Here is a 71,769-nt window from a genome sequence, read left to right as displayed (position 1 = left end):
GCTTGGAAGAATTGGATGTTGGGCTTCCAAGATTGACTGGAGGAAGTGGGCTTCCTTGTGTTAATGAAGCAGTTGGGTTCTGCTGAGCTTTAACCATGGCAGGTGTTGGAGCATGAATATTAACTAGAAATTCTGTTTGGACTATTTTAATAATTCGAGGAATTTTGAAATTGTCCCACCATTTAACAAAATGTTGGCGGTAAATAATGTCATCAGAAATAGCATATTGCCACTTAAATATCCATGGGACTTTGTATTTGGATAAGAAAATGAGCAATGTAGGGAATTTCTTTTGTTGGGGACTGAATGAAAATACTATGGAGAAATAATTGCCTTGTTCAATTAAAATTGAGGGGAAGATTTCCATAATGGCGCCATACTGAGTCCACCATCATAGAAACCAAGTAGGAAATTTGGATTTGAATTTTTGATCAAATTGGAGAAATCAGGAATGACTATTTGACTCATTTTGATAAAGAAGAACTTTAAACTAAGCATCAATATGGTCATAATAACTATATTGAATAGCATGACTAGGTAAATCTCAGAGTTGAAAAGGAGAACCTCATTCATTCAAAGAGACTATGTTGTGAATATATAATGAATGGTACACAATTTTACTGGTGTAAGTTCTATCATAAATAGGTTTAATAACAATGGACTGATGATTGAAAAAAATGTCTTTATAATAGGTGATTGATTTTTCTGGATGAAGAGGTAAAAAATGCCAGCAATGAGGAAAATAGGATTTGACTAGGTCAAGAACACAAGCATTATTCTTGTGACTGGGTTCTTTGAAAACGAGGTTAGTAGTAATAGATTGAACATAATTAGAACGAGCAGATTTAATAGGATTAGGAGGGTAAGGGGTAACTGATTGAGAAAAAGAAGCAAATGGATCAGTAGCAAGTGCAGATGTATAACTAGGTTTAGAAATATTACCAAGGACTTGATAACGGTTGACTAATTTAGCAGGATGGTATCTGGTGACTAATTCCAAAGGAGGAACTGGTTGACTAGAAGGAACAAGAGCCTTGCTAGAAGGTCTCAAGGGTCTCTGGGCAGACATCTGTGAATAAAATAGGTAGACTGAAATTAGCATCCACTGAGGATGTCGAGCTTGCTTAAATGATAATCAGCACAGTTAATGTAGTGAGCAAGTGAATGATGGAGACTACGAATTGTATGAAAACGAATAAATTGAGCACGTTTAGTGGATTTTTTGGCTAACTTGAGGCAAGCAATATGGTGAGTAGTTTGGTGAATGAGTAATCGATAATGGGTGATATGTAATTTATGACAGGAAATAAAAGGAGTTGCCATCCTCTATCCTCTATCCCCCCTGTAAAAATTCTTGAGTAAGAAAGTCAGGAACTAAATTTTGACTACCAGGTATATATTCAATATCAAAATCAAAAATACTTAAACTAGATTGCCAACGGGCAAAAATTTGCTTACTAGCAAGATTTTGAACATCTTTTTTTAAAACATATTTAGCAGATTTGCAATCAACACAAAGTAAAAAATTTTGATTTAAGATATCATCTTGAAATTTACTAATACATAAAACAGTAGATAAAATTTCTTGTTTAATAGTACTATAATTTTTCTGTGCTTTATTCCAGACACCAGAATGGAAACGAACAATTTGTTCAGATGATTGAGGGGTGAGTTTCTGAAGCAGGATACCACCATAACCAATATCAGAAGCATCAGTTTGAATAATTTTAATGGATTGTTCAACAGGAATACCAAGTCAAGGCAAAGTCTTGACATATTTTTTGACTTGTTGAACTATAGAAGTATGGAGAAAAGACCAATCAGGAGGATTATCTTTTAACCGATCAAAGAGGGGTTGACAAGTTTTGCGAAGGTCTTTATAGAATTCAGCAATATAGTTTAAGGAACCTAAAAAGCGGTGTAATTGATTTTTATCTAAGATTTCATCAGGAAATTTAGAGGCAAATTCAATAGACCGACTAATGGGAAGAATTGTACCATGATAAATATCATACCCTAAGAAGTGGACTTTAGTTTGGAAAAGTTTAATCTTAGGGGCAGAGATAACGAGGCCATTGTATTTAATGAGGTGGAAAAAAGCATTAAGATGTTTCCAATGTTCAGATATAGACTTTGAGAAAATAAGGATATCATCCATGTAGAAAATATAAAAATGACTAAAAGGATTGAAAATTTCATTGATAATATTTTGAAATTCACTAGGAGCATTTTTTAATCCAAAGGGCATAACATTCCATTCGTAATGGCCAAAAGGAGTAGGAAAAGCAGTTTTATAATGATCATTAGAATGAATTTGGATTTGCCAAAATCCACTTTATAAATCAAATTTAATAAAAATGACGGCTTGACTAAGTCGTTTAATTAAATTTTTTTATTAGGGATGGAATAACGAATCCATTCTAAAACTTTATTTAATGGTTTATAATTAATGACAAGACGAGGGACTCCTCTTTCTAGTTCAGCATTTTTGTTAACATAAAAAGCAGGGCAAGACCAAGGTGACTTACTATGACTGATAATTTTATTGTTTAATAGTTCATTAATTTCTTGTTTGCACATTTTGACTAACTCATCGTTCATTTGAATAGGTCTAGATTTAGTAGGTATTTGTTTTTCATTAAAATTTTTAATATATGAGAGTGTAACTACATGTTTTTTCCTATGCCAAAAAGCACTGGGTAAAGTAGAACAAACAGTATTTTCTAATTGAGTTTTAAAATGATCAATTTTAGAGATTAAAAGAGGATCAATTAATTGAGTTTCAATTCTCTTATAGTTTACTTCTTCTTTAAGAAATTTAAGGTGTTTAGTTAATTGATTGATTGTTTGAGAAATAGAACAATCTTTTAGTTGATGTAATTCTTTGACCTCAGGAGGTGGCAAAAATTTAAAAGTAACTGTATGACCAAAAGCTTGTGTAGTGATTCCTTGATTAGTTGTAGTAAAGGGATATAATAGGAAAATAAAATGGGTACCTAAAATAACTTTATCAGTTAAATTTCTAACTAAAACAAAGGATGTTTTAAAACAAACATTATCTTGATAAATATGTACTTTGGGTAATTTATATTTGATATGCATTTGACTTCCATTGGCAGAACTTAATTGTTTAGTAGTTTTGTGGTAATATTTGGTTGGAATTAATCCTTCTTGAATACAATTTAAATCTGCACCAGTATTAATTAATGCAATAACTTCTTTCTCAAAATCATTAATAACTAATTTGATCTTTGAATGCCATTTTTGAATATTAATCTGATGAATTATATTTAAATGTTTACTATCTTGATCACTATTGTGTAGTGGTTCGATTACCAAAGAGGACTTTATCAGGATCAGTTTCAGATCCACCCTCATGTTCAGAACCAGATTTATTTGATTGTTGAAAATCATCAAGGCTTTTATTGATTTTTAATATGGCAATTTCGTCTTCCAAAGCTTTATCTTTAGTTTTTAATTCTTGGATGGTGAATTTGATTTGATTAATCTCATTTTTTAAGTCTTGTAAAGTAATTTCTTTATGTTTTTCTTTTTTGAACCGATCCAAAGTTTTGTTTAAACTAATAATGGGTTTATCATGTTTATGCTTTTTATCTTTATTTGTTAATAAGGATTTTAATTTATTAGTATATTGCCTTTTTAAGTCAGGGTTTTCTAATTTAGCAATTAATTCAATGAGAGCAGTTTCTTCTTATTGAGATTTACTTAGGACATTAATTATTTTACAGCAAGTATCATTACATCCTAATTCAATATCATTATCTGTATTATCAGTAGGAGAATAATAAGTAGAAGTGCTACTAGAGGTAATATCATTGTCAGATGAGGTATTAGATTGGTTAGGGGATTGATTCGGAGAAATATTTAATTTAAATATATCAAATATTTGTTGTTGATTTTCCTCAGTAATTTGTAATTGATTAAGTTTAGGTTTAGGTTTGTCTTTAACCTTACATTTATTAGAATAATGACCCTTTTTACCACAGTTGTAACAAGTAACATCAGGAGTGGGTTTTGACCATTTTTTAGATTTTTTAGAATATTTCTTTTTGGGGTTAGTATAATATTTATCTGTTGATTTAGAAGGGTAATATTTCTTTTTTCCCTTATGGGAATATTTGTAGGAAGATTTTTTATTTTGATTTTTACTAAGTTTTCTTCGTCAAGGAGCGACGGGAGGTAAATCATATTGTTCACAAAAATTTTCTAATTCATAGTTGGCTTTGTGTTTATCTTTAGCATCTTTTTGACTAAGTTTTAAATCAATACACATTTTTAAGCCTTCTTTTTGAATAGTGCTAATAATATCACCATAGGTTAAGTTGTCATATTCAATAATCCCAGAGGGTTGACTAAGAACATCTCTAATTTTATGGGCAAAAAAGCTGAGTAATCTATTAATAAATTTTTCTTTCCAAAATGACATAGTACAATCATCTCTAAGCATTACTCTAGAAGTAAAAACATCTTTATACCATCGAAAATCATTTAAAGTAGGACAGGTTAAATTGCTTAATTGATCATGAATACGAGAATGAATATTAGTAGGTGTTCCAATAAAATGTTTGACTATGGTATATATTAAAGTATTAATACCATCAGGTATAGTGGAACCTATTTCTTGATCAAAAATGGGAAAACCTTCATCATTCATTTGAACATCATATTGGATGGATTCTCGTTGATCAGAAGTGAGATATTTATCCCACCAAGCTTTGAGGGTACCAATAAATCCAGTAGTGATTAAGAGGGCGATTTTTGGTTGAGTATAATCAGGATAGTTATTAAGATAACTATTAGAGACCATAGACAAATGATTGAGTTTTAGGAGTATTTGGTGTTCACTAAGACCATTAATATTCCATTCATATAATTTTTTAGCCGAAATAGAAAATTGATTACTAATATTTGTTTCTTCAAATTGGAGATTAGGAGGTGTAGGTTTAGTATACCAATTTTTGGTGAGTGTGGTAGGGTTAACTTTTGTAGCTTTAGAATAGGTGATTTTATTAAGATGAAAAGGTTGAAATTGTTGTGCTAGATGATTAATCTCATTATCACTAGATGTTTTAGACTAAATATGACATTCTAATGGAGGTTGTTGGGTTAAGACAGTAATTCCCTTAGCGTTAGAGGTAGGTGTGTCTTTACTAGTGGATGTAGATAATTGATTAAATATTTTTTCAATAGCATCAACAGTGGTATGGTCCTGAGTATTTAAACTTAATCGTTTTCTATTACTAGGAAGATTAATAAGAGGTTTATCTAAAGATTTACTAACAGAAGTATGACTAGCTGAATATTTGTTAGAAGAAGTTTCAATCTTATCAAGTTGTTTGCCAATAGTTTTTAAATATTGATTTGTATAGTTATTTTGTTCAATTACTTTTTTAACTTCAGAGGATTCATCACCATGGAGTTTGAATAGAGAAGCTGGGACAACAGTGCCTTTATGTTCAATAAGTATTTTCTCTCAAGGAGATGACTAGCAGAGACAACATTATTGAAAGAAGTTTTCCATTTGGTTTTTGTAATTACATTTATGTTTTGGTAGTAATTTTCTAAATAATCAAAGAATTTAATTTAAATATTATGTTCTATCATAAATTTATACCAGATTTTGGTAATTTTAGATTGTTGTGTTGCATCATAAGTATTTTTGTAATTTTGTCGTTTCAACTTATTTGCATTAGATTTAAGTTCAGCATGAAGCCTATTAAGATCTAGAGTAAAAGGTTTACCAAGAGTTAATAATTGTGGATTAATAGGAGGAAGAACTTCAAAATCTGTTTGAGTAAGTGAATCTTGAGAAACAGTATCTTCTTTTTGAAGATGTGTGTGGGTAGAGTAAACGGGTTTACTAATTTGAGAAGTAGAGGAATTATCTATTCCTTTCATTTTACTATGATGAGATTGGGAGGTGGATTCATTAAGGTGAAGTTTTCTGTCTTTTCTAGTGAATAACGGGGTATTAAAAATTTCATCTTCGTCAGTTTCTATAGGTAAACTGGATGTACTATGTCTAGTAGATTGACTGTACGTTCTATTAAATCTAATATGGACAGATCCATCAGTAAATTGTTGAATATGTTGAATATCTTGACTATCAGAAGATCATTGATTTTGGGAATAATTTTCATTGACAGTAACCCAATCATCAAGAAGATTGATATCTTTCCATTGAATCATTTTTGGAACAGTAATATAGGTTGCAGTGGTACTGCCTTGAATTAATAAAGTTTTATCCTTTCAACTTTTGGTTAAAGCTTGAATATTTAAATTTGTTTTAATACATTTATAATAGATTCTATAAATTAAAGCAATGTTATGTACACTTTCTAACATATTAGTAAGTTCTCCAAATAGTTGAATATTCAATGTTAAAGTTTTTAATATGTGAGGATCACGTAAACTTAATGTAAAATCAGGAAAACAATTAAAATGGACAGGACCTTTATGGAGGCCGGATTCCATCATACCCATTACACTTGCATTATAATTAATAAACCAGGCATCTCTTAAACATAATAAAATAGAAGTATTTTTACCTTGTTGAGTTAATGGATTTATTCCTACTTGGATTAATCCTAAATGAATAAAATTATGACCAACTTTGAGATGTTTTCGGATAGCATCTTTAGTTAATAATTGACAGGTTTCTCGTGGTTTACTTAAAGCATAAACTTGTTCAACAGTTTTGACTTGTAAATCAATGTTAAAAGTTGACTGTAAAAAACTAGTTTTATAAATTTATTTAGTTTTTACTTTAGGGATATTCCAACCTAAATCAATTTTAACATCTAGATATTCATGTTATTTTTCATTTAATACCAACTCTGAACTAGGTATAGGAGCAAGAGTTGTAGATCTGGAGCTAACTGAAGAATTACTTCTGAATAATCGACTCATTATGATTTTATAAAATTAAATCCAATTCTAAAATTCAATTATAACTTATCATGTTTCCTCATACGGTGTGTTCACTCATACCCTTTCCGGGAACCCCTAGATCCTACAACTGTCGAATCCTAAGGACTTACTCTGGATTGGGACGAAAGCTGAGTGGCTATTGACACAGTGGAAAACAAGATATAAGTTAAGCAAGGATAAGGAAACTGGAATTTAATAGAAGAAAATCAAATGGAAAGGTTAAGCAGAGATAATAATTCAACAATAAGCACTTATCACCAACTTGGCTCTGATATATACATATATATATATATATATATGTGTATATATATATAGTTAGATATTTATTTAGTTAGATATTTGTTTAGGAAATATCTATAAAAGTGACCAAATAGAATTTTTGTCAAATTTTGGGAGTTCTTGCCGTGAGAAGAAGAGAAAAAGGGTTCCAATGTTGGTTTTTCATGGGTTTGATCTAGTGTTAGTTATTTTTGACCCCTAGTGCTTTGGATTAAAACGTAAAGGGCAGAAAAGGCGTCGTTTAGCTTCCGAGTAGATTTAATTTCTGTTGCCGAAAAAATTGAAAGCTTCTTGGCTTGAGATAGGGATTTTTCCTGCACTTCTTTATGTACTTTTACTTGATTATATGGAGCTTAGAGTTATATATAATTTAATTAGAATTTTTAGAAAATTTGTGATTTATTTGCTTAAAAGGGAAATTTTGAGAAAAATAAAGAGTTGATGCCCAAATTGCGAAAATGTAAATTTGGAATATGTTTGTAAGGTTATGAAAGAGTTATGTTTTAAATTTGAACAAAAACGGACTTCGACTCGATCGGTTTTGAAATTTTTACTAGTTTGCGACCAAACAAGCATTTTTAAAGAAAAGAAAGGAATTATGTTTAACTTTTGGGGCTTTTGATCAAAATAGGATGTCATAGTTGAATAATGCTTGGAGAATGAGTTTGGAAAGAAAATGATATTTTCTTGGGCATTAACGGTATTACTTTGCTTAATGTATTTGTTGGAATAAAACCGACACAGTTAGAAATGGACCTTGAGAGGTTACCGGACGTGATTTTGATATGAAAACTAGTGTAGTTGTTCATATTTGATGAGATGTGGAATAGATTGTATTTATCAGAATTTTTAGAATTTAATTGTTTAAATATTTGTTTAGAAATATCTGTTTTGGGCTATCGGTAGAGGATAGGCATAACGGTTGTAGAAATGCATGAGACTTAAGTAAATTGAACCATATTCCTCATTTGTTGCATTGGACATTGCATTACATTCATTTCATTGGAAATGTATCTGTTTTTGAGAAATGTTTGGAAATGTATCTGTTTACAAAAAGATGAATACTTGGTGAATCTGGGTAAGGGGTATGGAACCGCGCGATTAGGTATCGAGCCTTCCAGTTTATTGGTAAAAATGACAGTGGTAGTGCATTAGGGCCTACTTGCAGACACTCACTTAGAGATTTACAGAGCTTGTATTCATGTAACAGATATGGTTTAAAATGGAAATGACTTTATATCTGTTATTGCATCTCAGTATTACATACTTTATAAAAACAGAGATAAACTTTTTTATCATGAGCATGGCATGAGCATACTCCTCTTTAGTCTTGTCATGGTCCATATGTTATGTAGTATATCTCTACTAGGCTGTGGCTCACCCTATAAGGGAAACCATTTCAGGTACAGGTGATATGCCTTCGCCAAGGCATTGATTTGGGAGGACTCGGAGCTGAGGCTTCATTTTTGTTTTATGGGTATTTGTTGAATGTAAGTCCAGGGCTGTATTTGAGTTAAGTTGAAACTCCATTTTGTGTAACCAAGAATGTTCTTGGATAAATTTGTAGGCCTGTAGGGCACTTATTATCTGTTTGGTTTCCATTTCATACTTGTTGTAAAATGCATGCTTGGGATTGGAACTGAGGCATTGAGATATGAACAACATGTATTTGGCATTTGGGATTTAATGGAAATGGATGTATGGAATAGTTAGCTATATATATGTGTTTGTCTATCAAGTGTGTTTTGTTGCATAAATAGATATACCCTGCCCAATTCTTGGGGCATTACAAGCTGGTATCAGAGCGTACCGGGTTCGAATACTTTGGATACGTGGGAGTGGTTAGTACCATAGTGGGTTTATTTCACTTGATAGATATATCTGTATGATGAGGTGTTATGTGATAACATGCTTATGTGATTATATGGGTATGGGGTTTAATTTCTGAGATATTGATTGGGTCTGTGAGTTCCTGGAAGTCCAGTTAGAAGAGCACTTGATCACTGCTATTTTTTATTAGAACTCTAGCAACGTCATGGGACAATCATTATCTAGAAAGAAAATCTGTATGTGCTTATGTAACTATGTGCTTATGTGGAATGAATTAACTGTTGTCCATTGCCTTAGGCCGTGAGTGAGTTAGCTTCGGCACAATTGTGACCGTACCAATCTCGAGTGTTATCTTCATTAGGATGTCAAGACGTAGAAGGGGCAGTGGTAGGCATGGTAGGCCCAAAAGGCACGAGATGCCAATACCGGATGAGATTTCGACGTAGGAGGATGGGACAAGGAAGACAAATGTGGCTGAGCTAGTTGGGCAACAGGCCATGGGTGTTTTGGCACGAGAGATAGTAAGGGCACTGAACATACTGAGGGCTAAGAACCTAGCACAGGCCCTAGCAGCCCCAGTTGTAGAGACAGGACCACTCTTGCTAAAAATGGAGTTCTTCCGGACTAATCCGCATATTTTTGTGGGAGATCCTAAGGAGCCAATAAAGGCTGATGAGTGGCTAGAGCAGACGGTTAAGATGTTCAAAATGCTAGACATTAAGGACGACGCTCTGAGAGTGACCTTGGCATTCTTTCAGCTGAAAGGAAAAACGGGTCAGTGGTGGAAATACGCGCGAGGACGTATTAGGGTGACCTGGGAGGCCTTTGTCAACACTTTTCAGGAGAAGTATCTACCTGCTACTGTTAGAGAGAGGTTGAGGGAACAGTTCAAGAACCTCAAACAGTAGCCTGGCACATCGGTGACGGAGTTCGAGGCCACTTTTGCTAGTTTGTCCAGATTTGTTGCTGAGCTTGTGACAACAGAAGAGCGCCATTGTATCAAGTTTGAGACTCGAATGAGAGATGAGCCTGTGTGGACTCGCCTTTTTCCAAGCCTCACCTTCCAGAAAGGGTTTGAAAAGAAGGCCTCACAGTTCGGACTCCCGCAGTTCTGAATCTAGTTTCACAAGTGCAATGTGAAACTGATAAACACCAAAGAGTCCAAATCCGGCAAACCTTTTCGGAAAATTGATTTTAAATCAAAAAATGTCAAAATTGAACTACTTTGCCAGATACAGAGTTGCCACCTAAATATTTTATTTTGGAAAAATTTAGGAAATCTTGACTCGTGCCAAAGGCGCGTGTCCGTCATAACCAAAGTTGTCTCGGCTTGGGAACTTGGATACGAGAGAAGAAGGTCATGAAATGAGCACCCTCGCTCGTCCGATCAAAGATCGGCCTCTACTAATCATGATATGATGTTTTATAAACATTATGTGTTTTTGTTCCGGTTATTAGCTAACATTACTATGTGATGCGCACAAGCAAGTATAGACTATATCGCAAGAGTTAGAACAATTCAATTCATGTTTGTTTTTGAAAATGGTTTGAATTTGCCACCCTTAAGTGGGCTTAAAAAAATGCGGATTTGCCACCTTAAGTGGGCTTAAAACATTGCCACAACAAAGTGGACTTAAACTCACATTTGTTGAATTGTTCCAATTCAAACAATAAGCCTTCATCCACAGGCATTCATGCAGTTTAGCATATAAGCACATAGCCTCATGGCAAGCATGCTAATCATGGCAATATGGTAATCACACTTATGCAAGTATGCTAAAGCATAAAACTCACCGAGTACTCCAAACCAAAACAGAAACTAGTTAGAAAAATGCATGAGCCTAACTATGTGAGATGCCTAATGCAACACATGCAATATGCAATTAATAGGCTCGGCTACTAATATGGCATATGATACAACTTGAACAACATGTGATAAAACACATATTCAAAGAAATATTGAATGACGATGCAGTTTGAATGATGCGCCAAAACAAATGAATGAATGCAAACATGCAAGCATAAGGTATGCTAATCAAAATATGTCCCTAATTTAGCCAACAAAAGCGGGTAAATAAAAGGGAGAAAGAAGTGAGGTTGGAAGACATGCACACGCGCACGCACACTTATTACAACATTATGCCCTCGCGAAGGAGGGTCCGAATGAATGAGCTAACTAGCTATGCTAATTAAGCTAACTATTACAACACGATTTAATTAACTAATTTAGTTAATTAATTATTATAAACCAAAATTGAATAATTAGCTATGCTAAACTAATTAAAGCAATTAAACTAATTAACTATCTAAGCTAATTAAATAATTACAACACTTGTATTACCTAGCTATTCTAAGCTAGCTAAAGCAATTAAATGGCCTCGAAGGCAAGGGACACATGCATGCTTGGTTAATTTCCTCCCCAAAATCCACCTCCTTGCCATTGCAACCTCTGTTTGCACATGTTTGAACACCAACAGTGCTACTAACTTCCAAAATGCCTCTTCTCTAACTCAGGAGCACACTTGTGCAATTTTCATTGATGGCCGGCTACCATTGGTAGCCGGTCGGCTACTGCTAGTGGCCGGTCAGCCACTACTGGTGGCCCCTGAACTTCATTTTTTGTTACAACAGAGAGCAAATAGAGACAAAGCAGTGTATTCCTGAGGAGTGTGTGTACTGTTTCCCTCATTATCATTACACAAGCTCAAAGGAGTGCAACTCTTGGCTCTCAAACCATCAACCAAGCATTTTCATGCATGATGGCCAAAGAACCAAGCTTGTACAAGTTTAATGAGTGCAAAACAAGACTCAAAAGACCACCACCCTATCATGCATGATTAAGGGTGATGGTGACCAAGGAAAGTGGCACGTTTCATCACTTTAAGTATAAAACGTTCCATTTTTCTCGTGTTCGAATTAACGTCTAATCCGAACACATGCAATGCAACACGAAAGATGCTTTATCTTGCCTCTTTTACTTTGTTTATTTTATTTACTCATTTTAGCTTACCAATCCATTATTTAATTGATTAGTCCAAAAGTGAGTGTCCTCTAATGGAAGAGGTGTCAACCAAGGGATGATTTAAGGCAAGGGAGAGGTCATGCCTTTGGTTATTAGAAACCCCCAAAAGAGGATTAAAACCATTAAGCACGAACCTCGATCCCAAGCTTAAACAGAATCCGAAGGTTAACCCACCTTCAAAGTAAATGAAAAAGTGAAGAAATGAGGGAGGTTGCAGATATTTAAAGTGCTGAAATGGAGTGCAAAGCAACACTAAATCATGCTTTCAACTCAAAATAAAGATGACCAAAGCATTAAAACACTAGGTTAGTGAAGGAATTAACACTACAACCATGCAATACAAGCCTCAAAGGACTAAACTAACCCCAAATAGAGCTAAAACAAGCCAAAACAGTGGCAAAAACATGCTGAGATCAAGTTATAAAATGCTAGAAAAACATGCTTACATGTTAAGCTATCTAGGTATGCAAGCAAGATACAAGGAGGGGAGGTTAACCCCTCCAATTTTGGACTTCAAAACAAGGTTTTCACCACTGAAATAACTCTGATTTTCAGTGGTTAAAAGGCCCAAAAAGTTTGATTTAAAGGTGATGAAAGATGGTGCAAAAAGCTTAACAAGCAAAGAGACAAGAATAGTGGTCCACCCCTTAACTCCAAAAGGCCTTAAACCACCATTTTTAAACCATAGAAACATAGTTTTTTGGATTTCAAAACCATCTCAAAAACAATGTAAAAAGATGGCACAACAAGTATAGAAATTAAGCTTAAGTGAGGTAAGTGCAATACCTTTAAAGCAAAATGCAATTCAGTTACAAACTCAAGCTCAAATCCCCTCTCAAGACTCAAACAAAACACCAAGGGACCGCAGCACAAAGGTGAGAGTGTTTGGTTAAGGGTTGATGTGCAAAAGTGTAGAGAAACCAAGCAAGTGTATGCAAAATAACAAGAGAGAGAGAGAGAGATTTTTTATCCAAAATTTCTAACCCTCAAAAATGGGGGAGGACATCCACTATATATAGAAAAACAAGGCTTGAGCTTTAATTCATCCTACCATACACGTGTATGGAGATGCAGTTCAGTGATCAACAGCTGGCACAGCTGGCAAACAAATATCTAAAAAAGGAGACAAATGGTCGTCGACCACCACAGGTAATGTGGCCGACCGACCATCAACATAGTCGACCGGCCACCACTGATGGCCGACAGGCACAAGTCATGGCCGATAGGCTGTGGGGCAGGCCACCCTCTCCTCTAGACTTGAAACAACAAGCTCTTGGTCCACAACCAAGCACAAAACAGATAAGGTTTAGAGGCTCAAAGACAAGGCATTCGGCTAAGAACTTTGGGCACTCAAAATGAACACGAGCAATCATAATCATAGAGTGTTCAAACGATGACGTCTAAGTCTTGAGGACGGTCAAAAATAGGGTGTTTACAACTTGCCTACTATGTGGGCGGGTCTATGATATGGGAGTACATCCGTCTTGTGAAGGCAGCGACACATATGGAAACTCGGTTAGGAGCTAGAGAGAAGGAGATGAAGGCTTTTAAGCAGAGAGGCTAGGAGATGTAGGGTGAGGCCCGAGACAGCAAGAGTCAGAAGGGTTTTACACCACAACAGTCTCATGGGGTACAGTCTAGGTCTACTTTTCCAGTGTCGAGTTCAGGGGTAGGGGGAGGTGGCCAGGGAGGATTTTCTTGTTTCAAGTGTGGCCAGTTGTGTCACAAGTCCTTTTCTTGCCCACAGAAAGGGGGAGGACAGCGGTCTGCTTCATCTTTAATCTACCCACCGAGCCAGAGTCAGGGGAGGGGGCAGTCTTTGACTTGCTTTCAGTGTGGACAGGCAGGACACATGAAGAGGTACTGTCCACAGTTGGGTGGCACACCTGATGTATCTAGATCGAGGTAGACTTAGAGTCACCAGCTAGCACAGTCGACACAGGCCTCAAGGGCCACTCTGGGAGCCTCTTCGGCTTAGTTTATACATCCAGGTTATACTCCAAGAGGGAAGCAGGTGGATTAGAGACCTACTGGGCGTGTGTATGCTACTACCACGCCAGAGTTAGTGCCAGCAACTTCGGTTGTGAGAGATACCTTCTTGTTCTGTAATTTTATTGCCAATATATTAATTGACACGGGTGCATCACATTCCTTTATCTCATCTGCATTTGCATCGGCACAGTACTGCCGAGAGAGTTAACTCCCTGCTGGTTGTCAAAGGCAAAGTACAAAGGTGCTCCGAATTGGGCCATGACGGTGGTCTTCCGTTTCAACTCTTTATTCTCCGCCTTCAGTGCGCAAATCTCTGCTTGTGCATATTTGTACATGTGCTGAAGCAGAGAAAGTTAGGCATTTAACTGATGTACCTCACTGGTCCTACTCTGCAGCCGGTGTGACAATTTGGTAACTGTAGTCATTGTCTCTATGCAGGATCTCAGTGTGAAGTGGTTGGCTTCAATGTCAGATTGAGCGGCTATGATTTGCTCAACTGATATCATCGGAAAGTTAAGAAGAGTAGGAGTAAGGGCACTCTGTTTAGGTAGGTTAAGAAGAGTAGGAGCAGGGGCACTCTATCCAGGAAGGTTAGGAAGAGTAGGAGTAGGGGCACTTGGTCCAAGAGAGCTTAGATCATTGAGGTCTAGAAAGAGAGTGAGGGGACAAGATGAGGCCATGTGTGGTGAGAAGTGTAAAAAGAAATAAAGGAGTCATAGAGAAATAACAGATAACAGAGAACAGACTGAGTTTTAGGGTAGCTTTTCTCTTTCGTTCAGTCTCGATGTTCTGTCTCTCTCAAGGGGAATGGGGAAGAAGAAGGAGAAGAGAGTGATTAAGTAGACGAAAGAGAGTGATGAAGAAGAAGAAGACGGAAGAGAAGAAGACAAAGAGGGAGAAAGAGTCGAGGCAAAAAAAAAAGGGCAGAAAAAAGAGATGGAAGAGAATCGAAGAGGGTAGCTTTTGTCGACTAGCTGACGAAAAAAAAACGGAAGAGAAGAAGACAAAAAGGGAGAGAGAGCCGAGGCAAACTTACAAATCGAGGAGGTCTGCTTTTGTTAGCCAGCTGATGCAAAAGCAAGGCCGCGTGTCAAACGCGATTTTCGAAGAAAGACAAAGAAACGGGAAAGTTGTATATATATATGTATATACTGTACATTTACGTATTATATACATTCATTCGACTAGTTTTGTCACAAGAGTAGCTTGGCTTAATGGTTTGGCTCAGTGATTTGGACTGGGGCCTAATGCTTGAGATCGGGGGTTCGAAACCCCGTATCCATGCAGTCATGTTTTCTTTCCTTTTTGCGTGCTTTGTTTATGCGTGATGATGTCAGCTAACGAAATATTCCGTCGTAGTAACGGCATATGCTCGCTGACGTCCATAGACAGAATATTCCTTGTCAGTAACGGCATATTCCCCAAATGTGTCTGTGTATATGTATATATCTGTGTATTTTCTCCGTATTTGTCCGTATATGTCTGTGTATCTTTTGTTCGTATTCGTCCCTTGGTGAAAATGTTATGGAGACACCACGGGGTTGAGGAGCCAACTTGGGAACGTGAAGCTGAAGTCCGCGAGAAGTATCTAGACATTTTTATCTATGTTTGAGAGTTGTAATAGAAATATTATTTTGATATTAGGATGTACATTGTATATGTTACGAAATAGGGTGAATTTCTTATGTTTAATTGGGAGGTTGTGTTATTATGCCATGATTGTGTTTCTACAGTTGTAATTGATTTTGATTCAGCGAGGTTATCTAGTTTAAATTTCGAGGACGAAATTCCTAAAGGGGGGAAGGTTGTAACGAGTTGAATCAAATTAAATTTATACTTTAATCTCAATTTATTTTGGATTCAATTGATTGAATTGTGACTTGTTAGTAACCATGTAATAGTGTTATGGTTTTATTATTATTATTTGACTACCATAAAAGAGTTGTGAATATTTATGGTGTGTATCATTAAACGAAATATATTTTGTGGTGAGAAAATATTATATTTACTTTTGTCATTAAAGATGTTGAAATGTATTTTTAATTGATATATATAGTTAGATATTTGTTTAGGAAATATCTATAAAAGTGACCAAATGAAATTTTTGTCAAGCTTTGGGAGTTCTTGCTGTGAGAAGAAGAGAAAAAGGGTTCCAATGTTTGTTTTCATGGGTTTGATCTAGTGTAAGTCATTTTTTACCCCTAGTGCTTTGGATTAAAACGTAGAGGGCGAAAAAGGCATCATTTGGCTCCGAGCAGATTTAATTTCTGTTGCGGAAAAATTTGAAAGCTTCTTAGCGTGAGGTAAGGATTTTTCCTACACTTCTTTATATACTTTTACTTGATTATATAGAGCTTAGAGTTGTATATAATTTAATTAAAATTATTGAAAATTTTGTGATTTATTTGCTTAAAAGGAAAATTTTTAGAAAAATAAAGAGTTGATGCCCAAATTGCGAAAGTGTAAATTTAGAATATGTTCGTAAGGTTATGAAAGAGCTATGTTTTAAATTTGAACAAAAACGAACTTCGACTCGATCGGTTTTGAAATTTTTACCGGTTTGCGACTAGAAGAGCATTTTTAAGGAAAACAAATGAACTACGTTTAACTTTTGGGAATTTTGATCAAAATAGGATGTCATAGTTGAATAATGCTTGGAGAATGATTTTGGAAAGAAAATGATGTTTTCTTGGGATTAACGGTATTATTTTGCTTAATGTATCTGTTGAAATAAAATCGACACGGTTAGAAATGGACCTTGAGAGGTTACCGAACGTGATTGTGATATGAAAACTAATGTAGTTGTTCATATTTGATGAGATGTAGAATAGATTGTATTTATCGAAATTTTTAGAATTTAATTGTTTAAATATTTGTTTAGAAATATCTGTTTTGAGCTATGGGTGGAGGTTTGCCATGATGGTTGTAGAAATGCATGAGACTTAGGTAAATTGAACCACATTCCTCATTTGTTGGATTGAACATTGCATTACATTCATTTCATTGAAAATGTATCTGTTTTTTAGAAATGTTTGGAAATGTATCTGTTTGCGAAAAGATGAATATTTGGTGAATCTGGGTATGGAGTATGGACCCGTGCGATTAGGTGTCGAGCCTTCTAGTTTATTGGTAAAAATGACAATGGTAGTGTATTAGGGCCTACTTGCAGACACTCACCTAGAGATTCACAGAGCTTGTATTCATGTAACAAATATGGTTTAAAATGGAAATGACTTTATATCTGTTGTTGCATCTCAGTATTGTATGCTTTATAAAAAGAGAGATAAACTTTTTTATCATGAGTATGGCATGAGCATACTCCTCTTTAGTTTTGTCATGGTCCATATGTTGTGTAGTATATCTCTACTGGGCTGTGGTTCACCCTATAAGGGAAACCATTTCAGGTACAGGTGATATGCCTCCGCCAATGCATTGACTTGGGAGGACTCGGAGCTGAGGCTTCATTTTTGTTTTATGGTTATTTGTTGAATGTAAGTCTAAGGCTATATTTGCGTTGAGTTGAAACTCCATTTTGTGCAATTAAGAATGTTCTTAGATAAATTTGTAAGCCTGTAGGGCACTTTATTATCTGTTTGGTTTTCATTTCATACTTGTTGTAAAATGCATGCTTGGGATTGGAACTGGGAGCATTGAGATGTGAACAGTATGTATTTGGCATTTGAGATTTAATGGAAATGGATGCATGGAATAGTTAGCTATATATATGTGTTTGTCTATCAAGTGGGCTTTGTTGCATAAATAGATATACCCTGCCCAATTTTCAGGGCATTACATGGTTAATTTAGAATTTTATTTAAAAAATAATGTGTGTTTCTAATTAAATTTATTTGATAGATTTTGGATTTAAAAGGGATTTAGATCACAAATTTTTAATAAAATTTGAAGCATTTAGAATTACTAATTATTTCTCATCTTGCTGTTGAATTAACTCCTTAAATACTTTATTGGAATGTTTGATTGTGATATTAAAAGGAGATTTAAAAAAGAAAAAAAAAAATGGAAGAATTAGTCGGATCTCACATTTAGTTGGGTAAATTGTACTGACTTACCCTAAAGTTTAAACAACTTATAAGAATCTATCCTGTAATTTCAACTAACTAGTAAAATTTTGTTAAAAATATAAAGAATAATAGTAGTTTAATTTACATTTATTGAAATAGTAAACATATGGTTGCTAACAAGATCAACAAATGATTGAATTACAAAAATGCTAGAGGCCTCAAAAGTTTTACCAAAAGTTTTACCAAATGTCTCACATGGGTGTGGGACCCACATGGGACACCCATGTGAGACATTTGGTAAAACTTTTGGTAGAATATTTGGGATCTCTAGCATTACTCATTTAATTATTGCAGCAAATTTGCAGCCAACACAAGCTACAGCCAAAACAACAATCAATCCAACCCTCCCAAAAAAAAAAAAAAAAACAATTAATGATACAAAAAAATTTAAAAAGAGAATAAAATAATCTCTTATATTACCAAACAAACACAATATTTGAATGGATGGGATTGACTCCAGTTTACTGAATTTGTTACTTTTGCTCTACGAGTTGTTGAATTTGGAAGCGCTAAGCGTAAATCATTCATTACAAAAATAAAATAAAAATAGAGATTGATTTTAAAAATAAATCATCTATTTTTTAAAGACAGTGACATTGAAAATCAAATCAATTTAATTTTTTTCATAAATACAGAGTACTTATACGTTAAACAGCACAAATTAACAAAATAGAATATGTGAAAATCACCATAGATTGGATGCAATCCAATTAAAATGAACTGGAGAGAATCCCGACCTAGTATGAGTATTGTAATTTTATTTAGAATTAGGAGGTTACTATAAATAGTTATGTGGTTATTTGGTTTGATGAGGTGGTGGAGGGTAAGCGAAGTTGATTCTCTCTTTGTAATTTTGGAGCAGAGTTTCCTTGAGCCTCTTTGATGTCTTTTTTGAGCTGTTTCACAACCTTCTCGAACTTGTCGAAGTCTGATACGACGTCGTGGACGTGGCTATTGTCTTGCGACGTTGGTCGCCAAAGGAAGTCTTTTCGAATCTTAACAAACTCTTTCCAATGTGTTTGGGCTACTTGTTTGGGTTGATCGTCTAACAAGATGTGAATTATGGCCTACAATAAAATAATAATTAAAAAAAATACAAACATTGCATATGTAAATATTATGAGAAGTGTGCTAGTGTATATGTGTCATTTTGGAACCATAATAAAAAGTCACGTTTTTGGGCAAAATGTCCAAAAACGCAAGTGTCAAAAATGCAAGAAAATTGGTTTGGCAAGTGCTAAAAATGCAGGTGTAAAATTACAAATTAGGGCTTATGAAAAAAAATAAAAAAATAAATTTGTTATGTTGGGTAAAGGTATTTTGGTCATTTTAACTTGATTTGACACCATAAATAAATATTAAACTAAAAAGTAAAAAGTCAACTTTTTACCAACTTTCCAAAACACTTTTCAAAAAGTTAAAAAGCTGGATAAAAAATTAAAAATCAACTTTTTACTAACTTTCCAAAACATATATATATATATATATATATATATATATATAATGCAATGATTTTATCAGTTGAAAATTCAAGCACCAACGGTGCTTGATATTCTGGGGTTTTTGAAATAGCTTTTAAGTTTTTTCTATTTTTAGTGATTTTTTTTAAAATATTTTAAACAATTTTTTTTTTAATGTTTAGATGTACCTAAAAAGTAAAATATTTGTGGAAAAATAAAAGAAATGAAAATGTATTGCATTTTTTTATTGGGGCTTTTTTTTTAAGATCCCTGGCATTATGATTTTATAGTATAAAGGACATCAAATATTTTCATAATGTCTAAGATCCCTCAACAATATTTTCATAATATCTAAGGTCCCTCAACCTTGACCCAGAGAAATTTCAGTCCAGAGAAAATTGGTCCAGAGAAATTTTGGCCCAGAGAAATCTGGACCAAATTTCTCTGGAAAGTCTACAACAATTCTGCATTTCTCAGAATTTCTCTGGCCCAATTCTTCCTACAATTTCTCAACATTTTCTCTAATGCATTGGCTGAGTCCAGAGAAATTTTGTCAAATTCTCTTCAAATTTCTCTGATTTGCAAATTTCTTTAGTTTTCTCCCAGAATTTCTCTGGACTCCAAACCAGAGAAAAACAATACACACACAAACACATTAAATAGAGAAAGAGAGAGAGAGGTTAAACAAATGTTGATACCTAGAGAACAAATAGAAGAGACCCAACTAACCTGGAGACATGAAAGCAAATAGCACTCAAGAAAACAAATGGTCTTACTTTATTTATGGTTTGGTTGAGGAGACGATAGTGTAGTAAGTTTGGAGAAAAGCCAAGACAAGGAGACAAGTTGCAGAAGTGAAAATTCAGTTTAAAAACTAGAGAATTTCTCTAAACCAGAGAATTTCTCTGGTTTCAACCCAGAGAAAATTCAGTTTAAAAATCAGAGAATTTCTCTGGTTTCAACCCAGAGAAAATTCAGTTTAAAAACCAAAGAATTTCTCTAGTAGACCCAAATCTTCATTACATACTATTTTTGCTGAATCTTCCTCCAATCCAAGCTGCCTGGACAAATCCTCCAACAAACTTCTTCTCACGGATGGTTCGGGTTCTTTTTTACTGCTATCAACCTTTGATGGGAACGGGTCAGATTCAGTTCTAGATAGACTCACTCTCACTTTTTTCGACCAACCCTTTTTTTGGTTAGGCACTTGTTTTTCTAAACTACTTTGCTTATGTTGTTCTGCCTTGTGCAGATCTCTCTACTTTTCTTCCCAATAGCTGTCAGGTACCAAACTCAGAGGAGTTCTTGGAGAAGTAGAACCTGATGATAGGCTATGACCTCTCTTCTGGTGTGTATGTAAATGTTAGTAAATTGATTTTTCGGAGGATGTCTAGGTTCGGAATATGGAGATGGAAGACCAAGCTCAGAGAAATGACAGTTACATCGTCAACATCTTGGGTATCTTCAGCATCAACGTTGAATCATCATCATCATCACCGGTTGTCTCAGATACCGAATCGATCCTCGAATTGTCTTCTTCACATGGGTTCGTATCAGATTTAGCCGACGAGGACGAAGATGTCAGAGTCTTTGATCGGAGGAGTTCAAGCGCGGAGGTACAAATGGATGTTGGAGTCTGAGAATCGAGAAGTTTAGAGAGAGAGAGAGAGAGAGAGAGAGAGAGATGAGTTTTGATTTGGTAAGGTCAAATTTCTCTGTGATATGTTTAAGGACCTTAGACATCAAAAAATAATTTTGTGGATCTCTTCCATTACGAAAAGTGGGAGAGGGACCTAGACTAATTTTTCCTTTTTTATTTTTGTGTTTAATAATTTTTAAAAGCTTTTTCACAAATATTGTAATTTTTAAAACATATATAAAGTAGATTTAATAAGTACAAAAAAATGTTTAAAATACTATAAAAGGTTACTTAAAAAAACATGAAAATTCAAAATTCAAAAATTATTTTTAAAAACTCAAAACCAAAGATTTCACTTTGGTTTCCGTAATTTTAATTTTATCGATTTAAACTCTAAATTCAAATATATTTCAGCTTAGTGTATCTATCAATTACCATTAGCAATTTGGACAAAAAACGACACTAGCAATTTGGGCAAAAAACTACACTAGCAATTTGGGCAAAAAACTACACCTACAAAACTAGAGAATCAAAGTGAAATTGGAAAAAAAAAACTATAAAGATTACTGAGTACTTTATTAATTTTTCTTTGTTGTGTAAGAAGCCATTGAGTTGCTTTTTTTTCCAGTTTAAATTGCCAATGAATATTGACACATGGACCATATTGAAACACAAATAAAATTTGAGAGTGTATGATTTAAATTGATAAAATTAAATTTACAGAGACCAAAGTGAATTTAAACTAGAGTGATAAGCAGTGTAATTTATCCAAAAATATATTTTGTGACAAATATGTATATTTTCTCTCTCTTAATTTTTCTAATCTAACTAAAATAATTAAATTAACCCATTGTTTTACTTAATTTTTTTTGCTTTCTATTTTTTCTCTATCATTTTTTTTTAGTACTTTCAGTGTTTGGTGGCTGAAAAATGGAGATGGAGAATTGTTCTCACCTTGTAGAGCGGGCGCCTTGCATCAGTAATATGTTGATCTTCCAAGCAATTGCATTGTAAGGCCTTTTCAAAATCTCCCTACCCACAAAAAAAATAATAATAACATATAAATAAATAAATTAGTTTGGCCCCAAAATAGATGTGCTAGAAATCTAATATCTTCCAACAAGATCAATATTTCTTCTTTTTAAAGTCGATTATAAAAACTTAATTAGTAAGTGAATTAAAATATTATCAATTGAAAAAATATATTAAAAAAACTTAATTAATAATTTTACATCTTGAAAAAGTTTTTTTTTTTTTTAATTAAGAATTATTTGGGCCGCCTCTGAAGACAAGAATTATGCATTCAGCCTGGATTGATAAACGTAAAAGTGTATAAGGCTGTATTAAGATCATGAATTTGACTAGAGATTTTGAAAAGGAAATGACAAATGTGAGTGAAATATTAATAAAATATAGTTACATTTTACTTACAGTACATTTTATATTTTATATTTCAAATCTCTATTCAAATCATGATTCAAACACAACTTAAACAGTGAAAAAGTGAAGAAACAAAACAAACCTACCTTGTAAATGAGCATTTCAACAAGTAACATTTCAAACTCATAAGCTTCATGTGATTTTCCCTCTTTCCTAGCTTTCTTCACTGCCTCGTCCAGTTTCTTCACTGCCTTGTCTTCTTTTCCACTCATTTCCAGCTTTCCAGCACTCCTCTGCCACACAAAAAGCTCCATAGTTAATATTTGGGGCTCTTATCAATCAACCAGTTGTATTAATTAGATTTATTTTCTTAGAGATCTTGACTAATAAATTTATTAGTATATTCAAAAAAATAAGAGAGACTGATAATAAATTTAATAGAACTTAATGGATATTTTTGAGAATTTATTGATATTTTGTAAGACTTAACGGACTTAATTGATTATAAATTTATCAATACGATTTATTTCTCAAAAGTAGGACCTATTAATAATTTACGTTAATAGTTTTGACTCAAAAATTATTTTTGAGTTATTTATTTATTTATATTTGTCTTTAGTGAATTTGTTTTATATTTTAGTTCATTTTTTTACTTCTTAGATGCACCTAAAATGTAAAATATTTATAAAAACTCACTAAAGACAAAAAAAAAAAAAAAAAAAAAAAAGATAGCACATTTTCATTTTTTGTTTTTAGCAAACTTTTACCACAAATTATTTGTGACAGTAATAGTATTGTTGTTATAAAGTGAGTATTTGCAACGGAATCTCTGTGTCATCTGTCGCTTGGCTTTTTTGTGACTGAATTATTTGTAAAAGTCGTATATATAGGTGTTGTACAAAGTGAGTTTGCAATGGAATCTCGGCCATCTCAAAAAGATTTAGATATTTGCAATGGTAAATTAAATTGTCACAAAAAGCTTTTGCAACTCCAAATTTTTAGCCCTTTTACATCCGTACTATGATAATCAACCTTGACAATTTACTATGATCTACCATGTGTGAAAAACCAATAATTATTCTCAAAGTTCATATTATCAAAGGACATCACAGCTTAATCATCGACATAAAAACAATTTCATAGCCATTATAGAAAGATTACAAGCTCAGGAGGGTCTAACCTGTAGTTCCTTGAAATTGGGAAGTTCCCTATCAAGTAAATCATCAAATTGTTTCTCAACATTCTCCTCCCACAATGCCCCGTCTCCACGAGCATCATGATAATCAACTAGTCTGTGGACGGCCAATTCACCTCCATGAAGCACTCCCATGGACAAGGACCTTGTCAAAACACCAGGATTCCTGGATTTCCTTCTCCATGTACCGCTCATGAAAGCCCACGCAACGTATCCGATAACAAAGAGGATTGTAGGGACTACAACATCTAGTAGTGTAACATTTTTGGTCTTTGAAGTGACAAATTGAGAAATGTTGTCCATGTGGAGTTTTGTTGTGTTGAAGATGCAAGATAGAATAGGCATGGTTATCAATTTGCAATGTGTTTCTCTTGAAGGGTTTTTGTGATATAAATAGAGGAAGTGGAGTGGGGGTTTGTTGAATAAGATTAATTTCTTTTGATACCTAGCTTGCTATGGGGGTAAAGATATCTTTGAAAAGTGATTGTTAAGGTGGAAAAGAATTCTTGTTTCTTTTTCTATGTAGCTAGAATATTTGTTGCTTCCTTTTGAACTTGGGAAATTCTTTGTGGTTCAAGGCTTCAAGCAATTCCGTTTGTCAAAACTTATTTGCATTTTTTTTTATATAAAAAAAAAAAGCTTAGAAAAACATATCAAATTCAACTTCAACAAAAATTAGTTGTTTGAATTTATTTTGAGTCTTTTTAGTTAAAAAAAAGCAAAAAAATTGAAGACATAATTTGTTTTGCCAATTACCCTTTTTTTAAAAAAAAAAAATAGCTTAAAAAATCATATTAAACTCAAAATTAGTCATTTAAACTTATTTTTAGTTTTTTGATAAAAAAGCAAATAAGGTGAAAAGAAAATTAAAGAATTTTGTTAAATTCTCTTACTTTTCAAAGTACAACTGCTTAAGTACATAATTCAAATTTTAAACTGAATATTTTGGGAAGTGAGTTAAAAGTCACTTTTTAGCTTTTAACCCACTTCTTTATCTAACAAAAAAGTCAAAAAAAAATCAAAAAACAACTTTTAATCATCTTCCCAAAACACTTCTAAGGTGCAAATAAATTTTTTTCAAAAGTTTCAGCTTGAACTCTCAGTAAGGAAATTATAAATACACGACAAAAGTCATGTATCCTGTTGTAGGAGTAAATATTAGGTACAATAGTAATGCCACATAATCATATCATTAACCAATGAGAAATCTCACGTTGCAGTAGCAGAATTACATGGTTGGCTATTGTTAGAGAAAATGTACTTATCTAATTATGGTTGCGATTTTTTATTGACTAGCAACATTACGTAAAATAATATTACCGTTACACTCAATATTTGTTATAGTTATGGAGTATTTATGCAGAAGCATAATAGGAGCTAGCTTTACACCATGAGTTGCGTAAGCATAATAGGAGCTAGCTTAACATTTGTACTAGATATATAGGTCAAATTAATTCAAGTTGGAATATTTAGAAGAAAGCTATCTCAAGAACCAAAAAGTGAGTGTAGAAGCTTCAAATTGAATCAATGAGTTGTCGTTCCAAAAGCAAAATCCATTTTCAATGTGAAGTGAAAACATAAGACAACCATATGCCTAATTGTGAACTTCATTTGGTACATTCCTTCTTTTATTACATCTGATGATGCAGTTTTTTATGGTAGGACAGGTTGGACTGATCCATGCTCCTCAAGCCTAATGCCCGAATGGCCAAGCCCACCAGAGAACCTGCACAGAAGTTCAACGGGGAATGGGGAGTCCTCCAGCGAACCCTCCGATGAGCAATTTGGAGAGAAAGAGTGGAATATGTAGATAGGTTAGAGATAGAAAAGCTTAACCTTCTTTTTGTCTTCAACGTTTGCTTATATCATTTTGTAATCATTTCGTTGTCCCTTCCGACCTATCACCTTGGCCAAAAGTCTATGCTGTAGCTTACCTTGTTCAGGGTGAGGGCGTGCTATCCCGACAGAGAGGTATTGTCATAATAAATGCAACGAGGGGTTACATTAATGGCGATGTGCAGTGGCAATAACTTTGCAGATCTTTGTCTGCTGATGTGGCTTGCCCATTACCTACCACGTGTCTGAATATCATTGGTCCTTCATGCCATGTTGACTTCGAGATGGTGCTGGGCCTTATCAGTTGGGTTATGTATTGGGCCCTAAGTGGTAGGCTTGGGTTGTTCATAGTGGGTTATGGCCTTTATGGGCCTACCCACGTCAGTAGTCCCCCATTCCCAAGTGTAGCTTTAGTCCAACAAAGGGAATAATGAAAAAGATGGGGGTTGAAGGTCGAGGGGAAGGAATGACCGACTAGAAGTGGCCGAGTGGAGGGACCGACCGTGAGGAGAGTCGATCGCAAAGGGTGACCGAGTGGAGGGACCGATCATAAGGAAGGCCGACCGCAAAGGGTAGCCGAGTAGAGGGATCGACCATGAGGAGGGCAGACCGCGAAGGGTGACCGAGTGGAGGGACCGTTCATGAGGAGGGCCGACCGCGAAGGGTGAGGTGACGGGGTGCGGGGCTCGAGAGGCGGCGCGTCACGTGATGACTTGAAGTGGAAAAGACAGGATAGGGGAAGGGGCAGTGAATCGTGGTTGTACACGTGGCAGCATCTCGTGGTGACGGAGGTTAGGCGTTGGGCTAGAAGTGAAACGATAGGTCATTATAGAGTGTTGAAAGGACAATTTTGGTGGTGTTTTGAAAAGTTTTCAAACTGGCGAAATTTAATAGAGACCCTTGGAATATAGGCAAACCTTGGGCCTTTGGGATTATTTGCTTTACCTATCTTTGTGCAAAACATCAAAACATTCCAAGCGTAAACTCCTTCGTTGCTAACGATACGCCCCTACAACACTTCTTGAATTTTCTTGCGCCTACATCTAAAGCTATTCGAAGATATACGAGAGAGATGACACAAGAGGAAGCAACCTCCGCAAGGGTTTATCCCCTAGGGGATGATGACGCGGTTGACTTGGCGGAACAATATAAGAGGGAGAGGTAAGTGGAGAAGTCAGGGGAGCCGGCGGGTTTACCTCGTCCGTTGACAATGATAGCGGCTCCGAAGCCAATTAGCCAGGTTGAGCCAGATCACTGGCATACGAAGGCCGACAAGTCAACTGTTACGGCAGAAGAGTTGGAGGGTATGCGGAAAAAATACCAGGTGCCTGAAGAAATAGAGTTAATGTTACCGACAGCAACGGAGAGGCCATTCGATGTCCGGCCGGGGGAGTTTGCCCTCTACGAGGAGGCATTGAAGGGAGGGTTGAGGTTGCCGCTTCTACAAGTGGTAGTGGATGTCCTCAACCGACTGGAAGTGGTGCCAGGCCAACTAATGCCCAACGCATGGAAGATTGTACTGGCCTGTGCAAGTGCGTGGCCAAAGGCGAACGAGGGGGCGGCCATGACGGTGGACGAGTTTTTGCTTGCTATAAGGCCTCAGGCTAGCAAGAAACTTGGGTCACTTTGTAGGCGGCGGCAGGAAGGGGTTTGGTGGCGGGGTTGTCGTCATCAATTAAGAGATGGAGGTCGCGGTAGTTCTATGTATCCGCGAACGGCGGAGTTGGAGTACGCACGGTGTGGAGAGTACCCACCAAGTCTATAGAGCCCAAGCTGGGGGTGGCCGCGGAGGAGAGGGTGAAGAAGGTGAAGGCATGGAGGGAGAAGGAGGGCATCAGATGGGATGACCTCGTTCAGCCGTCAGCTTTGTTTGCCGCAGGATTGGGCCCTCAGCCGACCGGTGGGGATCTGGCACCGGCCGAGCTTGAGGCGAAAAGGAAAGCGCAAGAGGCGGAGGACCGAACCATTTTTTCCAATGCCAATAAGTTCAAAGAAGCGCAGTTAGGCCCGTCACCAAAATCGATCACGAGGGAAAGAATTCGACCGCGCCCCAAGCCGCTGGGGTAAAAAGGCTTGGGCAATTTTGAGCCACGACCGCCCCCCGTTGATCCAGTGAAGGAAAGGGCAAACAAGGAGGGGGAGGTCTTGAAGAAGAAGAAGAAGAGGAGGGTTGCCCCTGAGGGGGCCTCAGATGCGCCTGGATCAAAGAAGGCCAGGGTGGGTGGTGAGGGTACTCCGATGGCGGAGAAGAGAGGGGAGAAAGGTGTAAAGGCTACTCCAGAGATGGTGGTTGCCCAAAGGCGCGGGGGGAGAAGAGTCAAGGGGTCCCAGAGGAAGAAAGGTACATAAGCGCCCTCGACCCCAAGATGCAATTAGAGAGTGGGTCAGCTGACCCTAAGGAAGTGATGGAGCAGCAGGCCAAGGGGGGCCCTGCGCCCCAAGGAGAAGGGGCTAGACTGACGACTGTTATCTACCACGCTCGCGCAGTGTCTGGGCGACTGGAAGGAGAAGAAGGCCCAGCCAGGGCAGTTGCAGATCGCCTTGTGGGGATTATGGACGAGGCAGCCGTGCGCTCGGTGGCCAGGTTCAATGAGGCTGAGCTGCTAAGGGGGTTGTGCTCTGCCCAAATGGAGGTAACCACCTTAGCAGGGGCTCTGCTGAGAAAGGAGGCAGCTGCGAAGGGTGGCAGCTGCGAAGGTCAAGTCGAAGGAGGCTAAGGCCCAACTTGCAAGTTTCAAGAAAGAGAGTGCAAGTTGGAAGAAGGCTGCGTGAGGCGCGTATGCCAGGGGTTGACAGGAGGCTGAGAAGGTGAAAAAAATGAAAGTGTTGGCGATCGTTCAGTGTAATGTTGCTGCTCGAGCCCATGCTGAGCTGCTTGCGGTCAAGTTGGAGCTAAAGGACAAACGCCGCAAGGTAGTGTCACTCGAGTTCCAGCTGGCTGGCCAGCAGAAGAAGCTGGGGGATGCTCAGAATGCCTGCACGGTCGCCACCGAGCGGTTTGAAGAGGCTATGATCAACAATGAAGAACTGCGTGCCCAGCAGATCAAAGAGAATGATGAAGCAGACGTGAAAATTGCTAGGCTGCAGAAGGAGCTGGCGGATGAGCGTGCTAGGGCAATGGAAGAGAAGGCAAGATTGTAGAAGGAGTTGGAGGAAGAAAAAACCAAGGCAACCTCTGAAAGGACAGCATACCCCGATCTGTGCGTTGCAGCAGTAGAGCAATTCAAGGGGTCTGTTGACTTCCAGTTGGCGATCGACGCCGCGTTCGCCAACAACTTGGCAAGGGAGATGTTTGGGGGGGCGGGCCCGTCGAGAACGACTGCTGGAGGCAGGGCTGAAGCAGAAGTTATTGACAACTTCCAACGGTCGGACTTCTACAAACATGAAATGGCTGAGTTCTGGGACAGTGGATGGAAGATATTCAAGCAGAAGGCATAAGAACTGTTCCCAGACTTGGACCTTAGCGGTTTAAGGATTGATGAAGACGACGTGGCTCAGACCCCCCTAGATGAGGGCGTTGAAGAAGAAGACCTTGTGTCAAGTGATGAGGAGTAACTGGTGTGAACAAAACCTGTGCTTAGGGTTTGTTTTGTGTTTTTGTTTTTTTTTTTTTTTTTGCTTGTGAATGACTGTAAGAAACTTATGTACAAGTTTGTGAATAAATAAATTTTGAGCCTTGTTTTCATGCTACTGCTTTTGTTTGCGCATCTGAAATGAATGAGAAAGGCGACTTGTATAAGGCTTATGTATAAATTATTGTGAAGTGTAAAATGTAAGGAAAACTCAATGTAAAGTGAAGTTTAACTTGTAAGAAAATTTTAATGCAAAGTGAATGTGAGAAAAACTCAATGCAGAGTGAATTTTAACTTGTAAAAATTCAATGCAGAGTGAATGTGAGAAAAACTCAATGCAGAGTGAATTTTAACTTGTAAAAACTCAATGCAGGGTGAATGTGACCAAGTATGGCTACTATGCTTATGATCATGAAGTCGCAATGGTGGTTTCAGCCTGGCTAGGGCTTGAAGTAACTCAGTTTGGCGGGGCACTATATGTTCAGTCTGGCTGAGGCTTTTTGTGCTCAGTCTGGCTGAGGCTTTTTGTGCTCAGTCTAGCTGAGGCTTTAAGTGATTCGGTCTGGCCGAGCTCTTCATGCTCAGTCTGGCTGAGGCTTTTCGTGCTCAGCCTGGCTGAGGCTTTTCATGACTCGATCGGGCCGAGCTCTTCATGCTCAATCTGGCTAAGGCTTTTTGTGCTCAGCCTGGCTGAGGCTTAAGGTGACTCGGTCTGGCCGAGCTCTTCATGCTCAGTCTGGCTGAGGCTTTTCGTGCTCAGTCTAGCTGAGGCTTTAATTGACTCGGTCTGGCCGAGCTCTTCATGCTCAGTTTGGCTGAGGCTTTTAGTGCTCAGTCTGGCTGAGGCTTTAAATGACTCGGTCTGGCCGAGCTCTTCATGCTCAGTCTGGCTGAGACTTTTCGTGCTCAGTCTAGCTGAGGCTGTAATCAAAGCGTTATTAGAATACCACAAATAACTGAGATATAAGCTTGCTGTTATACAAAGTGTAGCCCATGGGGTCACAAATTTACACTATATAAGGAGAAAATGAGAACATAGATTGTCAAAAAGAACATACAACATTTTGGACGATACAAAAATACAACTTTTATTGAAAATAGCGCTTCAAATGTTCAGCGTTCCAAGGATGGAAGAGGTCTTGACCTTCCATGTCCTAAAGTCGGTAAGTGCCTAAACGTGGTCTGGCTTTCACAACGTAAGGTCCCTCCCATTTGGCTACCAGTTTGCCCTCAATCGAATTTTTGGTGGCAAGAATTACTTCTCGCAAAATAAGGTCCCCCACGGCGAACTCCCTCAGTCGGACTCTACGGTTGTAATGTGTTCTCATTTTCTGTTGGTGTGAGGCCCGTCTGACTGCAGTTGTTTCTCGGAGCTCTTCAATCAGGTCTAGGTCTGCTCGACGCAGCTCTTCAGTTAGTTCTGGATTCGAAGTAGAACCCTTGGGGTGGGAAGACCGATCTCCACTGGGATAACCGCCTCTGCGCCGTATGTTAAGCGAAAAGGGGTCTCCCCCATGGGAGTTCGAGCGGTAGTGCGGTAAGCCCAAAGTACATTCGGCAACTCCTCGGCCCAGAGTCCCTTAGCAGCTTCTAGCTTAGTTTTGATGATCTTGAGAAGAGAATGGTTGGTGACCTCAACTTGGCCATTGACTTGGGGATGGCCTGGAGAGGAGAAACATGGCTGGATTTGGAGCTCTGCACATAATTTCCTGAATTTGGCATTGTCAAATTGTTTGTCGTTGTCGGAGACGATGGCTTGAGGGATGCCAAATCTGCAGACGATTAACTGCCAGATGAATCTGGTTGTGTTCCGCTCTGTAATGGTGGTAAGGGGTTCTGCTTCAACCCATTTGGTGAAGTAATCAATGGCGACAATGGCGAATTTGGTTTGGCCTCGTCTAGTGGGCAGTGGGCCAACCAGGTCGATCTCCCATTTGGCAAAAGGGTAGGGACTGCAGAGTGTAATCAATTCTGTGGCAGGGGCGTGGGGGATGTTGGCAAAACGTTGGCACTTGTCATATTTGAGCACAAAATCTGTCACGTCTTGATTGAGAGCAGGCCAGAAATAACCAGTGCGAAGTATTTTGTGGGCTAGGGACCTGCCGCCTGAATGATTGCCACATATACCCTCATGGACTTCTCTCATTACGTAGGTCGCCTGAGCAGGATTGAGGCATCTCAGGTATGGGCGTGAGAAACCCCTTTTGTACAAGAGTCCGCTGACAAGAGTGTAATTAGCCTACCGGGCCCTGATTTTGGCGTCCTGCTGTTTGTCGTTTGGAAGTCCCCCTGTTGTTAGATACAGGAAGATGTCTGCGGCCCAAGGGATGGGTTCATTTTGGAGGAACTGGACTTCTTGCTGGTTGGGGGAAATGGCATGGTGGGCTAGGTAGTCGAGGTGGACACCATGGCTGAGGTCGGCCTGGTCTGCAGAAGCCAACTGAGCCATCTCATCCACCTTAGAGTTTTCCACCCGAGGGATGTGCTTGATGTGGAAGGTATTGAAAAGGCGAACAAATGGGAGTGCTATATCCCTGTAAGCTCGCATTGTGTCCTTCTTGGCATCGAATTCGCCCGTAATTTGTCCGACAATGAGTTGAGAGTTGCTGAACACCCGGATGTGGTTGATACCAATATCCCAAGCTAGGCGGAGACCTGCTATCAATGCCTCATATTTAGCCTCATTGTTACTACCCTCGAACAAGAAACGAAGAGCACATTTGAAATAACCACCCTCAAGGGCGGTGAGGATGAGACTAGCCCCATTGCCTTCCCTGCGGGATGATCCGTCGACGTTGAGAGTCCAAGAGTGAGGGTCTTCTGGGTCAGTAGGAGTTGGTGGGGGTGGTGGGGCCGTGGTTGGGGCAGGATTAGTGAATTCTAGGATGAAATCGGCGACAGCCTGCCCCTTAATCGCTGTTCGAGGCCGGTAGGAGATGTCAAACTGGCTGAGTTCCATTGACCACTGCATGAGTCTGCCGGAGAGTTCTGGTTGCTGCATTACCTTCTTCAAGGGTTGGTCGATGAGTACCACTATGGAATGGGCTTGGAAGTAAGGACTAAGTCGTCTGAAGGCGGTGACCAAGGCCAAGGACAATTTTTCTAACAGTGGGTAATTCTGCTCCGCTCCCCTGAGAGCCCGATTGATGTAGTAAACCGGCCATTGGACAGAGCCGTCTTCCCTGATAAGAGCGGCACTGACTGCGGTGCTTGACACGGCTAAATAGAGGAAGTGGGGTTCGCCCGTGATTGCCTGTGAAAGGAGAAGGGGTTGGCCATGGACTGTTTCAACTGCCGAAAAGCCTCTTCGGATTCGGTCGTCCATTCAAAAGTTTGCCGAAGAACTTTGAAGAAGGGGAGGCACTTATCCGTTGCACGAGAAATGAAGCAGTTGAGGGCGGCAACTTGGCCAGTGAGTCTTTGAACCTCTTTAACCGTTCTGGGTGACTGCATTTCAACCAAAGCCTTGATCTTTTCAGGGTTGGCTTCAATGCCCCGCTGACTGACCATGAAACCCAAAAACTTCCCAGATCCTACGCCGAAGGCGCACTTCTCCAAGTTGAGCTTCATTTGGTACTTTCGTAGGGTGGCGAAGGTCTCTCGCAGGTCGGTCAGATGATCAGCGGAGAGTTTGCTCTTGACTAGTATGCCGTCAACATATACTTCTATATTCCGACCTATCTGATGATGGAAGACAACATTGACCAAACGTTGGTAGGTGGCCCCAGCATTTTTCAGTCCAAACGGCATCACACGGTAATGGTAGGTACCTCGGTCGGTAATGAAGGAGGCGTGTTCACGATCAGATGGGTGCATCAGAATTTGGTTGTACCCAGAGAAGGCATCCATGAAGCTGAGCATTTGATGACCGGCCGTGGCGTCAACCAGCAGATCTATGCAGGGAAGAGGATAACTGTCTTTGGGGCAAGCTCGATTGAGGTCGGAGTAGTCGACACAGAGTCGCCATTTACCATTGTTCTTACGGACTAGGATGACGTTTGACAACCATCTAGGGTAGTCCACGTTTTTGATGAATTGTGCCTCAAGGAGCTTGTCGACCTCTGCGGCAATGAGAGTGTTGTGCTCCGGATGAAAAATGCGTTGCTTCTGGCAGTAAGGTCGGAAATGGGGTTCAATGTTGAGGCGATGGGTTATGAATGATGGGTCAATACCCGGCATGTCTGAGTGGGTCCAGGCAAATACATCGTTGTGCTCGATCAGGAGGGCAGTAAGGTCGGCCTTTGCTTGGGGGGATAGTTGGCTGCCGATTTTGGCAGTTTTCATCGAGTTGGCAGGGTCGATAGGAACCTCAATGAGCTCCTCCACAGGCTCCCCTCTGACCAGCTCGTCCTTAACTCGGACGTCAAGTCCTTCAATGATCATGGCCTCCTTAAGCTTAACTTCTTTAAGTGAGGCAACATAGCATTCTCTGGCCACAGTCTGTTCTCCCCTGACTGTACCGATCCCAAGGTCGGTGGGGAACTTGACGGCGAGATGGAAGGTGAAGGTGATGGCTTGGAAGGCGTTTAGGGCGGTTCGGCCAAGGATGATGTTGTAAGCAGAGGGGCAGTCGACAACAAGGAATGTGAGCAACTTGGTGGTCTGCCGCAGGTACTTGCCAATGGTGATGGGGAGATCGATGGAGGTCACCCGGTCACCAGTGAAACCGACAAAAGGGGTTTCGAGAAGGGAGAGACTTTCTTCCCCAATCTTGAGCTGACGGAAGCAATTGAGGAAGATGATGTCTAAAGAGCTGCCGTTGTCTATGAGAACCCGTCTGACCTTGTAGTTGGAGAGGAGGACCGAAATAACGAGGGGGTCGTCGTGGGGGTAACGAATGCTTGTGCAGTCGGCGTCCGTAAAGGTGATAGGCTCGATCCACTGTCTGGGCTGTTTGGAGGGTCGATCCAACGTGGTAATTTCTTTATCTGAGCATTGCCTTATTTTTCTGAGTTCTGCCCGCTGAGCCGAGCGGGATGGTCCGCCACAAGCAAGTCCGCTGGAAATAACTCTGATTTCTCCAACAGGTGGGGCGGGGTTACCCTGTGCCCGAGGTTGCTGTGGAGGGCGATCATGGCCTTGGTTAGGTTGGGCTGGCTGCCGGGGAAGGGTGCGCAGGCGGTTGTTTCTGTTGGGCTCAGTCTTTTGCCTCTGCTAAGGGCAGGTGTCCGTGAACTGGCTAAGTCGTTCCTGACGTATTAAGGTCTCGACCTGATCCTTGAGGTTAATACACTCATCGGTGTTATGGCCGTGGTCCTGGTGAAAACGACAATATTTGGACTGGTCTTTCTAGTTTGAAGGGGTTCGCGATGGTTGGGGCCATTTCAGGGGGTAGTCCTGCTGGATCTGATTGAGGACTTGTTCCATGGGGAAGTTTAGGGGGGTGTACCACTCGAACCGATTGGGCGGTCGGGCTTGGGCCGGCCGCTCAATTCTGGGGGGTCGGTCAGTGTACTGAGACGTTTGGTTATTGTATTGGGTATTTCTGGTGTCTGGATCTTTTCTCTTTTCTCTGGGGGTCGGGTTTTTGCTTATAGGATCTTGCCGGGGTGGCTAGGGAATCTTCAGCATTCATGTATTTTTGGGCTTTGGAGAGTAAAGCTGCCATGGAGGTGGGGGGTTTTTAGAGAGGGAGAAGAGGAAGTCAGATGATCGTAGCCTGGCTATGAAAGCTGTAAGGATGACCTTATCATCGTTTTTTGCCACCTGCAAGGCTTCGGTGTTAAAACGGGTAACGAAATTGCGCAGGGACTCCCCCTCGGTCTGGCGGATGTTGAAGAGTTGGGTTGCCGGACGACGTTGGCGCTGGGCTCCAATAAAATGATTGAGGAAGGAGTCACTGAGATGCTGGAAAGTAGAGACGGAGTCTGCTGGTAACTGGCTAAACCACAGCCAAGCTGACCCCTTCAGTGTCACGAGAAAAGCTCGACACATGATCTCGTCAGGGAATGCATGGAGGACCATGAGGGTTCTGTAGGTTTCCAGATGGTCGACTGGGTCCGTCGTACTATCAAAAGAGTCGATGGTGGGCATTTTGAACTTGGGGGGTAGAGGTTTGTCCCGGATGGAGGCAACAAATGGTGAATTTGTTGTGGTAGAGGGTTTATGCTGGATGTTCTGCATGACCCCTTAGAGTTGGAGCTTCATGGCTCGAAGTTTGGTATTCCAAAGAGAGATGTTATCACCACCGAAAGGCAGCGGGGGTTAGACACTACTGGCTTCCCCTTTAGGGGTTGGTGCCAGGACCGATGGATGCGGAGGTCGGGGTGGTGGATTTATATTAGGAGGAGGAGGCTGCAACCTTTCCAAGTTAGGTGGATAGGGCTGCGGGATAGTATGGCTCGGGGCTCGTTCTTGGTTGGGCGGAATATCTGGAGGTGGTGGAGGAGGCATAGGAAGGTTTCTTTGGAGTAGAGCATTTATCAGGGCTTGGTTTTGCTCGGCCATGCGGTTAATGCTGTTGGTAAGCTCGATGAAATACTGTGGTGGGTTGTTTGGATTGTGGGGGTCGGCTTGGTGGTCGGCGGCATTTTGGTGAGAAGCCATGGATCTAGTCGTAACCATACACTTTGATAGGTATCAAGAAAGGGTTATTGGGACAGGGTCTCCGGCGACAATGAACACAACTGGCGCGAGGAGCAAAGCGTTCCCACAGACGGCGCCAACTAATGATGCAGTTTTTAATGGTAGGACAGGTTGGACTAATCCACGTTCCTCAAGCCTAATGCCCGAATGACCAAGCCCACCAGAGAACCTGCACAAGAGTTCAACGGGGAACGGGGAGTCCCCCAACGAACCCTCCGACGAGCAAGTTAGAAAGAGAGAGTGGAATATGTAGATAGATTAGAGATAGAAAACCTTAACCTTCTTTTTATCTTCAGCGTTTGCTTATATCATTTTGTAATCATTTCGTTGTCCCTTCCGACCTGTCACCTTGGCCAAAAGTCTATGCTGTAGCTTACCTTGTTCAAGGTGAGGGCGTGCTATCCCGACGGAGAGGTGTTGTCGTAATAAATGCAGTGAGGGGCTGCATTAATGGTGATGTGCAGTGACAATAACTTTATAGATCTTTGTCTGCTGATGTGGCTTGCCCTTTACCTGCCATGTGTCTGAATATCATTGGTCCTTCATGCCATGTTGACTTCGAGATGGTGCTGGGCCTTATCAGTTGGGTTATGTATTGGGCCCTAAGTGGTAGGCTTGGGTTATTCATAGTGGGTTATGGCCTTTATGGGCCTACCCACGTCAACATCAATGATATTCATTTTGTTGTTAAAAATAAATAATTAAATTAAACCTTACCCATTAAATGGAAAATTCTCAACTTTCACCATTTTAAATTAGAACTCCAAAATCTCTGTGTTCAATGGAATCTATGGTTCCTTTGATCCATTGCCACATAAAATTAACTAAAAAGTATAACTATGACATAATTTATAGAACATATCCTCATATTATATGTCATATTACTAAAAGTTGTGGTCACACAATGCGTGTGCGTAATGCAATCGAGGTTGAAAATCCTAATAGATTAAGTAATTGAACTAGTTGTTAAATTATTTTTTGAATGTATGAATTTTTCCATGATAGTTAAGACAAATGAAAGTTTTTCAAACAGTTTAAAGGTAATTTTCGTTATTTGATACAATTTATTGGCATCTAAATTGCTGGTATAGATACTTTGGTGTTGAGAATTTGAGTTCCCTCAAAACAAAAGACCAATACCAAGAAGTCTGGCAATATAGAAAACAAAACACAAAACTAGATACAAAAAATATGAATTTACAGAATTTTATGAATTTATATATTTTTTAGGTCAAAGATCTGTTGTCTCCAAATCTCACTTTTGTTCTCCTATTTAAAAACATTCAACCATTGAATTATGAAAAGGAAAAAGGTTGGGAACCCCCACCACACTTAATGCATTGTGATTGGCCAACTTTTTGTTGTTATTTTTTTTTCCTTTCTCCTATCTCTGGCTGACATGTGTCTGTCGGGGGGAGGGGTTGTGGGGGTCAAAAAAAAAAGGGGGGGAGGTCTTTATCATTTATGTTATGAAAATCATGAGATGTGCCAATCCCAAGACATAATTTAATTGATGTCCAAATTTTGAGATAAAGTGAGAGAGATTTGAGAAGATAATTATTTTTTTTTAGTGCGATTATATGTTTAGTTTATAACTTACAAGGGATTCTATTTGAACTCAAAATATGTCTCAGTACGCTTAATTTAAATTCATAAATTTTAATTCCTATTATATCCTAATATGAATTTATTAATAAAGACAGCATATATTAAGCCTTAAAATATTTTTTTTCCCTCATGGTACTGTTACACGGTATTGGGTAGAACTAGAGATGGCAATCGGAACCCAATCCGACGGGGACCCGATCCCCCAATCTCGAATTGAGTGGTTATTCCCCAAAAAATACCCCCGATGGGACAAGAATGGTATTAAACATTGAATCCCCCACGATATTTGGGTCGGGGATGGGGATACATGTTTCAGTCCCGGACCCAGCCCAACCCCGACCTCGACCTCGACCTCGACCCCGATCCCCGCCCCGTTTTCTCCTGTCGTAAAATTACTATTTTGCCCTTGTTTATATATATATATATAATATATGTGTGTGAAGGGTTTGGCGGAGTCACTTACCTCAATGTCAATCCTCCTCCTTTACCGCCGCTGGTGGTTAGAGTTTCGCCTCTCTCTCTCTCTCTCTCTCTCTCTTACACGAAGGCCGTTCCTTTATTGCTACCGATCTCCTCTGTTCTCCGTCGCAAATCTGTGTTGATCCCTTCTGTTGTCGCCGCCACCGATCTTCACCGATTGCCTCCATCGTCCTCTCTCTCTCTCTCTCTGTGACACAGATACACAGATCTCAGATCTGTGTTGATCTCCCCCGTCATCGCTGCTGATCTTCTCCGTCGTCCTCTCTCTGTATGTATGTATACATATATGTGTGTATGTCTCTGTGTATGTATATATGTATGTGTATGTGTGTGGTGTCAAGTTGGGGGCAGCAACAGTTGCCATGATCTATGTGTTAATAATACAAGCATGTTCTAGACAGCTGGTTGTTTTCAGTGAGCTTGTTGGGGGATATGGAATGTTATAATCCAGATAGTTGTAGAATGTATGAACAATTGGGGTTTTGTGTGTTACCCAGATGTTGATTTTGTAGAAACAAGTCATTGATCTTCATGGGAAGAAGTTACTTGAAATGGAGAACTTTATTTGTTGATGATGTTGTTGAAACAGATTTCGGCCGGGGAATTTTTGGGGTCGGGGAAACCCGATTCCTGTTGGGGACGGGGACGGGGACGGAGATGGGGATGGTGATAAGTTCCCCATCGAGGATCGGGGCCGAGGACGAGAAAATTTTCACCATTGGGGATCGGGGACGGGAAGGGTGATCCCTGGCCCCCGCGCCCAGCCTGTTGCCATTCCTAGATAGAACTCACCCCAAAAAGCTAGCTATATTAAGGTGAGGGTGCCCTTATGCTTATATACTTAATATTATTTTAGTACTCAAGCGATGTGGGATTTTGCTTCACACCTTCCCTTAAGCCCAACGTGCTCACTCGGCAGCACCTGCGGTGTGTAGGCCAGGGGCACGCATCATTCCCATCCTTGAGTACTCTGGCTCTGATACCATGTTGCACGGTCTTTGGGAGAACTCACTTCAAAAGCTAGCTTTTGGGTTGAGTTCTACCCAAGACCGTGTAACAGGTACATCCTAATTAGTTATTCTTATTCAAATCTATATCTTCTTTCCCAAAAGATCAAAGTTATTTCATTTCTTCTTCTTCTTCTTCTTCTTCTTCTTCTTCTTCTTCTTCTTCTTCTTCATCCTCCCGCCAAAACTCCAATCCACCCTACCAAAACTCACAATCATCATCAACATCATTATTTTTTATTATTTTGAAACCCTAAATCCTAGAAGAAAGATTGAACAAAATCAAATAGTGGATGAGAGTAATAATCAAAACAATTTTTTGAAACAACCCATCAAAAAATAGGTAAGTATTTATATAAAAGGGTTTCACAATTTTTGTAGAGTACTATCAATTATTTTTTATATCATTTTTTTGACAAAAATTAAAGAGCCTAGTAGTTAAATTAACAATAATACATTATTGGAGTTGTTCTTATTTTGTCATTTAAATAGTATAGTATTTAAGAGCTACTATTTCTTGTTAGTACCGGATGCTTATATGTTTATAAGTTTGGTTTTTACTTTTTCAAGAGTATTCTTGTGAATAATTTATAATGTAATTTTTTTTTTGTCTGTATTGAAAAGTTTTATAATGCTTATGTAAAAGTTTGATTTTTTTCTATAGTTATAATGCTTATGTGCTTATAAATTTGGTTGTTTTTTTTTCTTTCTTCTGCATTTGAGAATTATTTTCTATATTAAAAAGTTTTTGAAAAGTTTTTTTTCCTTCTATATTTAAGAATTATTTTCTATATTGAAAAGTTTTTTTTTAATTTGTTTATTATTTATTTTTTGGGTTTACCTTGAGAGTAATTTGGAAAAAAATAACAGGGTGTAATGCGAATAAAATAATTTTTAAATAATTAAATAAGGTGTACTTAAAGATTAGGAGCACTTAATAATTTTTTTGAGTATAAATAGAATCCCCCTAAAGTTACTAGAGCAAGAAAAATTGAAACCCAATCCAAGATCACACAAGGCCCTCATACCCAAGTGCTTAAAGCAATATGGGCCTGAGGACTCTGTTTGGGTTTGCAAACCGCGTCCGGATCCTCTAGAGTGATCCGGTGAAGTGATCCTCTAGAGTGATCCTTCGTAGAGCGACACGTGTCCCATTAACGGAATCAAAGGCTGAGATGATGCTAGACAAAACGACGTCGTTTTGGTACCCAAAAAAAAAAAAAAAAATTCTGAATTTGCAGATTTGCAGATCGAGAGAGAGGATGAGAAAGAAGAACGTGGATTTGAGGAAGAAGAAAGTGGGTGTTGTAAGTAGAACCCAAGATTGCTTCATATATACCTGCTTTCTTTCATGTATGGTGGTGCAGAGGAAGCAAGCGATCCACCCACGTCTTCTATTTTTCAGGTGGGTATCGCCGATCCAGGAACTGGGTTTTCTTGAAATCAGAAATGGTGGGTTTGGAGGATAAAGAAAGAGAAGGAACAACTCTAATAGAATTTACTGTGGGTTTGAGAAAATGGACTATTCTGGAAGTTGGGATTCCACCAGTGGGTGAAACCATAAGCTCTTCTCTCTCCTCCTGGATGGTTTCGTTTTGTGAGGATCCGGACGCCTCTGTAATGGGTTTCCAACAATTTCATCCGTGAAAATCTATATATAACTGTGTTCTTTCTCTCATGCTGTCACTTCCCAAGAAACCTTGAAGACCCCATCAATGGCTTCTTCTTCCTCATCCCCTCTCTCGATCTGCAAATCTACAAATTCAGAATTTTTTTTTTTTTTTTTTTTTGGGTACCAAAACGACGTCGTTTTGTCTAGCATCATCTCAGCCTTTGATTCGTTAATGGAACACGTGTCGCTCTACGAAGGATCACTCTAGAGGATCACTTCACCGGATCACTCTAGAGGATCCGGACGCTTGCAAACCCACCTTTCATTTGATTAATTGGGCCTTTGATATTGTACTGATCTAGAGACAAGTAACACAGGATTCTTGAGTATGAATAGTCTTCAAGGCCTATAAATATATGGGCTTAGAAATATTATAACACCCCCAAATGGATCCATTTACCTGGCCTGCCTGCCTTAGGCTATGTTTGGTGTAACTTTTGGAGCTGTTTGATTTGATTTCTAAAAATTAATTTCTGAATTTTTTTTTGAAAAAAATAGAAATTAATTTAAAAGAGAATATCAAAAAAATGGTGAGTGAGAAAATAATTGCAAAATAATGAATGTATAAGTGATCCATGCATTGAATTGTGCAAATAAGAGTTGTACTTCATCACTTTACAATTACATTTTTTACTCATCATTTTTTTTTTTTGGAATTTTCCCTTAATTTAACTAAAATAAATAAAAAAAATTGATATTTCAAAATTAAAAAAAAATAATAATTTTACCCTTATGAGTGTTTTTAATTTTTAAATTTTTTTCACTAAATTAATTTTTAGTTTTAATTTTTTTCCCTCCTACAACAAATTCTGAAAATCAAACCAAGCAAAACTGACATTTTTGTATTTCATTACAAGGGCCTTTAATAAGGACAGAGGTTGAGGTGGTGTGGTGGTATGGAAAATATTTGAAACTTTAAAAAAAAAAAGAAAAAAAAAAAAAACTCTACTGAGATAATATGATAAGTGTCAATTTTTAATTAGTTACACATAATAAGTAATTATCGGGTGCTCCGGGAGTGCTCCAGGGATGTTGTGATTAGTAGAGAAGGTAAAATTTATGATTTTGTATTAGGCAATTGGGAAATACGAGAGGTAGTGTATGATGATTAATAAAGAGCATGAACACGTGGCGCTCCAAGAGCACCCAATAATTTTTTTTGATATAAGACCTATCTTCCTTACCACATCATTATAAGTGAATTGTGAGTTTAAAATATAGATTTCTAACGTTACTATAAAAAATAAAAAATAAAAAATAAAAAAAAGGAGATATTTTTTATTTGAACTCAGCAAAAAAAAAAAAAAAAAAAGTTCAAAAGCAAAAACTCTAATCTCATTCATAAATAGTCAAACCGTACACATTAGTCACGATTTTCTAACAATTATTCATTCAACTAAAAAAATTATTCCCTACACAATATATATATTTTTTACATTATAAAAAATAAAAAAATCACTAAAAAAAAAATCTAGTTCTTATTTTATAACTATTTTCATTAATTTAAATTTAAAAGAAGTTTTTTGCAAAAATTAAGAAATTTTTGTCATAAGCTGATTTTATTTTATTTTTTTAATATGTAGGGACTGTTTAGGAAGTGAAATTTTAACTTAATTAGGTTAAAATTCACAAAAAGAGAAAATAAGTTAAAATAGTTAATAAAATAAATGTTATATCAAACTTATAATTATTTTATTTTTTTCTCTCACAAATATCACATCTAAATATAAAAAAATCTAATTATTTTTTTAAATATAAAAATTTCAACTTACTAAAATAATCAAAAATTAAAATAACCTACTAAAATAATAACCTAACATAGCCAAAAGAAACCTAACGTTAAATGGGCTCAATTAAAAATCTGAAGTTGCTTCAATTTTCAATAATTGTCGTGTTCCACACAGCTCAACAAAAACCAGTGAAATATATTAAGAGAAATGCAGTTCTATTAAAAATTTTATTAAAAAATTTATGAAAAATGGATGAGAGTACTAATTAGTGCTACTATTAATGATGTGACAGTAGGTCTCATCATAAATAATTTAATGTTTTGACCTTGATGTCATATTTTTTTTTATTAAGTGTCATATCATTAATAATTTTTTTAAAATTCTAAAATTAGTTGTCTTTGACATTCATATAAAAGTTATTTGGTAAAAATTCCAATGTAACTTTTTGTCTCCAGCATTACTCAGATATAAACATAGAGCATGTGGAGAGAGAAACAGAGTGAGAGAGAGAGAAAGAAATAGTTACAGATCATTCTTTCCTACTTCTTTTCTCTCCAATCTGTATCAGAAATGGCGGACGAACCTTCACTCACTCGCTGGTCCTTCCAGGTACCAATTCTCAACATTTTGCGTTTAATCTGTTTGGTAGCTAAGAAAATGTGCGAAAAGAAACGAAAAAAATCGTCCAACTTATTTTTGTAGATTCCAGTTTCGATCATCTCTCTAGTTTTTATTTATGCTCTGGTCGATGAAAAAATCTGAGATGTGATGTGAAATTCAAGTTTCGAATCTATACAACATCGCTGTGCACAATTTTTTTTTGGCTATGTTGATATGAGTTCTCCACTTTCCGGAAAATCGGTAGTGAATGCTTATTGCGGTCTTATTACTTTGAATCCTCATAGAACGATTAAAATTGAATTAAGAGTGATGAGAAGAAAAATTCAAGTTTTGAATCTTAGATTGAACACACAACTTCAGTACAACTTTTTGGCTATGTTAATGTGCGTTCTCAACTTTTTCTGGAAATCACAACTGCATTAGTGTTCAGATTTTATTTTCCTTTTTTTTTGAAATTTTTTTTTTAATTCATGTTTATTGCAAAGATCTTGTTACTGTGAATTTTGGTGGAGGGATTAAAATTGAATCAAGAGTGATGGAGAGAGAAATTCAAATTTTGAATCTTAGATTTTTCAAGAACACACAACTTTGCTTAATACTACTTTTTTTGGCTATGTTGGTTTGAGTTCTCTATTTTTCTGAAATTGCAAGTGCATTAGTGTTCAAATTTTATTTTCCTTGTTTTCTTTCAAAAATTTTATGAGTTGAAAACTAATTCATGTTTGTTGCGAAGATTTTATTATCGTGAATTTTGATGGAAGGATTAAAATTGAATAAATTAAAGAGTGATGAAAAGGGAAATTCAAGTTTTGAATCTTAGATTTTTCAAGAAAATACAACTTCGCTTATTACAACCTATTGGCAATGTTAATGTGCATTCTCAACTTTTTTCCGAAATCACAAGTGCATTAGTATTCAAATTTTATTTTCCTTCTTTTTCTTGAAAAAAATTTACGAGTCAGAACCTAATTCATGCTCATTGCGATCTTATTATTGTGAATCTTGATGGAACGATTAAAATTGAATAAAGAGTTATGCATTTATATACATTATTTTTGTCTATATTTAGGAATTTAAGATGTTTTATGATGTGAAGTTTGGGAAAAAGCAAGCAACTGACACAAAAGATGAGGTAGCAAATGGCCATAGTAATGGGAACTCTTCCGGTGTAACATCTGTAACATCAAATGGGAGTGGGCATGTGAAGAACACATCTGAGTTGGCCATTTATGAACAGTATCAGAGTCAGGTAGAGCATATATGACTAGTTGATTGGTGCTACTAACATGCTTATTTAATGCTTAGAACATGAATTGATGTACTTTCTACTGTTTGATCTCAGGGTCAACAGAGGTCGGCACACTCCAATGGGGTTTCAACTACTGGATTTGATGAAAAGCCGTATGGTTCCTTAAATTAGCTGGTTTTTTGTGTGGTTCTTCTGCAAGTGTTCCTGGTGGATGGATATGTTTGAGATGATTCATGGATCTCTTTCCTGCAGTATAAAAGATGATGCATTTTACGGTTAAAAGTTATATTGTTTGATAAGTATTTTCTTGATCTATTGACATGATTACATTCAAATTTAAAAACAAATAAATAATTTTTTTCTTTAAATGAAGGTTTATGCTCTCTTATTTGCTCTTTAATATTCCAAGGAGGCATGAAGAATAATTTTAGGGACTCTTTAATTGAAAGGGATTCATCTACGGTGATTAGATTGGATAAATTTGGTAGTTCATGGTAGTATGAAATATTGGCACTATTGTTAACTTACCGGTTCACAACATTTTTGCTGTATGTGTGCATCGTGGATGGTGAACCAGATTTCTCGCTAAGTGATGAGGAGTATACGTACTAGAATCTTTTTGGGAGAATTCATTAGCATTTTTAATTGATTCATGTAGAAGTTGAAATGTTAATTCTTTTATCAACTAAAGTTTAGGTGTCAAGTAATACTTTGTGTTAAATATCTTAGTGATTTTGCTTCTAGGTGGCAAGGGAAAGAAAAAACACATACAGTAGTGATGGTGCATGTAGTATGACAAAGCAGCAAACACAACAGTAGCATCTATATAAAAAATAACTGCAGAGCTTATGAAATGTTCATTCCTTCAAGTTGTGATTTGTGATTAACTGCAGGGTATTGTCTTCCTCTATGGGGACCTGCTGACAATGGATGTTCACTTTTCAGGCAAAGATCTCTACTTCCTGCTTTTGAATCGGCAGAAACGCGTACCTTAGCAGAGAGTTTAATTAGGTAATTTGCTAACACAAAAGACTACACCTGGGACTGGGCCATCCGCATTATATTATTAAGAAAATTCTGGAAGTTGTAAATATTTATGTTGTGTTTTGTTTCCTATGCAGGGATATCATACGTGGAAGTCCAGATGTGAAGTGGGAAAGCATAAAAGGGTTAGAGAATGCCAAACGGCTACTTAAAGAAGCAGTTGTCATGCCAATAAAATATCCCAAGTATTGTTAATGAACAATTCATGATGTGTTATTTCTTAGTTGAAATAAATACTATTATTTCAAAACTTATATACTTTTTCTAGGATGGCTTCTTTAGTTTTCCTGAGATTTTGGTGAAAAAGCTGTGAGGTCCCTTCCTCACAGATTAAGTTGATTTATGACAAACCTAATCTTCTTTTCATAACTGGGCACATAGACATGCTTAATCACAAAGGAGATCATAGGCATTAAGCGAAGTTAATTATTAGTTATTCTAGTCACATGCTTTAATAATCTTTTGTATAGTTTGTTGTTGTTGTTGTTTTGTGTGAAAGAAAGGATCATAGTTGTTTTTTGTGTATTTCTTATTTGTATATTATGAGATTTAAATACCCTTAATTTATGAATTATTTTAAAATCAATGCATTCTTCAATTGGATGAGCACTTTGGTGACACGGGTTCTTAGTGCCTTGTGGGTATTCTCAGCTTTAACTGCACTGGTCCTTGTAATTGAACAACAAAATAGTATTCTCTAGGAATCATTCGTTAGTGTGCTATTGTGTTAATTCTCTTAGTTGTAATTTAAACATGGTTGTTACTGCTAATCTGGATATCAAATCCTTGAACCATTTCAGAAATTTATCTTGAACTCTGAGCATGCTTACTTGTTCTCTAGTTTGTTTTTGTTTTTTTTCTTTTCTTTTCTTTTTTTTTTTTTGTTGATATTTGCTGCCATATGCAGATAATGTTTCATGGAATTTCTTACATGTCTTCTTGGTTTTGAAGAAGCATTAAGCGAAGTTAATTATTAGTTATTCTAGTCACATGCTTTAATAATCTTTTGTATAGTTTGTTGTTGTTGTTGTTTTGTGTGAAAGAAAGGATCATAGTTGTTTTTTTGTGTATTTCTTATTTGTATATTATGAGATTTAAATACCCTTAATTTATAAATTATTTTAAAATCAATGCATTCTTCAATTGGATGAGCACTTTGGTGACACGGGTTCTTAGTGCCTTGTGGGTATTCTCAGCTTTAACTGCACTGATCCTTGTAATTGAACAACAAAATAGTATTCTCTAGGAATCATTCGTTAGTGTGCTATTGTATTAATTCTCTTAGTTGTAATTTAAACATGGTTGTTACTGCTAATCTGGATATCAAATCCTTGAACCATTTCAGAAATTTATCTTGAACTCTGAGCATGCTTACTTGTTCTCTAGTTTGTTTTTTTTTTTTTTTTCTTTTCTTTTTTCTTTTTTTGTTGATATTTGCCGCCATATGCAGATAATGTTTCATGGAATTTCTTACATGTCTTCTTGGTTTTGAAGAAGCTAAGTAATAGTATATGACTTGCTAAAGGATACAACTTTGAGTATTCCTTTTATTGGTCAAGCTCATCTCTCTCTTTTCTCTAGGTACTTCACTGGTCTTCTATCACCATGGAAAGGTATCTTACTTTTCGGCCCTCCAGGAACAGGAAAGGTATGTAATCTTGGTCTTTCTTGCTTTGTGTACATACATTCAAATCTGCTACATGGCATCGCCGAAGAGCATGGTACCATGTGTCAGTCTTGTGAGGTGACACATGGACCAGTTATGAGTCTCCACACTCTGGGATTGAGCTATGATGACCGAGGCAAGCGCACATGCTCTTGCCCTAAGCCAAGGCACTAGAGCATGTCCTGCTCCAGCATCCCTTGGCTTGGCCGAGCATGCACTTTCCACTACACATAGGAGGTGAAGAGTTCTTGTGAAATATTCTGGTGATATATAACCAGCTATCATAGTTTTAGTTGGCCTAGAAAATCTTAATCAGCAAAGATTTACTGGTTTCTTATTTGTTAGTTAAAGTCCCTATAAGAATAGATTATAGAGGATTACTACGATAACTTATTTTAAAAAAATAGGATTACTACAATTGCCAATAGATATCTATGTAGTAGTTTTATATAGAGTTGAATTTTGGAGAGTTTGTTATTGTCTTTTTGAGATTTTGCTTAACCTTTCTTTTTATCTCTCTTATTTTTCTTCCTTTTCTCCTGTGCACAAGCAAGAACTTTACTGTTCACAACCCAAACAGAGTTCCTTTATCCCCAAAACCACAGCTGATCAAGCCCAAACCATCCCTAACCCTTCCCCTACCCTTTCACCATTAAATACATACCATAATACCATAAAATAGTTGTTCAGAGAACATGTGCAGCTTAGTCCAACAATCCTGCAACCTACAAGTATTTTAAAATAAAGCCGAAACAAATTGTTTACATCTAGAAAACCTAGAACGATCTTTCATCCTTAAAATCCTTAGCAACTTTCCATGGCCAAAACCCACTCATAGGTAGCTTAGGGCCAGTTTCATATTAATGCCCCGTGTAGCGTTATTTGACTGTTCTACCATCTTTTTTTTGTATATATATCTGGTCTTCTAACTTATCAATCCTTCTACAGAAGGTAAGGATGTGTCTCCTAATATGGGTGTCTCAGGGTAACTTCCATGGAACTGGAAGCTTGTTGCTTGACCATACCAACTTAAATATGTGACTTTAGTATCTGTTCTCTGTACATAAATGTTATCTACTATTATGTGGGTCGTGATTTCTGGAAAAAAAGAAAAAAAGAAAAGGAAAGATCTTTTGAGGTGGCAACTGCGATGACATATTGCATTAGTTTGCCTTCATAAGTTTCCTCTGTTACTATAAAGCTTCTCACTTTTCTCTGGTATTTATTATTAAGAATAACAAATTACTCTGTTTTATGTTGCAGACTATGCTTGCAAAGGCTGTTGCAACCGAGTGCAATACCACCTTTTTTAATATTTCGGCATCATCTGTTGTCAGCAAATGGCGTGGTATGTCATAGTTGTGCACTTCTCCTAAAATAGATTAATTTGATATTTAGTTGGTACCAAACCTTTATATATATTGTAGAAATTTAATGTATAAAGAGAAATAGAGAATTGTATTATTGATTGATTTATATTGATATCTATTACAATGATTCATGATTCCTATATATAGAAGAGGGTGAATGTGTAGTAGGTAAGGAGTAGGTGAAGTGGAGGTGGTAGTGGTGTAGTGGGTTAGGTTTAGTGGAGTAGGTGAGGTGGTAGTGGTGTAGTGGGTTAGGTTTAGTGGAGTAGGTTTAAGTGGGTGAAGTAGGTGGAGAGTAGGTGGATTTTAACAGCCCCCCGCAAACTCAAGGGGGATAGGAACTAACCAACTTGAGTTTGGAGAGAGTAACAAAACAAGAAAATACATAAAAATAAAAGAGGATAAGAGACACTGTATGGTCGTGTCAGACCATTGGTGAAGACACTGGATGGTGGTGTCATAACGTTGTAGAGGACACTGTATGGGGGTGTCATAACCATGTAGAGGACACTGTATGGTGGTGTCATAACGGTGTAGAGGACACTGGATGGCGGTGTCAGACCGATGTAGAAGACAGTTTATGGGGTCATGTCGGACCGTTGTAGCAGACACTGTGTGGTCGTGTCAGACCGATGTAGAAGACAGTTTATGGGGTCATGTCGGACCGATGTAGAAGACAGTTTACGGGGTCGTGTCGGACCGTTGTAGCAGACACTGTGTGGTCGTGTCAGACCGATGTAGAAGACAGTTTATGGGGTCATGTCGGACCGATGTAGAAGACAGTTTACGGGGTCATGTCGGACCGTTGTAACAGACACTGTTGTGACAGTTGTTGTGACAGTTTACGGAGTCTTGCTGGACCCTTGTAGAAACTAACCGGAATCAATGTCGGGACAGTTTACAGAGTCTTGTCGGACCCATAAAGGAGCTAACCGGAATCAATGTCGGGACAGTTTACAGAGTCTTGTCGGACCCATAAAGGAGCTAACTGGAATTAATGTCGGGACAGTTTACAGAGTCTTGTCGGACCCATGAAGGAGCTAACCGGAATCAATGTCGGGACAGTTTACAGAGTCTTGTCGGACCCTTAAAAAGTCGCATCCTCAAAAGGTGTGCCCAATCTATCAAAAGGCGTGCCATCAAAAGGCGTGCCTAATTTATCAAAAGGTGTGCCGGACATGATGGCGAGGCGCGTGATGACCTTGGCTGGCGCGCCCGTTTTGTCGTCTGTCGGCAAGTGGCGCGCGATACGCGTGGCTGCCTCGGCTATTTAACCAAGACGGAGGCTGAGGCTGAGGCAGAAGCTGAGACAGAAAAACTGAGAGAAACCTCTGAAAAATTCTTCCTTTGCTGAGAGAGAAACTCTGTAATACGTTGTAACACTCTGTTGCCCAGAAAATGGCTTCGTCTTCCCGTGGGCTGCTCACTCTCTTTCCCGACCTCAATGAGTCAACAAGAGAGAGAACTGGTGCGGTGGCCAGTGAACCTCAACCAAACACCTCTGTGTTTGCTCCGTTGAACTTTCCAATGCGGTCGGTGGAGCAAAAAATGGCGGTGCAAACTGATATTGAGGCCAATCAGTACACTCTGAAGTCATGTGTGGAAACCATGACTGCGGTCACAAACTTGTCGCACCGGCTGCAGAGCAGGACAAATGAGGTGCAACAGTTAAACTCCCAGCTGGCTCTGCTCCAACGCATGTATAAGGATGCGCGAGCAGAGATAAGTGTGCTAAAGGCAGAAAACAATGAGCTGAAGCGGAAGGCCACCGTGATGTTCCGATTTGGAGGGCCGCCATATGCTGCAGTGGAGGAGCAGGGAGTAGTGATCGTGCCCAGTGGAGTGGGAAACACGGAGGCAACACCGTCAAGGACCGCCCAGGACGGAGGCAAGAAGAAAAGACCGGCGGAATAGGCGAAAAAGTGAGGTCGGTGGGTGGCCGTCTGCAGAAAAGAAAACAAATCTTGTGGTTTGTGTTGTTGTGGTTGTTTTTTTTTTTTTTTTTTTTTTTAAAATTGTGATCGGGGTTGATCCCTGAGATGAATAAAAGATGATTTGGTGTGCAAAGCTATATGGTATGAATGGAATTTGAAAAAGATTAAAAAATAATGTGAAAGAAAAATAAAGAAAGAAATAATAAAAAATATATTTAAAATCAAAATGAAAGATGGGGGAAATAAGGAAAGTGGTTTGGAGAAAATAAATAAAAATAATGGATTTTGAAATCAAACGGAGGAGAGAGAGGGGACAAGCCCATGTGAGAGAAAGAGGGGAAAAAAGATAGCCGATGCACCCAAAAATAATCTAGCTGCTATCCACAGGCGCTTAGGGGAAGGAAATGGTAGCAAGAGACGGCCAACACCATATATGGCTATAGCAAAGAAATGGAGTATCAAGCTCAATGGGCTAGGATTTAGACCAGAGAGTAAAGCCACTGGTCCTGTTGAACACACACCTCCAAGGCTCAAATAATCAAAACATGCTTCACGCATTTCCTTCCTTGCTTGATCAGGAGATGCACAAAACACCTTATACAGGGCTCCAGTCATTCCTCCACCAGTTAAAGGATGATGCATGTTGAAAGCATCACCTATTAATAGTGCTCCAGGAGTAGGGTAAGGAGCAGCTAGCATACTTCTATTGGGCATTGTTCTAATACTTCCCTTATCAATTGCAGCTATAAATGAATCATGCAGCTCAGGTGGAACCTGGGGAGCCACCAGAGGGAAGCAAAGCCGAAGGCTGTAAAAGCGAAAAAGGAAAAGAAGGCTCCGGCTAAGACAAAAGCTGCTGCGCAAAAAGCTAAAGCCGCTGTGAAGCCCAAGCCAGCGGCAAAGGCCAAGCCAGCTGCGAAGCCAAAAGCTGCTGTGAAACCGAAGGCTGCCGTGAAGCTGAAAGCTGCAATGAAGCTCAAGGCTGTGGCGAAGCCCAAACCAAAGCCGAAGGCGAAGGATCCTAACAAGAGGCAAATGAGCATGGAGGAGAAGCATAGATTGAGTGTTGGGTTGCAGAGTTTGCCCCAGGAAAAGATGCCACAGTTAGTGCAGATTATGAAGAAGATGAATTCACATTGGCCTCAAGAGAGAGGATTTAGGCAGTGATGGGAAGGTATGTGTAGAAAATAAGCGGAATAGGTTGAGGTCCGGCGGGCGGCCAATGCGAGGTTGCCGCCCGCCGGTGAAACGAAAAATACTAAGTGCTTAACTTTGCTCTGATACCATGTAGAAATTTAATGTATAAAGAGAAATAGAGAATTGTATTATTGATTGATTTATATTGATATCTATTACAATGATTCATGATTCCTATATATAAAAGAGGGTGAGTGTGTAGTAGGTAAGGAGTAGGTGAAGTGGAGGTGGTAGTGGTGTTGTGGGTTAGGTTTAGTGGAGTAGGTGAGGTGGTAGTGGTGTAGTGGGTTAGGTTTAGTGGAGTAGGTTTAAGTGGGTGAAGTAGGTGGAGAGTAGGTGGATTTTAACATATATATATTTATCTATGTGCATATTTATTTCTTTATTAATTTTATTCTTCTAGTTTTGTGATGGATTTTTAAAGAAGATGATCCATATGAATGAGAAGGGAAGTCCAGTAGTCAATAGCTAGTGCCCTCAAGTATCTCTTCTTACAACTCTATTGTTCTTGCAACAATAGCAGCAGCACCACTGCCATTGCTACTACAATGATTATCATTGTTATTACTTATTAGCAATCATTAAGGCTGTTTGATAAAACTGAAAAATAAGTTGTGAAATATTTTAGTTACTGAACATTTAGTGCTCAAATTTGTAGGTACTGAATTTGTAAATTTGAAAATTATAAGATTAATGCAGTAGTTGAGAATGATAACAAAAATTATCGTCTACTGACAGTATTCAGCGGTCAATGATAAATCAAGAATCTCTGAGTTGAAGTCAAGACCCATTTTCAGTCAAATTTTCAAATTTAAGTGGTTGGTGAAAACTACTGAATTTGTTCATTTTTACTTAATTGTGTTATCAAACAAGGGGCCCCCTAGGATTTAATGAACATCAATCGGCCACACAGGCATTACACCTGTTATGTTGTTAGGTTGGTTGTAATGATCTCAACTGTGAGCAGGACGGTTGAAAAATAGAATTATTGCTACGACTTTGATGATGCAATCCCTAGTGCAAGATGTTGTAAAATAATATATCTTGGTGAGTCCAAGGTTGAACAAGGATCAGTATATCCAAAGCGATTCCTGAATGATCAATGAAAATAAGAGATAAATTGTAGTGGTTGAATGACTTTAGAAATTTAATCGGATATAAGTAAATTGAAATAACAATAATAAAAAAGCACCAAGGCATCAAGGATCCTCCTCCAAATTTGAACTCTCCTATGGTTTGACAAGCATTGCTTCTCCACTCATTCTATTATCTAGAAGCAAATTAGATACTTTTACCTCAACTGCTACGCTCCTTACTTTACCTTTTCTGGGAAAGCATGCTATCATGTTTTATCTCACCGTGTGACATTTTTCTAAGTTTTTATTTGATTACAGGTGATTCAGAGAAGTTGGTGAAAGTTTTGTTTGAGCTTGCTAGGCATCATGCACCATCAACTATATTTCTTGATGAAATTGATGCAATCATTAGTCAACGTGGTGAAGGACGCAGTGAGCATGAAGCAAGCAGGCGTTTGAAAACTGAACTACTAATTCAGGTAATGTTTGACACTAACAAGTGCATCAATATACTGAAATTTCATGTGTAGTTGAACCCAAATATTTAAACGTCATAATAATCAGATTAGAACCTTATGTCACAAAATCCTGTCCGAGGGTCATTCTGGTTATGCCTTTTGCTATTTTTGCCAGAAAAAATTGAAGTCCTTGTGGCATGAATATTATAAAAAGTGAAATATGTTTTAGGAATTTCATTCTTTGTAATCTGACTTCAAGTATGATTTCAGCTCCACCTTTCTCAAAAACTAATGGGTCAAACTAGATTGCAGATGGATGGTTTGACGAGGTCAGACGAACTTGTTTTTGTTTTGGCGGCTACAAACCTCCCCTGGGAACTGGATGCAGCCATGCTTCGGCGACTTGAGAAGCGAGTATCCTTTTGAGAGGCTAATTCACATTTTCTTTCACATAATAATAAAAAAGGATTACATTGAAAAGTTCATTTTTGATCAAATGACCATTGACTTCCTCATGTGTTCTAAATTGAGCCTCCTAAAATGACCAAATCGTGTCCAAATAGAATATTCCTCTTCTTCTTCTTGTTGTCAAGAATCAAATTGTTATGGTAGATAGTTTGCCTGTGCTACTATGAATACAAGTTTGTTGCAAAAAAATATTTATCAAGTATATTGGCCCGATGATACTCTTTCCTAGAATCTCTCTCTCAAATTTGTTGAGAAAATTATTCAGTTTTACTTTTCAAAGACCCGGATATCGTTTTGGAGTCTTAGATAGTGCCAGCTTCGTAACTAGCTTCACTTATTGTGTGGAATATACGACAACTAGAATATGGCGTACACCAATTGTTCACTCTTCTCACTTTGAACAATTAATATCTGAAAGTTCAGTATGATGAGTCGATGACATGCAACTAGAGTTGAGGTTGTTTTCTATATTGAGCTGTTCTTTAACTAAGACGTAAGATTCTTGTACCTCTTCCGGAACCAGAAGCAAGAAGAGCTATGTTTGAGGAACTATTGCCATCACTGACTGATGAGGAGAAACTTCCTTACGATTTATTGGTGGAGAAGACAGAAGGCTTTTCAGGTTCAGACATTCGATTGGTATGCAAAGAGGCTGCAATGCAGCCACTGAGACGGTTAATGGCTGTTCTTGAAGAAAACAACGAAGTGGTGCCTGAGGATGGTACGTGATTTTATCATTTACTTTTGTACCATTCATAAATTTTTGAAATGCCTCTTCTTGATAAGTGATGGATGAGAAAGAAATTATATGAAAAAAAAAGGCGCATCATGTTATAAAATTTTGAAAAGTTACTGAATCAGGTAATTTACTTTGTTGTTGCAGAAAATTTAAGTGAAAAAAAAAAAGAAAAAAAAAAAAAGAAGAAAAAGAAAAAAGGAAGCGTTATGCTCATGTTTTCTTCTTGTATTTATATGTAGTGATTTTGTAGCTAAAATAAAATCAATGGAGTTCATGCATATATGAAGAATACTTGCAATTGATTTGGTTAGTTATGCTCTAAATGATACAACTTGGATATTCTCAAGTAATCGACCTTGTTCCATGCTAAGAAAATACTTTATTGTACTTCTATGTTCATTTTCTTTCAAAATGAAGCACATTCAGGCAGCTAAGATTTAGTATATTTCATCTCATCATCATTTATTTATTTTTTCCCAATCAGTCATTTGAATGTGCTGGATCACTGGTTGCAGAATTGCCCAAGGTTGGACCAATCGGGAATGAAGACATTGAGATGGCTTTGAAAAACACGAGGCCCTCTGCACATCTCCACGCTCACCGTTATGAGAAGTTTAATTCCGACTATGGCAGTCAAATAGTCCAATGAAGGCACACAGTTGCTACATAATTTTCGTTTGTCAAGATTCTTTACAATCTTTAGTCGTCGTTTTTAGCACTGTGCGTGTTGAAGGGTGTATGTTTTTTTGAACTCTCAAATTTGTTAATCCCTAGATTTCCCTGAATTTAGAATGCCCACCCAACCCCCCCTTTCTTGTATTTGAAATTGTGGTGAAATGTTTGTTTTAGGCATTTGGATTGAGAAACAATGTCCTTGGTAATTTTAGGACAATCCATGTTAATAAGAAAAGTATTGACATCTTCAGACATTGATGAACTGGTTAGGGGTTTTGACAAAAATTTTGTGTTTCACATTTTTTCATTAGCTATTATTTGGTTTTTAGGAAGCAGGTTTTAAAAGTTGCTTAATAAGCTTGAGTCAGTCAATTTATTTACTTATATATTTTTTAAATCATTCACCAATTCAACCTCTCCCTGCCTCTCCACCCGTCTTTACCCCAATTATTGAGGGAGAGAAAAAAAAAAAAAAAAAAACTAGTTGGAAGGAAAATTTTCAAAAATAATTTTTTAAATTTACAATCTGTATTTTTATATTTAGTGAGTTTTTTAACATTTTAATCAATTTCATTTTTTACTTTCTACATTCATTTAATCTAAAAGAATACAAATTTTGTGAAACCAATCTTTAAAAATTTACTGATAGATTTTATAAAACAATTCAGAACTGTTTTGAAAACTTAAAACCAAATAGAGATGGGCATCACAACACTCTTCAAACAGGTACAAGGGTCTATACCATGCCTGATTGATCCATAGAATGACTTGACTAGATTCAGATCACTGAACTTAATTTAAAAATGCATACTCAAAAACTGTTTCGGTGAAACACATCCGTCTTGTTATCTTCATTTTTCATTAGAAGAACACTAGTTAAGGCTTAGTTTGGGGACACTCCAAATAAGTTGCTTATTAGGTTATTTCTATCACATCACTCTTATTTCTCTGCATATCTTTTCGTTATAAGTGAAAAAATAAAAAATAAGTCATACTCAACAACCCTAGGAACACACTATTAGGAACACTCAGTCCTTCCGCATGAACAAAGAAAACATACTGAAACCCTTACTGAAAAGCCAAACAGGAGGAGCTAAGGCCTAACAAAACAAAAGATACCACACTCGACAGGAAGCAGCTGCTCTCTCAAGACAGGCTCAAACAGGGCTCAAAAATTCTACTAACACTATTACTACCATTGAATTCTCCACCAGTGCCATATTGCAAGTTTCGTACACTCATATCTCATATCGGGGAGGGCAACAACATGCATATTCATAAAGGAATTCAAGCAAGCTATATGCATAAATTAGGTACCATAAAAACCATAAAAATTACCGATATAGACTTCCCACAACATCAACACTAGGTAACAAACCATTATTCACATCATCACGAAGTAGTAGGCTGAGACCAACAAGTTCTGCAGAACTTCAAACCAAAAACACTTTCCTCTGGGATTTTTAACTCCGCTCAACGGTAGCCCTTCAAAGGGTCAGCTGCTTTTCCAGATCTAGCATCAGTCCATGCTTTCGCTATTGTCTTCTTCATTTCATCATCCCCTTCCTCATACATATTCTGCAAAAATCATATATGAATTCAAATTAAAAAGGAAAAAATAAAAAATAAAAAAAGAAGATAAAAATGCAGATAATAAATAAATTTTGAAGGAAGAGAAATCTTAGTAATGATATTTGTACCTTCATCAAGTCCATAATCCCTGCCATAGGGTCACGCTCCTTGTCCAAATTTGGCTTCAGCTAAAAGAAAATTAAGTATATGGCATTATTTCGTGTGGAAGATAGAAAATTTTATGTTTCATGTAGAAATAGAAAATTTTCTCGAGATTTGGCTTCAGCAATAAATTATAAAAACAATTCACTTAAATACATGACACTTATATACAAAATAAAAAAATTATGCGCTTTTGTCCAAGAGATGCAATAATTACCTTATCCTCTTTGAAGTGCAAATCCAACCAGTTTCCCTTAGAAGCTTTAGGTAATGTGATGATAACCCTTGTAGGCTTAACTATCACCTTACACTTGTCAGGAACAATCTCCTTGTTCAATTTTGGTATGGCACACCGATAGTTCTTTCCTTGGACATCATGGAATTTGATATCGATCAACATCGGCTTGAAAACAGTCTCTATTTTTTCCTGGTCAACTCCTTCCAGGGAAACATATATCTGAGAGAATAAAAGAAAATTCTCAAATGTAAGAGCAGTTAAATCAGGGATATAATCATACTTTCACAAGATGAATGCAAGCAGCCATAACACAAGAAATATTCCTTAGCGGGAAAAAGACACAATTTTACAAATTTAAAGATAGCACAAATTGATAATTGGGTACCGGTTGGGCAAATCAACCTGACCAACCTGTTTAATTTATTAAACTCTTTTTCTAATGATGGTGGCGGTGGCGGTGGCGGTGGCGGGGGTGGCGGTGGTGTGGTGGTCGTGGGGGGTTCCTTGCTTTGTCGCTTATTTTTCTTAACCTAACCAGTAGCCATGCATAACCCATTTAAACCCAATTTTAATGAGTTTACAAGACAATACCCATTTAAAACTGTTTATGATGGACGGGTTTTAACAGGTTTCGGGTTAAGTTTACAACATCTACCTGTCAGGCAGTTCATTTTGTTATGTCCCTGTGTGTCAGAAGACTGGGGGTCTGGGACAACCATTTTGTAACTGTGTACTAGTAAGATGGCTCCAACTTAAATCATTCAAGACTGAATATAGAGGTAGGTCGTTTGCTTAAGCTTACCTTTACTTTGTCATTATCTTGATCCCAGCTGAAAGATCCAAGTGTGAGATAATTCAATGCTGGATTTGAAGCCACTTTTGCTGTAGGAATTGGAGTTGGTGTTGGGCTTGGAATTTGTGCTTGAGAGGTCACTGTAGAGGCAGCCTCTTTTGACAGCTGTACAAGGAAGATCAATAACAAATTAGTGGTTACAAGCATTACTATGAACCTAAACAATATTCATTGGCTTGCATCAAAATGAATTTTGTACCCTCAATACTTCTACTATTACAAATAATGCAAAGATTTATTACTATTGTCATAATAGTTTAGAGCATAACAAAAAGAAATGAACACTGACACCATTGGGAGTTCTTTTCCTCACGAACTATGTCATTCCACTGACTTTGTGGATTATTATAATATACTCACGAATGGCATATCAAATATTTAGGTCTTGTTTGTCATCCCTTAAAAAAGTCAAAAAGTCACTATCTTATTTAAGTCACATCATCTCATTTAAGTCACATCACCTCTCTACCACATCACTTCAAACCCAACCCAACCCATACCTAACCCATATTTCATAAAAAGTCAAAAAATACACTAATGTAGAACATCCCAAACAACCCCTTAATAATTTGATTGACAATATAAAGTGACTAGCCTCATGTTTGTTCAACCACAAACCTTAAGGTCAATATGCTGAGTTTTAATAATTGGACAAACTAGGATACAAAATTCCATAAAGAAACTTCAAAGAAATTTTAAGAAATCAATTTTGAGCATTTAGAATGCTCATAAAATTTACTAACCTAAGCAATAATAGGAATGAAAAACTGTTCTCCAATGTTTTTCTTTGGGCCTTCCATCGCTATGGAGATTGAAGAATCCATCATCCTCAATGGCCTTTGGCCCTCAAGGAAGCTACATCACGTGAGTTTCTCTTCATGAATCTTTCTTCTGTTTTGACCATTTCACTTCATGTTCATCCAATATGCATTTGAAGAAATCTCTTCCTATATCTTTATTTTGTTACAACTTCAGTCTCAATGTTGATTAATGGTTGCCTTGCATTTTCGGTTGCGAGTCAAGGGATCCAACCCCCCCCCCCAAAAAAAAAAAAAAAAAAAAAGGTGGAAGCAATATTGGGGGCCAATACCTTAGTTGCACGAAGCAGGAGCGGGAGTGAGGAATCGTGAGCCGATAGAAGTTTCTTAGGTTGGAAGCGTCTCGGGGAGCAGTAATATATATATATATATATATTAATGCACACTAGGAAGTTTTTTTTATAAATATTTTTATTTTAATGCACACTAGAAGTTTTTTTTATAAATATTTTTATTTTAATATACATTAATTATTTTATTTATTTATTATATTTTTTAAATAATGTATTATTGTTAATTTATTTTTTTATTTTTAATTGATATATATTATAAACAAAAAATTATAATAAATAAGGAATAATAAATTATGTTACATTAAATAAAAAGAAAAATTAGATATTTTATTTTATAATTTTTTTTATTATATATGATTTAATTAGATTTCTTTTAAAGAATTGGATGATTTATTTTATTTATTATATGTTAAAAAGTTAAGAAATAATAATTTACAAAAATTATTATTATATATGATATTTAAGAAATAATAATTAAATATTTTATTATATATGGTAAAAATTATAATTTATAAATTTTATTACATATATAATATATGATAAATTATATATATTATATATTATATATATGATCAATTAAACAGAGACGAAGAGAAGTGACAATCAAGAGAGTGAGACGATGATCGCAGCCAGAGACGAAGAGGGAGAGAACCAGAGACGATCGTCGAAGTGACGATCGAGAGAATGAGACGATGATCGAAGCCCTCAAAGACGAAGACGATCGTGATCGATAGTGAGAGAAGAGAGTGACGAAGGCAATCAAAGCCCTAATCTCAATACTGGTCCACTGTAAGTTCTCTCAACAACCCTTTTTCTTTCTCCTCTCATGTCGACGTCGAAGGTTAGGGTTTCTCTCTCTCTCTCTCCCTCCCCCCTTTACGATCCCATATTGGATTGAATCGCGTTTCTCTCTCCACAGAAACGCGATTCTTACACGTTTCTTTCTAGGAATCACGAAATCGCGATTCTTACTCAGAATCGCCACCTAGTTGCACGATTCCTGCAACTAAGGCCAATACGCTCTCTCATCTGTATATAATAAACATCAAGTCCTTATCTTCTTTTCTTTTTCTTCTTCCATTTTGCTTTTCTTTAGATATTGATGAAACTTCATAAGCATATTCAAGGGCAATCTCCTAGTACATGTTTTCTTCCAGCGTAGTTATAATTATAGAAACCAACACTAATTCAACATGAAAGAAACCACTCAATCTCTAATTTAAACATCATTCAACATATAAAATACTATTTCATCAATCATAAACCATTACATTTATCGACAACATTTAAGTTTCTGTAGAAATTTAATGTATAAAGAGAAATAGAGAATTGTATTATTGATTGATATAATGTTATTGATATCTATTACAATGATTCATGATTCCTATATATAGAAGAGGGTGAGTGTGTAGTAGGTAAGGAGTAGGTGAAGTGGAGGTGGTAGTGGTGTAGTGGGTTAGGTTTAGTGGAGTAGGTGAGGTGGTAGTGGTGTAGTGGTTTAGGTTTAGTGGAGTAGGTTTAAGTGGGTGAAGTAGGTGGAGAGTAGGTGGATTTTAACAGCCCCCCGCAAACTCAAGGGGGATAGGAACTAACCAACTTGAGTTTGGAGAGAGTAATAAAACAAGAAAATACATAAAAATAAAAGAGGATAGGTGACACTGTATGGTCGTGTCAGACCATTGGTGAAGACACTGGATGGTGGTGTCATAACGTTGTAGAGGACACTGTATGGGGGTGTCATAACGTTGTAGAGGACACTGTATGGTGGTGTCATAACGGTGTAGAGGACACTGGATGGCGGTGTCAGACCGATGTAGAAGACAGTTTATGGGGTCATGTCGGACCGTTGTAGCAGACAATGCTGTGACAGTTGTTGTGACAGTTTACGGAGTCTTGCTGGACCCTTGTAGAAACTAACCGGAATCAATGTCGGGACAGTTTACAGAGTTTTGTCGGACCCATGAAGGAGCTAACCGGAATCAATGTCGGGACAGTTTACTGAGTCTTGTCGGACCCATGAAGGAGCTAACCGGAATCAATGTCGGAACAGTTTATAGAGTCTTGTCGGACCCTTGTAGAAACTAACCGGAATCAATGTCGGGACAGTTTACAGAGTCTTGTCGGACCCATGAAGGAGCTAACCGGAATCAATGTCGGAACAGTTTACAGAGTCTTGTCGAACCCCTAAAAAGTCGCACCCTCAAAAGGTGTGCCCAATCTTTCAAAAGGCGTGCCATCAAAAGGCGTGCCCAATCCATAAAAAGACGTGCCATCAAAATGCGTGCCCAATCCATAAAAAGGCGTGCCATCAAAAGTTGCGCCCTCAAAAGACGCGCCCACTTCATCAAAAGTCGTGCCCGACAGAAAGCGTCGGGCCATCAAAAGGTGAGCCGGAGACGCGGCGAGGCACGTGAGCGACAGAGTGGCGTGTCGGCCGCGTCGTCAGTGTCGATATAAACCAATGCGAAGGCTGTGCTTGAGGCAGAAGCGAAGACAAAAAAACCTGAGAAAAAACTTCTGAAAAACTCTTCATTTTCTAAGAGAACTCTAAGAGCTGCAAATCTTGAAACACTCCCCTTCCGAACATTATCAATCTGAAATTGCTATTTCGCTGAAACACTCAGCAACCCAAAAAACATGGCCTCTTCTTCCCGTTCAGCTACCCAGAATATGGCCTCTTCATCCCGAGGTCTGCTCACTCTCTTTCCCGACCTCAACGAGTCAACAAGAGAGATAACGGGTGCGGTGGCCCCTGAACCTCAACCAAGCGCCCCAGGGTTTGCTCCGTTGAACTTTCCGATGCGGTCTGTGGAGCAAAGAATGGCAGTGCAGTCGGATGTGGAAGCCAATCAGTATACATTGAAGTCATGTGTGGAAACCATGACTGCGGTGACAAACTTGTCGAACCGGCTGCAGAGTAGGGCAAATGAGGTGCAACAGTTAAACTCCCAGCTGGCTCTGCTCCAACGCATGTATAAGGATGCGCGAGCAGAGATAAGTGTGCTAAAGGCGGAAAATAAGGAGCTGAAGCGGAAGGCCACCGTTCTGTTCCGATTTGGAGGGCCGCCATTTGCTGCAGTGGAGGAACAGGGAGTAGTGATCGTGCCCAGTGGAGTGGGAAACACGGAGGCAGCACCGGCAAGGGCCGCCCAGGACGGAGGCAAGAAGAAAAGACCGGCGGAATAAGCGAAGAAGTGAGGTCGGTTGATGGCCGGCTGCAGAAAAGAAAACAAAGCTGTTGGTGTTGTGTGGTGGTTTGTTGTTGTTGTTGTTGTTGTTTTTTTTTTTTTTTTTTTTTTTTGTGTAAAATTGTGATCGGGGTGGATCCCTGAGATGAATAAAATATGGTTTGGTGTGCAAAGCTATATGGTATGAATGGAATTGGAAAAAGATTAAAAATAATGTGAAAGAAAAAATAAAGAAAAAATAATAAAAATATATTTAAAATAAAAAATGAAAGATGGGGGAAAGACGGAAAGTGGTTTGGAGAAAAATAAATAAAAATAATGGAGTTGGAAATCAAACGGAGGAGAGATGATTTTTTTTTTTTTTTTTTTTCAAAAGTTGTTCTGAATAGAATCTGCTGCCAGGACCAAAGCCCCCGAAAACAAGGCCACAAACTTTGAACTGTCAAAAGTAAACCAAATATAAAGAGATCCAAGGAATCTTAGCCCACCCCAACAAGGAAAACAGGGACCTAACCATCACATGCAGAACACGAGGCTTCAACACCATGGAAGAAAAGGTAAAACTGAAAGTGGACGGACTCAAAAACTAAAAGCTTAGCTTATGCATGATATGGATGCATGATGTCGATGCATGGCCACATTAAAACACAAATTGCCAACGAGACAGAAAAAGACAATGGAAAATAAATTCTAGAACCAGAACCCGTATCTGTATTCTCAGGGAAGCATGGCGATGAAGAAAGCAACGACCCATCATTTGGGCGGCCAAAGTTCTTCCAACAGCTTCCTTATGGAAGGTAAGTTGCAAAAAAAAAAGAGTTGCATGCCAAATCCCGAGAGCATAACACATCGCCATAGGCGCTCCACAAGCAGATCAACGATGCTGCTGCTTAGCGCATAGCAGTGCTTGATGTTCAACCCCACAAGTGTCTGACCTAACTGTACCAAATAAGGCAAGCTCTTGGCCGCAAGCTCAGTCGTGGAGTTGCAGCAGTGGTGTTTGCCGGTTGTGGAGGTGCAGCAGTAGGAAAGTGAATGTATGTGTAGAAAAAACTCCAGCGGGCAGCGAAGGCAAGGTTGCCGGCCGGCTGCCCGCCGGAAAGAAAGGAGTATAGGCCTAAATCTTATAGCTCTGATACCATGTAGAAATTTAATGTATAAAGAGAAATAGAGAATTGTATTATTGATTGATATAATGTTATTGATATCTATTACAATGATTCATGATTCCTATATATAGAAGAGGGTGAGTGTGTAGTAGGTAAGGAGTAGGTGAAGTGTAGGTGGTAGTGGTGTAGTGGGTTAGGTTTAGTGGAGTAGGTAAGGTGGTAGTGGTGTAGTGGGTTAGGTTTAGTGGAGTAGGTTTAAGTGGGTGAAGTAGGTGGAGAGTAGGTGGATTTTAACAGTTTCATAATGAATAAATTAGCCATAAAAACTACATCAATCACAAGTCAAAGAAAATATCATCTAATGCATCATTACAATCTAAGAAACATCAATCAACATCAAATATTCTTAAAAAAAACACCAAGATAAACAAAAATGTAAAGCCTTTTGATGCTTTAGTAGACCCAACTTCAACCAAGTCATGCCCATGGCTTTGTGATCCAGTGGCATGGAGGCAATACTAAGGTGTATGCAAAGGAGTGGTTGGGGCTCAATTCCCTCCAAAAGCTAACCTAACAACTAACAACTGACTTTCGCCAAAATAAAAAATAAAACTTCAACCAAGTCATCCTCACCACCACCACCACCACCACCACCACCACCATTCCCATCCCCTTGGCTTGCAACTCCATTATCTGTGAATAAAATAGCCCCCCATGTCGGGTTCATCCAATAAGAGGCTTGCAACCTCAAGCATGCCAATGTCATCAAGTGGGTCAAACTTATCTCCCAAAATATCCCACACCTTAATCTCTCTTTGATGGTGGTAATGTGAGTTTAGATAAAGGTGGAGATTGTAATGAACATAGTTGTCAAATCGGGATTCGTATAGTGAATCGAAATGACATTGTACCGAATCGCGAATCGAATCGAATCGTGAATCATAAAGATTCGGTCACTTTCTCCAAATTACTTAAAAACATATATTTATACATTTAGATGTTAAACATATCTTATAAATATAAAATATTTAGACTTAAATCTATGAAATTGTTATTTTGAATGATAATCATGTAGTTTAATAGGTAAGAAGTTAGCAAAGGTTCCTATGTAAGATCACCATCTTACATTTTTTTTCTTTTTTAGATATTTCCTATCAACCATTATTAATAAAAATAATAACTAAATAGACAAACTATCAATTTTAAAGTAACAATAATTAACAAGGATATTGATATTTGATAATAAGCATACATACATTTCTAAGTAATATTGAGTAAATAATAAGAAAGAATTATTTGGAATCTCTTATTTTAAAACCTAAAATATTTTAAAAGGTATAACTGATCTCATACATGTAATATTCAATTTAATAAAATAGCAATAGATAATTTATAGTGTAACTTTAATCTTAAACATTTTTGAAAGATATATTATGATTTTTTAAAGGGAAAAAAAAATGAGAAGAAAGGTTAAAAATATGTTGAGTCTGACTGAATCTGATTAGATCCTATTAAAAATTTCATGATTACTAAAATAACAACAAATCATGTATATATGTTGGTTATTTTGGTATTAAACACTACTAGAAGTTGTATTATGTCATTTTCACTAAAAAGACGGAAAAAAAGAGAGTACAAAATATGTCGGACACAATAATTTCAAAAATTGCATGAATCGTAAAAAGTGAATCGAATCGTAAATCGATTGTGAATTGTGCGATTCAATAGAGATTCACTTCCAAAATAGATTCACCCATAAATTCGTATCGATTTTGCAAAAATTACGAATCGAATCATGAATCGAATAATGAATAAACAACAAGTTTTCCTCTCTCAAATGAATTTTAAGGCACAGATTAGAGACATCAAACATCAAACTTAATATCTCCAATTTAAGATTTGTTTATTTATAATTCTCAAATATTTTCTTTTGAAAAGAAAAAGAGGCAAATATAAATGACCATTATAGTATATTCCTAACAGGTGCTGAAACGTTTCATAGTTTTGTAATGTTTTGTGGTGTTTCAAACTATTTCGGTGCCTTTCGATGGAATAATTGGAATGTCGGTATTGCACTAATGTCTCCTTTGGATTTCTTAGGGAGTTTTAGCAGTTACGATGATGAGGAATCGAAATTTTGTATCTTGGTTTTGAGCACAAGTATTTCTTGATAAATCAACTGCAAAACCCATGTTCTTTTCCTAAAAGCACTTAGTCCAATCCCTCACAAGGGCTTTAAACAAAGCACTCAACACAATCCCCAGCATTCCTATTAAACGGAGGTTTCTTACGGGTACGAGGTTACAGAACACACTTAGGCCATGTTTGTTTGGGCGGACTGAATTAACATTTCCATGACTAATAGTCCTAAGACTACGAATCGGTTAGATTATGTATCCTATCTTAACTAATAGTCAAGTTTAAAATAATTAATCCGTACTTCAATTGTTTAACCAAACATTCGATTAATAATTTTATTGGACTATTAATCCAATCCCAAGCTCATGTTCACCCAAACAAACATGGCCTTACTGGAAAGAAACCACCATTGAAGAAACCTCTGTCTGGGTCCAATTGAAAGTCATCCAATTAGATATAATCATTTTAAAAAATAACAAAAATGCTTTAATCAAATAAAAAAAATAAAAATAAACAATTCAAAATGGCAACAACCAATTACTATTAGTGGCTCAAACCAACAATGACCCGACTTCCACAATATTAATATCCATCAATAACAATACAAAACCCATCAAACGAAAAAATTTCACAAACCCAAAAATCACATCAAACCCAGAAACAGTTAAGAACGTCCCATCTATACACACACATATATAAGGAAAGATCAAAGATGGGTAAGAAATGAAACCTTTTCCAAGTTGCGAATTTCAGAGGAAATGAGAGAGACAACACGGGGCCTCTTTGCAATGCTTTGAAGTTGACGAAGTTCCTCCAGGTCCATCACCAAGTCATCCGCCATTTCTCTTCTTCTGCTCAACTATGAGAGAGAAAGAGAGTACAGAGAGTGAGACAACTCTAGAAGTTGTAGAACCTCGAATCGGTGCTCAACAAAAAAGTATTAGGGGCGAAAACAAGACATTGATAAGGTTTAGGGGTTATAAAGAAAGAAGAGAAGGTTCTAGACCCTCTTGTGGTAAAGCCTAGAGCAATCAACAGAAAACACGTGTCATAGTGAATAGAAGTTGGGCTACATATCTGGGCTTACAAGGTTCGGCTCAAATCATGTGAAAGAGAAACAACTCCTATTCAATTGTAAGATTTGGGCTTATAACGCTAGGCCCATATCTTGGCCTAGATTTATAATTTATAACATAGAATTAAGACTCATTTAAAAATTGGCTATTTTAACTATATTTTTTAATTTTTTATAAAATTATGTGTAAAAAAATTAAAAGAGTGATATACTAATTTGTGGTGACTTTTTGACTATTAAAAATGACAAACAGGGCCTAAAATACATAATGGATCACAAACAAATGTAAATCATTTTACAATATATTTGGAAAATTCTATTTCTGCACGTCAATTTTTCTTTGTAAACATCTTTTCTCAAGCCACACACTTAATGAATTTCAAATATTATATTTTACTCAATACACAACCTATCATACAAAAAATATCTTAATGTTCTTTATCTTTCAAACCTTTATCCTAACCCTAACCTTAACTACCACCCGCCTCCACTCCGATCACTGTCGCCACCACGAGCCACTGTAAAACCCCTACCATTGTGAACAACCTCCACTGTGAAATCCCCTTCACTGTAGCCCCTAAAAACCTCCATTGTTAGGAACCCCTTCTTTACAAACCAGCACGGACCACCTTTCATTGCAAACCCTTTTTGAAATCCCCACCAATTTCTTTCCCACTCGATATGGTTCTTTTCTTCTATATCTTTAATTGTACATCCGCCAATGAACATGGCAAAGAAGAGATTGGGATTGTTGTGGATGGTGGAGGGGCTGCAACGGTTGATGAAGATATGAAAAGGAATGATGACAGAAGGCAAGGGTGAGAGAATGGTTGGGGTGGTCGTGGAAGAAGGCAGGCAATGGCAACGATGGTGGGGGCCAAAGTTTAAGGGATTAGGGTTTTGGAAAAGAAAACAAGAGTATTTTGGCAGTTTTATTTTTGGACAAAATTGTAATAAAAGAAAATTTCATTAAGTGTGTGCACAGAGGGGAAATAGTTTATGGAAGAGCTGGGCTTCCCTCCGGTCCGTGATTGGACTAAAGGGTATTGTTCGGTCCAGAGGGCCCATCACAGGTCCCATTTTGATAATCTGAACCGTTCAATGTATAAAACTCGTCAAATACTATATGTTTGTAAAAAATCACATTGATCGGATATCGATAGCTATCTCATCGGATCAGATTTTTGTCAACCATTTATTTTTTTACCATCTATTTTTTTTATATACAAAACAGATTTGATCACATAGCTATCGATATCAGATCAACCTGATTTTTTACAAGCATATAGTACTCGATGAATTTTACATATTGAACAGTTCGAATTATCAAAAAGAGACCCCTGGTGAGCTTCTACAGGCCTAACAGTACATTCTAATCCGATTACAAACTGGAGAGAAGCCAGACCCTCTATGGAAATAGAAGCTTCCAATGTACATCCCTTTTCTTGTTTAGGTAGAGTCATGATTTATGCCATCATGTGGTGAGATCAAGGTGTTTTGAGAACTTGGCTGGCTTTTTAATCTATTTTGGGTCATATTAATTTTTTATTTTTTTATGCATTTTTTAAAAAAAAGTAAAAATGTCAACTTTTAATTAACTTTTCGAAACAAGCCATCATCTTTAAGCAATCCAATCTATTCTTTTGGTTTAATTTTAAAAAAAAATCTTTTTGAATTTTTTGTCTTTAATATTTTTTTTTAAAAAACTTTTTAAATGCACCTAGCACTTAAGATAAAATATTCGTATATATTTTTTTGAAAACAATTAATAAATACAAAAAGTTTAATATATGTTAATGTGGATAATCTTGTGGCGGTCCTGCTGGAGACCCCCAGCAGGAGACACCCCCAGCACCCCCCACCTCCACGTGGGGGGCTGGTCATGGCCGAAAATCAAAAAAAAAAAAAAAAAAAGTTTTTTGGGCCAATAGGAGAAGACCCCAGCACCCCCAGCTGGGGGTCTAAGGCATTTTTCATCTTGTGGTCACTGAGGACCCTCCTGCCCAAATGCGGCATTTGTTAATAGCTGACATGCCAGGTGTTGTGTATGAGAGAGTTTAACCCTCTTTAAACTCTGCTTTGTGACTTTACTAAGTAATTAAATATATATATATATATATATGTATATATATGTTAATGTGCTTTTATTTTTGTCTTTAGTGTAGTTTTTAAATAATTTTTTCATAAATATTTTACTTTTAAGTACATATGCATCTAAAATGTAAAAAATAAATAAATAAAAATATTAAAAAATTACTTTAAAAAAAAAACTCAAAGAATTTTCAAAGACTAACCCAAACATTTTTGCCAGTTAAAAATGTGAAACTATTTGGTAAAAGTCATTGTAGAGATCATACACGTGGGAATAAAATATAATATGATAATTTTAACCATTTTTATGGGAAAAAAAATTGACTGTGGAAAGACATTTTGAAATATTCTTAAACACATGTTTGAAGTATCAAATGATTTTCATAATAGGAACAAATATAAAATAAAAAATAAAAAAAATTCATAAAATAACTAGAGCAAGAGTTTCTCAATCGATTTACAAGCAGCGATGTATTATTAACATAATTGAACTTAACAACACTCACCTACACAAAGTTGAGTTGGCTGTTGGAGAAATATTTTTTAATTTCTTTTTAAAAAATATATAATTTTTTTTTAAAAAAAAATTGATAATTTATAATGACTTTTTGCTTAAAATATTAACTGAACCAAACATAGCCTTTTTAAATTATATAACTTATCAAAAATTTTGAGAAAATTATTTATAAGTCCTATTAAGGAGACTTATGCTACATACGGTCCTATTAAAAACTCATGTTCCCATAAGTCCTGTGAGAAGTTTGTTGACGTATTTACCCTTAATATTAGTTGTTAATATCATAAATAGTAGCAAAATCATATATAAGAAATTAAATGTTACTATAGATCATATCTATATAAATGTGAATTTGAATTTCAAAATATACATTTACCCTCAATATTAGTAGTTAATATCATAAATAATAACAAAATCATATATAGAAAATTGAATGTTACCATAGATCATATCTATTTGAATGTAAATTTGAATTTCAAAATATACGAACAAGCAACATTTTCACATTCAATTTAAAAAATAAAAAACCTAGTAAGTTTGCGAAACATAACGTGACACGTATACAAACACTGAATACAACGTCACAACACAAATTCAAAGAAAAAATACAACCGAACGTAACATGCATAAAACATGACAACATTACAGATGTGCATTAACATTACAACCTAAATATAATGTCATTGGAGGCTAATGAAAGTGTGCTAATGTGTGCATGTACCATTTTTCATAAACCAGCAGCAGTTTCACATTGAATTAAAAAAAATTAAAAACTTATTAAGTTTGCGAAACGTAATGTGACACATATATAAACACTTAATACAACAACGTCACAACACAAATTGAAAGACAAATACAACCGAACGTAACACGTACAAAACATGACAACATTGCAGATGTGAATTAACATTATAACCTAAATGTAATGTTATTGGAGGCTAATGAAAGTGTGTCAATATATGGATGTACCATTTTTCATAAACCAACAACATTTTCACATTTAATTAAAAAAAATTAAAAACCCATTAAGTTTGCGAAACGTAATGTGACACTTACATAAACGTAACATAACGTGACCATATCAGACGCGACATTCATATGCAAAAAAACATATTTGCATTGTAAAACGGTACATCCATACAGTAACACACTTTTATTAGCCTCCAATGACATTACATTTAGGTTGTAATGTTAACTCACATTTGTGATGTTGTTATGTTTTGTGCGTGTTACGTTCAGTGATATTTTTTCTTTGAATTTGTGTTGTGACGTTGTTGTATTCAGTGTGTTACGTACGTGTCACATTACGTTTCGTAAACTTACAAGGTTTTTGATTTTTTAAAGTGAATGTGAAAATATTACTTGTTCGTGTATTTTGAAATTCAAATACACATTTACATAGATATGATCTATTGTAACATTCAATTCTTATATATGGTTTTGCCATTATAAAGTATAATATATATTAATACAATTTATTCACAACTCATAAAACCTTGTGAAACACATTCTTATTTAAATAAAACTTAAAATTCTATAAAAAAATTAGACAAAACTTCACATTAAATAAATTCTCTTAACGAGACTTATAAATAATTATTCCTAAAACTTTTACTCTGCTCAGCTTCCATCTTTGAAATATGTACCCAAGAAATGAGTTGGACCTGGGTTATATTTACAAAGCATAAAATTAGTTTTTTTTTTAAGTTCAGTTATCAACATAAAAGAATTTAAGGGTGCGCAAGATTTACCATCGATCCCATTTCAATAATTTGAGTTGTTCTTTTTATAGAGTCCTCTATGTATATCATTTATTAAAAGATTAATATCATATTTGTCTCAAAAAAATAAATGATCTATTTTGAACCACATACTTATCGTTTATTTTTTTGGAAACAAATGCGGGAAAGGATAATGTTACAATTATTAGATCGATTTAATTTTTTTCCGCAAATGATATATGATGATACTACAAGAGACTTGGACGGGTCAGACTTCTCCACGCTTCTCCAACCGGTATCCGAGTGATCAAGCCCATCAGAGAACCTGTATAAGAGTTCAACGGGGAATGGGGAGTCCCCCAGCGAATCCTCCGACAAGCAAATTAGAAAGAGAAGTGGATTGTACAGATAGATTAGAGATAGAAAAGCTTAACCTTCTTCTTGTCTTCAACGTCTACTTATATCCTATGGTAATCATTTCTTTGTCCCTTCCGGCCTGTCACCTTGGCCGAAAGTGTATACTGTAGCTTCCCTTGTTCAGGGTGAGGGCGTGTCGTCCCGACGGAGAGGGGTTATCGCAATAAATGCTGTAAGGTGGCCTCATTAATGACGATGTGCCGTGGCAATAACTTTGTAGATCTTTGTCTGCTGATGTGGCTTGCCCTTCTCTTGCCATATGTCTTGATGTCATTGGTTCTTATTGCTACATGGGGCTTTAGCAGTGTTGGGCTCTAGTGTTTGAGATATGTATTGGGCCCTAAATGATGGGCTATAATCTTTATGGGCTTACACATGTCAGTAGTCCCCCATTCCCAAGTGCAACTTTAGTCCAACGAAGGGAATAATGAAGAAAATGAGGGTTGTGAGAGACCGACAGGGTGATGGCCGACCATGAGAAGGGCTTATCGCGAAGGGTGGCCGAGTGGAGGGACCGACTAAAAGGAGGGCCAACCGCGAGAGGTGGCCGAGTGGAGGGACCGACCAAAAGGAGGGCCGACCACGAGAGGTGGCCGAGTGGAGGGACCGACCAAGAGGAGGGCTGACCGCGAGAGGTGGCCGAGTGGAAGGATCGACCAAGAGGAGGGCCGACCGCAAGAGGTGGCCGAGTGGAGGGACCGACCAAGAAGAGGGCCGACCGCGAGAGGTGGCCGAGTGGTGCGGGGCTCGAAAGGCGGC

General features: G+C 37.4%; 3 protein-coding genes and 1 long non-coding RNA gene across 8 annotated transcripts; 1 reads left to right on the top strand and 3 right to left on the bottom strand.

Moving 5' to 3' along the window:
- Positions 1–18,752: 18,752 nt before the first annotated feature.
- Positions 18,753–29,182, bottom strand: LOC145798522 (uncharacterized). The gene is made up of 4 exons (XM_082886412.1): positions 23,816–29,182; positions 22,782–22,928; positions 22,210–22,287; positions 18,753–19,223 (listed from the first exon to the last, which is right to left on the bottom strand). The coding sequence occupies exons 1-4, from the start codon at positions 24,173–24,175 to the stop codon at positions 18,945–18,947; spliced, it is 864 nt and encodes a 287-aa protein (XP_082742538.1). The 5' UTR covers positions 24,176–29,182; the 3' UTR covers positions 18,753–18,944.
- Positions 29,183–42,736: 13,554 nt separating this feature from the next.
- Positions 42,737–55,071, top strand: CCP1 (P-loop containing nucleoside triphosphate hydrolases superfamily protein). 5 transcript variants are annotated; one of them, XM_082886407.1, is made up of 11 exons: positions 42,737–42,929; positions 44,011–44,190; positions 44,284–44,342; positions 45,084–45,201; positions 45,312–45,419; positions 46,816–46,882; positions 48,164–48,248; positions 52,796–52,956; positions 53,248–53,349; positions 53,902–54,124; positions 54,658–55,071. In XM_082886407.1, the coding sequence occupies exons 2-11, from the start codon at positions 44,171–44,173 to the stop codon at positions 54,789–54,791; spliced, it is 1,077 nt and encodes a 358-aa protein (XP_082742533.1). In that variant the 5' UTR covers positions 42,737–42,929; positions 44,011–44,170; the 3' UTR covers positions 54,792–55,071. The 5 variants fall into 5 exon arrangements, with proteins under 5 accessions (XP_082742533.1, XP_082742531.1, XP_082742532.1 ...); XM_082886405.1 differs by having other exon boundaries at positions 42,741–42,929; positions 45,136–45,201; XM_082886406.1 differs by having other exon boundaries at positions 42,760–42,929; positions 44,038–44,190; positions 45,136–45,201.
- Positions 55,072–55,981: 910 nt separating this feature from the next.
- On the bottom strand, positions 55,982–68,007 carry LOC145798520 (uncharacterized). The gene is made up of 5 exons (XM_082886411.1): positions 65,920–68,007; positions 57,592–57,747; positions 56,769–57,008; positions 56,518–56,577; positions 55,982–56,395 (listed from the first exon to the last, which is right to left on the bottom strand). Exons 1-5 carry the CDS (start codon positions 66,028–66,030, stop codon positions 56,291–56,293), a joined length of 672 nt encoding a protein of 223 aa, XP_082742537.1. The 5' UTR covers positions 66,031–68,007; the 3' UTR covers positions 55,982–56,290.
- Positions 59,815–64,124, bottom strand: LOC145798521 (uncharacterized). Its single transcript, XR_014339495.1, has 2 exons — positions 63,346–64,124; positions 59,815–60,047 (listed from the first exon to the last, which is right to left on the bottom strand). It is a non-coding gene; the product is annotated as an uncharacterized LOC145798521 (long non-coding RNA).
- Positions 68,008–71,769: the final 3,762 nt, after the last annotated feature.

The sequence above is a fragment of the Camellia sinensis genome, chromosome 9 (assembly GCF_055761805.1).
Source record: "Camellia sinensis isolate YWXY chromosome 9, ASM5576180v1, whole genome shotgun sequence".
Taxonomy (NCBI): Eukaryota; Viridiplantae; Streptophyta; class Magnoliopsida; order Ericales; family Theaceae; genus Camellia; species Camellia sinensis.
Note: the sequence above shows the minus strand (reverse complement) of the source record. Positions and strands in the feature narration are given on the sequence as shown.

Bases quoted from the DNA above. Each gene is read 5' to 3' on its own strand.
- LOC145798522 (XM_082886412.1), bottom strand. From the start codon at position 24,175: ATGCCTATTCTATCTTGCATCTTCAACACAACAAAACTCCACATGGAC. The intron at 22,929-23,815 runs GTTAGACCCTCC...TTTGTGTGGCAG, and splicing joins CCAATTTCAAGGAACTACAG to AGGAGTGCTGGAAAGCTGGA. The intron at 19,224-22,209 runs GTGAGAACAATT...ATTTTATTGTAG, and splicing joins CAAGGCGCCCGCTCTACAAG to GCCATAATTCACATCTTGTT.
- LOC145798520 (XM_082886411.1), bottom strand. From the start codon at position 66,030: ATGGCGGATGACTTGGTGATGGACCTGGAGGAACTTCGTCAACTTCAA. The intron at 57,009-57,591 runs GTAAGCTTAAGC...TTATTCTCTCAG, and splicing joins AAGATAATGACAAAGTAAAG to ATATATGTTTCCCTGGAAGG. The intron at 56,396-56,517 runs GTACAAATATCA...TGATTTTTGCAG, and splicing joins GGATTATGGACTTGATGAAG to AATATGTATGAGGAAGGGGA.
- CCP1 (XM_082886405.1), top strand. From the start codon at position 42,891: ATGGCGGACGAACCTTCACTCACTCGCTGGTCCTTCCAG. The intron at 45,202-45,311 runs GTAATTTGCTAA...TTTCCTATGCAG, and splicing joins TTAGCAGAGAGTTTAATTAG to GGATATCATACGTGGAAGTC. The intron at 54,125-54,657 runs GTACGTGATTTT...CACTGGTTGCAG, and splicing joins CGAAGTGGTGCCTGAGGATG to AATTGCCCAAGGTTGGACCA.